The sequence below is a fragment of the Giraffa tippelskirchi genome, chromosome 4, assembly GCF_054371585.1.
Source record: "Giraffa tippelskirchi isolate mGirTip1 chromosome 4, T2T-mGirTip1v1.2.pri, whole genome shotgun sequence".
Classification (NCBI taxonomy): Eukaryota; Metazoa; Chordata; class Mammalia; order Artiodactyla; family Giraffidae; genus Giraffa; species Giraffa tippelskirchi.
This window is the reverse complement of record NC_137278.1, coordinates 72,582,863-72,654,951: the sequence shown is the minus strand read 5'-3', so window position 1 is coordinate 72,654,951 and position 72,089 is coordinate 72,582,863. Positions and strand designations below refer to the sequence as shown.

General features: G+C 42.8%; 1 protein-coding gene and 1 non-coding gene across 4 annotated transcripts in view; one reads left to right on the top strand and one right to left on the bottom strand.

Moving 5' to 3' along the window:
• The window catches only part of TRNAC-ACA (transfer RNA cysteine (anticodon ACA)), a 72-nt gene extending 53 nt beyond the window's left edge, over positions 1-19 (bottom strand). Inside the window, exon 1 of the tRNA in view lies at positions 1-19. This exon is cut by the window's left edge and continues 53 nt beyond it. This is a non-coding gene — a tRNA (tRNA-Cys).
• Positions 20-57,184: 57,165 nt separating this feature from the next.
• EPCAM (epithelial cell adhesion molecule) lies at positions 57,185-70,121 on the top strand. Of its 3 annotated transcripts, none has more exons than XM_081591250.1 (9): positions 57,185-57,211; positions 60,049-60,156; positions 60,435-60,675; positions 61,527-61,592; positions 62,911-62,974; positions 66,196-66,297; positions 67,021-67,221; positions 68,915-68,959; positions 69,655-70,121. In XM_081591250.1, the coding sequence occupies exons 2-9, from the start codon at positions 60,090-60,092 to the stop codon at positions 69,694-69,696; spliced, it is 828 nt and encodes a 275-aa protein (XP_081447376.1). In that variant the 5' UTR covers positions 57,185-57,211; positions 60,049-60,089; the 3' UTR covers positions 69,697-70,121. The 3 variants fall into 3 exon arrangements, with proteins under 3 accessions (XP_081447376.1, XP_081447375.1, XP_081447377.1); XM_081591249.1 differs by lacking the exon at positions 57,185-57,211 and adding an exon at positions 57,235-57,586; XM_081591251.1 differs by lacking the exon at positions 57,185-57,211 and adding an exon at positions 57,765-57,920.
• The last annotated feature ends 1,968 nt before the right edge of the window (positions 70,122-72,089 follow it).

The window sequence follows — 72,089 nt, the reverse complement described above, 5'->3', positions numbered from 1 at the left end:
CCATCTGAGCCACCAGGGAAGTTAGAAGCCTAAGTTCCTAACTTAGTAATGAAAAGGGAAAGGGAGAAAAGGCCTATATGGGAAGAACAAATGAGTTTCTTTAGAAAAGAAAAATGGGTTTCCAGAAGAATGAATGGAAAATAAGAAAGTTTGTGGGACTTCTCTGATAGTCCATTGGCTAAGACTCCATGTTCCCAAAGCAGGGGGCCTGGGTTCCATCCCTGTTCAGGGACTAAAAATTCTGTGTGCTACAGCTAAGACTTGGCAAAGCCAAATAAATAAATAAATAAATATAAAGTTTGTGATAATGGCTGTTCATGCAGGCACAAGCAGTCTCACTGACTTCATCATGGTCATAAAACTCCTCCAGAGAGGGGATTCTTGTAAGTTTATTCTTGGGATCCTTCTTAGGGAGTAAAAGCAGCCCCGAAGAGGGAATATGTGGCAACCTTACTTTCCAGAAGTTTCTGCTTTTAATCAGATAAGGGAAGCTCCAAGAAGGCTTCTTTCTGCATCTGTTGACTCCCCTATGTCTTCACCTTAAAAAATTTTCATACCAACTCTGGATTCTAGGTGGGTCCCCACAGGAGACTGATGCAAGGTGATGCCTTTTCCTTACTGCAGTGGGAAGAATTGAAGGGTTATAAACAGAGAGAACTACAGGATCAGATTTGCATTTGTTCAACTGGAGGCACATTTAAGAACTCCAAGAAATGATGATGAACAGGCAGCTAGCTGTATGTACTAGTTTAGAACTCAGAGAAGAGTTCTAAAGACCTTTGTAGAGTCATGTACATATAGATGGTAATTATAGACCAGGGTACGGAAGAGATCACCTAAGGAGAGAATGTATAGGAATATAATGTTCCTTCCACACACCTATGAATAAAAGAAAGAAGGGGGGTAGGGAGAGAGGGAGGAAGGAAAGAGGAAAGAAAAAAAGATAAAGGAAAAGTTGTAGAGAAAGAAGCCTAGGGTGCAGGAAAGCAACCCGTTTCTAGGTTTGCAGGTAAGACCTCTGTGAAATTGTAACTAAATTATTTCTATTATTTCACTGCAACTTGAACCTTGGAGTTGTCTCCTTATCTGACAAATGGAATTTAAAATCACTACTTCAGCTATTTTAAAGGGACTGTTGGAACTCAAATGAAAATTTGAGTATGAAAATTCTCCAAAAATACAAAATATTACAATATGTCATTGTTGCCATTTTTACTAATATTAATGTTATCATGTCATTGTTGGCTGAGAAGAGAAAGTGAAGCAGAGAAAAAAAATTTATTGTAAGCTTACTAATATGCCACACTGTGCCAACTTATTTGCATGATTAACCCTCACTGCAACCACAACAAGGTAGACCCAATATCCCCATTTTACAGATGAGAAGCTAAACTGAGGCTCAGCATGGTAAAGAAATTGCCTAAAGTTTCAGAGCTGGGACATACTAGAACTAAAATTCACACTCACATATGACACCATTACCCACACTTTTCCTTTAAAAGAATTTCTTCTCCCCTTCTTTACAAACCACCCCTTACTCCCTACCTGCCACAAACAGATTTTTCAGCTCAGTGTAATACAATTAAAGCGAGTATCCAATATCAAATGTCATAGAGACATAAAGTCTGGCCTGGGCCACTCCTCCATACAAGTAAAACTGTTCTTCTGACACTGGGAAAATGAAGAACAAGGTCAGCTTGGGTCCCTGCTGCCTGGCATACAGTTTGACAAACAGTGTTACATTGTTTACCAGTTCCTGTATGTTCACTGACTCTCCACAGATCTTGCATATGAAGGACTGGCAGTTGTTTATCTAACTATTTGTTTATTTATGGCTGTGCTGGGGGTCCTTGTTGCTTTGTACTGGCTTTCTCTGGTTTCCGAGAGAGGGGGCTCCTCTTTGCTGTGGTGTGCAGGCTTCTCATCACAGGGGTTTCTCTTGTTGTGGAGCATGGGCTCTAGGATGTGCAGGCTTCAGTAGCTGCAGCCTGCACTCGAGCACAGGCTCAGGAGTTGTAGCACACGGGCCCAGCTACCCTGTGGCATGGGGGATCTTCCCAGATGAGGGATCGAACCTGTGTCCCTGCACTGGCAGCCGATTTTTAACCACTCGACCACTAGGCAAGTCCATATCTAATCTAAAAGAGTTAGAAATTTATAGAATTCCTATCTCTAGATCATGTAAATCAAATCCTATTACATCAAAGGTATTCCCAGGCCTCAGCCAACCATTTTTCTTGCAGTATAAGAACCACTCTCAATGGAACAGCAAGGAAAAGCTTTGGACAGTGTAGGTGGACAGTTCTTCAACAACTATGTACTGAAAACCTTCAACATACAGAGGATATTATAATATATATAGCTTGCATGCTATATACGGAGAAGGCAATGGCACCCCACTCCAGTACTCTTGCCTGGACAATCCCATGGACAGAGGAGCCTGGTAGGCTGCAGTCCATGGGGTCGCTAAGAGTCGGACACGACTGAGCAACTTCACTTTCACTTTTCCCTTTCATGCACTGGAGAAGGAAATGGCAACCCACTCCAGTGTTCTTGCCTGGAGAATCCCAGGGACGGGGGAGCCTGGTGGGTTGCACAGAGTTGGACACGACTGAAGCGACTTAGCAGCAGCAGCAGCAGCATGCTATATATATCATATAGTGGCCATCCTACTAGTCATTGCAGGTGAGAAATAGCTGCTCTTGCTCTAGTGAAGAGTCAGAGAGGTTACGCGACTAGGGAGGCTGAGGACAAATTCACAGGAGCAGAGCTGCTTGAGTTTTGAAGAAAAGTCAGGGTTCAGAAGGGTGCATAAGAGAGCATTCCAGGCCGGGGGAAATACACCGACAAGGCACAAGGTTGGAAAAAAGAAAGGCAAGTGTAGGGATGCAGACAGGACCCCCCCTGAGGGGAGCAGGAGTGTGTGGTGGGAGCCACGGCTGGACATTGGGGTGAGGAACATATCACGGACACACTGACTGCTGAGTCACCTTAGCCTTGGCACTGTTGATATTTTGGACTAGATTTTTCTTTCTGTGGAGGAGGTAAAGGTAGGGAGGACAGAAGCCTCCTGTGCATTGTAGGATGGTTAGAGCACCCCTGGTTTCTGCCCACTAGATGCCAGTAGTACCTTCACCCCCAGTTAACCCCCCTCCCCCCACTCACTTGTGACACAAAAAAATGTCTTCAGACATCACCATAGTCCCGTGGGGAACAAATGATTCACTAGGTTGAGAACTCCTGGGCTAAGGCATTGTGACGGTGTGCGTGAGCTATGTGTGATTTTTCTCAGGGTCAACACATTCTTCCATTCACCACCAGGACTCCCATCCATCCTCAAGGCCCTGTGACAGCGACCTGCACACCATCCTCCTATAGAACCCAAAGATCCAGTTGTGGGAGGTATCCTTATTCACCAGTCCCTACTTCAGCATGCCTGGAGAATGCCTCTGGTGGAGAAAGGACAGGTAAAATGCAGAAAGTTAAGGTTAACAAAAGTGGTCTGGTATCCGACTCTTTGTGAACCCATGGACAAGAGCCCACCAGGCTCCTCTGTCCTTGGAATTCTCCAGGCAAGAATATTGGAGTGGGTTGCCATGCCCTTCTCCAGGGGATCTTTCCGACCCAGGGATCAAACCTAGATTTCCTGCGTTGCAGGCAGACTCTTTACTGTTTGAGCTACCAGGGAATACTTTCTTTCACTTTTGAGGTTAACAAGAGTGGCCTGGTATCCCAGTAGAAATAAAATACCTAAAACAAGGATATTAGACAAAAACATATGGAAAGCTCTGAAGCAACTTAGTATTAATGTAAAACATCACACCCATTAGGGGGTGATGACTATAAAAGAAAAGGGAAAAATGAAAACAACAAGGATGGCTATGAAGAATTGGCAAAGATATGAAGAAATTGAAACCCTTGTGCACTCTTGGTGGGAATATAAAATGGTACAACTACTGTGGAAAACAATATGGAGGCTCCTCAGAAAATTTAAACTAGAGCTACCATGTAAGCCAGCAATTCCACTAATGGGTATACACCCAAAAGAATTGAAAGCAAGGTCCTTAAGTGGTATTTGTACATGCATGTTCATAACAGCATTATTTACAATAGCTAAAACATGGGAAAGACCTTAATGGTCATTGGAAAAGACCCTAATGCTGGGAAAGATTGAAGGTAGGAGAAGGAGATGACAGAGGATGAGATGGTTGGATGGCATCACTGACTCAACGGACACGAGTTTGAGCAAGCTCCAGGAAATGGTGAAGGACAGGGAGGCTTGGTGTGCTGCAGTCCATGGGGTCGCAAAGAGTCAGACATGACTGAGAGATTGAACAACAACAAAACATGGAAACAACCTAAGTATTGATCAAGCAATGAATGGACAGGCAAAATGTGGCATATACCTACAATGAAATATTATTCAGCCTTAAAAAGGAAGAAAATTCTGCATTATGCAATAACCTGGATGAACCTTGAGGACATTATGCTAAGGGAAATAAGCCAGTCACAAAAAGACAAATACTGAATGATTCCACTTACATGAGGTACTTACTGTAGTCAAAATCACAGAGACAGAAAGGATGATGGTTGCCAGGCTCTGGGGAGAGTGGGGAGTGGAAAGTTATTTTTTAATGAGTATAGAGTTTCGGTTCTGTAAGATGAAAGAGTTATGGTGATGGATGGTGGTGATGGTTGCAAAACCACATGAATAAATTTAATACCACTTAACTGTATGCCTAGAAATGGTGAAGATGATACCCTACAAGGATTTAATGTATAGCACAGGGAACTCTACTCATTTTTAAAAATCTTTACCCCCCTTCCTCTCCCTCCTCCTCCCCTCTCCCTGCCTACCAGGCTGGAGGGAACTATATTCAATATCAAGTTCCTATAATGGAAAATAATCTGAAATACATATATATAACTGAATCACTTAACTGTATAACTGAAACAAACAAAATATTGTAAATCAACAATACTTCAATTTTAAAAACATAGTGAAGATGGTCAATTTTACACTTTTTACATAAAATTTTACAATTTTATGTGTATTTTACCACAATAAAAAATGGAAAAAACTAACATGAAGAATAATGGGAAAGTGTTCAGTTTCCTTCCTAATACTGAGCCCGTTAGCAATAAAACCACACATTGCAATTGTCCCAGAGTTGGACAGTGAAAAGCCATTCACGGGGAAATGCCATCCAATTAGATCTGGCATCAAGCCAACTAGAGCCCCTGATTAATGCCAGCTGGGGTGCTTAGAGGTGGGTGTTTTGTTTTCTTGCCCTCTGTGACAAGCAGGTTGTTGATAGGAGAACACTGTGAAAATGTTTATCTTTATTTTGGCTCTTCCAAACCAGAGTTTCCAGAACACAAACTTTCCTCAGGGACTCTGACGTGGGAATGGGACGTCAACGGCAGCAGAGGAACAGAGTTGGAGTGCAGCTAAGTGACCTCGGGGAGCTGAGCTCTCTGTCTCCCCACAGCCTTTCTGCTGTTTTGTCTGATACCACTTCCTTCCTGGTTTTGTTTGGAAAGAAAAGCTTGTAAAACACCTGTGGTGGAGGCCAGGAAAAATTTTAAAATTTCATTCTAGTACTGTTAGAATGACTATTTCGGAAACAAAATCTTCATTATAATGATAGCTAGCATTTATTGAGTATAGGTACATCTCACTTTATGGAGCTTCACAGGATGCATTTTTTTACACATTGAAGGTTTGTGGCAACCCTGAGTTGGGCAAGTCAATCAGCGCCATTTTTCCAGCAGCATTTGCTCACTTCATCTCTCTGTATCACATTTTGGTAGTTCTCGAAATCTTTCAAACTTTCTCATTATGATTATATTTGTTATGGTGATCTGTGATCAGTGATTTTTGATGTTACTAGTGCAAAAAGATTATAACTCACTGAAGGCTCAAATGATGCTTAGCATTTTTCCCACCTTGGGCTTGAAGCATTATTCTTTTTTAAAATTTATTTTATTGAAGTATAGTTGATTTACAATATTGTGTTACCTTCTGGTGTCCTGCAAAGTAATTCAGTTATATATATATCTTTTTCATATTCTTTTCTGTTATGGTTTATCACAGGATACTGAATATAGTTTCCAATGCTGTACAGTAAGAGCTTGTTGTTTATCCATTCTGTATATAATAGTTTATATCTGCTAATCCCAAACTCCAATTCCCTACCTTCCCCACACTACCCCACTGGAAGGTGGTCAGCATTTTTTACCAATTAGGTATATTTTTTAAATTCACATACAGTTGATTTACAATATTATATTAGTTTCAAGTATACAGCATAGAGATTCAATATTTTTATAGATTATATTCCATTTAAAGTTATAAAATAATGGCTATATTTCCCTGTGTTGTACCATATATCCTCGTTTATTTTATATATAGCAGTTTGTACCTCTTAATCCCACACCCCTAAGTACTTTTAAATTAAGATACGTATGTTGCTTTTCTAGACATAGTGCTATTGCACATTTAATATATAATACTATAGTATAATGTACACATAACTCTTACATACACTGAGAAACCAAAAAAAAAATTCAGGTGACTCACTTTATCAAGATATTCAGTTTATTGTGGTGACCTGGAACCAAACTCGTAGTATCTCCAAGGTTTGCATGTATTTACTGTCTGGAGAAGGAAATGGCAACCCACTCCAGTATTCTTGCCTGAAGAATCCCATGGACAGAGGAGCCTGGCAGGCTTCAGTCCATGGGGTTGCAAGAGTCGGTCACGACTTAGTGACTAAACCACGACCACCGCCACTGTCTGTAAAGGTGTTAGCAGCCCAGTGTGAGGAAGTTGAAGCTTGGAGATGATAAATGACCAACAAGGACACCAGATGGTAACCCATACAGTGAGAATTTGAATCCATATCAAATTCTGTGTCTCGTGAACCCCTGAACTCTCATATGACATTGATATTCAACACCTCTGTCCACATAGGAGGATGGGTGCCTTTCTGTCACAAAAAACCTGTCTCCATTGATATTTGCTTTATGTTAAGCCTGGGAACTTACAGCACCTTGTCCCACTTCCCTACCTAGTAGTGGTTGAGAACCCACCACTGCTCCCTTCTTGCTCTTGAAAAAAAAAAAAAGTTTCTTTTAGTTGTTTATTGACTGTAGAAAATCCTGAAAAGCATAAGAGGCAATTTTTTTTAATTATCCATTATGACAAAACGTTAAGATGATCCTTTTAAATAACTTGACGCATTTTCTACATACAATGCATCTTTCAGAGCCCCTTTGATGCAGCCTCTCCATGGGCTCCTGACTCCTGATCAGTGGAAGCATTCACATGCAGGCTCATCCAAGGAACTACCGATAGAAAGTCCAAGAAACAATAACTCAGGGACTTCCCTGGTAGGGTAGTGGCTAAGACTCAAAACTCCCAATGCAGGGGCCCCAGGTTTGATCCCTGGTCAGGGAACTAGATACCACATGCTGCAACTAAGTTTCATGCCACAAATAAAGATCCCACATGGGGCAACTAAGACACAGCACAGCCAGATAAATAAAATACAAATGAATATCACAGAAGTTTCTCCTTTTATTCTTATGGGTGAAGACTTTCCCAAAGTGGCCCTCACAACACTGAGTCCTGCCAGCCTCAACCGAAAAACAGAATTTTGGAGCCAACTTTTGGAGAAACTTGGAGAACTGATACACAAAAATGAATATACCTTTTCCTCCTTTAACTTCTTATCCTGAGCATAATGCTGATTTTGTTCAAATCTGAGCCTAGCACCTTTAGAAGCCAGGCACCCCACCCAGGCTAATATGAGGTGTGTAGTCACAGCCCTAGTCATTATCCAGGTCATAGATCACCTGGTCCTTATCCCTCTAAACTGACCAAAAGAAATAGAATGCAAACTGCATGCACAATTTAAAATTTAACAGAGGTCACATAAAAAAGTAAAAGGGAACAAGTGAAATGAACTTGGATAACATTTTACTTAACCCAATATATCCAAAATATTATTGCATCAGCATGGAACAATACTAAAAATATTATAATGAACTATTTTATATTCTTTTCCTGTGTTAAGTCTTTGACATCTGGGGTGTATTTTACCCTGAAAGCACTTCTCAGTTTGTAGCACTCACATTTCAAATGCTCAGGAGCTGCAAGTGGCCAGTGGCTGCCATATAGGATAGCGTAATTTCAGATCAACTTTAGCTCCAATTGGTGACCTGCATCGATCTCCCTGACTCTATGCCCATTCCCAGGTCATTTCCCAACTGGTCCTGAATGCTCCAAGCGTGGGAGAAATGAAGAAAGATCTTTTCTGCACCCTAGAGAGGCCCTGCCCTCCACAGTGGTAGGCAAGAAACAGAAGCTGACGAGAATCTCTACTGATCTGGTGATGGCTGGGTTCAGCATCATCTCAAGATGTGAGCCCATATCACCTTCAGGGAAAACAGGAGAAGAACCCACTTCTTCTCAGAGTCCTCCCCAAGGCTTCTTACTGCAAGTACAATATAGTCTAAACTCTGTAGACTGCCACCTGACACTGATATACCTACTCTCCAGCTTTATTTCTCACGACTTCCCTATGGGACCTTAGCTGAAGCTTGGCAACTTGGCACCCCACAAACACACCAGGCATCTTCCTGTCTCCACAACCTGATGTATGACATTTTTTCCTAGCTAGAATGTTCTTAATTGCTCAATTCCCACCCAATTCTGAAGGCCCTGTTCTCCATTTCTTCCCTGAAGCCTTCTTTAATGATTCCTGCTTGAAAGGTCTTTGTCCTCAGATATCTACAGCACACTTATCAGCAATAACCAGGTCAATGGTTCTATTTTAGGACATGCCTTATTACTTTTCATTTAAGACTGTAAATATGTGAAGAGTCAGGGTCAGAGTCTTGGGTGATAATAATAATAAATAGTGTTTAAAGTCTATTGAGCATTAGTCTGTTTCAGGTACCATGCTAAGAAGTTCACATTGAATCCTCACAACAATCCTGGGAAATTATTGCAATTTTATAGCTAATAAAACAGAGGCAAAGAGAGACCTTACCCAGTCACACAGCCAAGTGTGGCTTCAAAGCCAGACAGTTTGAATGCAGAGCCTAACCACTTCCCAGCCAACCCATGGGTTTGTCCACCTCTCCAGCTGTGGTTGTTCCTTCCCTAACATGATGCTGTGAACTTGGTCGACAATGAACACGCATTTAATTATACATCAACTACTTGGGTTTTTCCAGAGCATCTAACAAAGTATTAGACACAGAATAGCAATTTAATAGAGATTTAAAAATTAATGCCCTGCACCTGCTAAGCCACCAAAGGACTGGAAGTTCCATGCGCAGCCTGGAAGTCCATTCCTCCATCTCCCATCCCCTCCTCTGCCCCTACAGCCCTGGGCTGTGCTTGCAAAGGCTGCTCCATGACCTCAGCTTTCTTCTCAGTCTGGGCAGCATTGTGCAGAAGATACTGGATGATGGGGAGCGAAGACCATCCCCATGGGACACGAGGGAATTCCCCCCATTTTTATCAACCTTATCTGCTTATTTGGGGCTCTGATCTCTAAGAGGCAATTTAATGCCTCCTCTTGAAACCCCAAAGTCACATACCCAGTCCCTGGGAAGCTGAGATAGTAAGAAAGCCCAACGTTTAGGATTACTCTTTGATAAGAGTCTTGTTTAAACAGATCGCGTTGAAAAGCTGGGCTCATCCCCACACCTCTCTCCTTTCTTCCTCTCTTGCTTGGAAGATTGTGCCGTCCCCCCTGAGACCCGGGCAATGACAGACCGACTGCACAGTGCTTTGAAACACGCGCCAATACGGTTCGCAGCCCTGGGTGTCATCCTCCCCATCTCACTCCCACCCTCCCTACCCGCGACCCCCTCGCTCAGCACTACCCGCTCCACGGGGGCGGGGAGAGCACGCAGATTGCTTAGCCCTGTTTCTGGGCACTTCCTACTGACACTTACTCATTTACATTTTGAAACTAGAACAAAGTTCATGGGTGTTTGCCTTCTGCACCCTAGGCGTTGCCCCGATCCTGGTTAGAAAAACACAGACAATAGCAGCCTTGGGGCACTGCTCTCCGAAAATAGCACAGCCCCACAGTATTTTGGAAGCTCGTTTCTTTGTGGCGAGTCTCTCGCTTTGCGACAGTAGTTCCACCCAGAGATGGAAATAGCAATGAGAAAAGGCCACTATTAGGTTTTGTGGTGGCAGGTTCTTTTTTCTCCACCGAAGGGTCGCTTGTATTTTTACTTAATGGAAGATCAAAGTGTCCACAAGCCGCGAGGCCCTGCTGCCCTGCCCTTGAACTCTGAGAGTTCCTTGCTCCCCTCTACCCCACCCCTTTCAGCGCCCTAGCTGCTCAGTCTCAGCACTGTCCCCCTGGGTCTCCTTCTGAAGACCGGTCACCCCAGCTGCAAAATGAGGGTAACACAGTGCAATCTCACTGGTGTTGGGAGGGTTGAGAGAGGAAGCAAAGCTCCAGGTCTGGCACCAAGCCTCCCTCCACAGCCCTCTGGCATCTAGGCCACGCTTCTGATGGGTTTTTGCGGGTCACTGGAGCTGCCCGAGGTGATGCAGGAGCAGGAGTGAGGGACCCTCTTTTCCTGATACACTTAGCAGGCAGCCCCAGGGACTCGGCAGGGCCCTGGGAGCTTCAGGTGGAAGCAGCCTGCTCTGAGCCCCATTTGCAGGTTTCCAGGCCCAGCCCTTCAGCACAGAACTTTTTGTACATTCCACAGCAACTGAAAGGGCTTTTGTCCCCACAGGGGAAGAACAAACAACAAAAGCAATTGTGTGTCTCCTCACAGGCCCGCACAGCTTGGAAATAGAAACTTCTTTCTCCAAGAGACCATTCTGCCTGAGTGGCAGTAGCCTCACAACTAGGGCGCGGGGTCTGAGTTCCCACATGTGTGGTAGGGTACGCATCATACCCACAATACACTCATACACACAAACCCAGAAACTGCTTCTGGTCAGACAGGGCTGGAAGTCAGAGGTGCCACAGCTACAAGGGGCCTCGGGAAGGACATGCAGCAAGCCCCTTCTCCCCCCACCAGGAGACCAGGGAGTCCTGTGACTTGTCACAGGTCACACCGTTCTTCTCAGGCCTCACAGCCCAGTCTCATGTAGACCATCAGGCAGCATCAGAGAAAGAGCTATGGACGTCTATCCACACAGATAGACGGGGGTCCCTTCAAACACATGGGCTTTCCTGGTGGCTCAGATGGTAAAGAATCTGCCTGCAATGCGGGAGACCTGGGTTCGATCCTTGGGTTAGGAAGATCCTCTGGAGAAGGAAACAGCTACCCACTCCAGTATTCTTGCCTGGAGAACCCCCATGGACAGTCCAGGTAGTCCTGGCAGGCTACATTCCACAGAGTCGCAAAATGCTGGACGCAACTGAACGACTTTCACTTCATTTCAAATACATAGTCATTTATCAAAAGGCCTATCAAAAGGTTGAAACCGCAGATAGACCATGTGAGATCAATTACATGGAAGAAAGAATTCTGACTGAGAGTGGGTAGATCTCTCATTTTGCCATGTTCTATCTTTTTTTATTTTGCCCTTTTTCTGGTAACAGCCACAAAAAAAGAGTGAGGTTTTCCATTTTGTTCTTTAAAGGAAAAAGCTTTTCTTATCAAATGAAGTTATTACACATCATTTTATTGCCCCCTTGAATAGAGTCACCCGGCCTGTTTTCCCTGCAGATGTGGCTGCCAGAATGTTCAGTGCTGAGTCTGGGGATCAGTTATAATAACTAATTCAGCCCAGGTGCAGCTGGTACTCCTAACAGGTGTGTGCCCTGGGGTTTGCTTTTCTCTTTTGTGTCTTGTTGTACACGCTCAGTTTCTCGGTCGTGTCCGACTCTTTGCAACCCCGTGGACTGTAGCCCACCAGGCTCCTCTGTCCGTGGAATTTTCCAGGCAAGAATACTGGAGTGGGTAGCCATTTCTTACTCCAGGGGATCTTCCTGACCCAGGAGTGGAACCTGAATCTCGTTCTGAAACCAAACCTGAAACTGACAGGCGGATTCTTTACAACTGTACCACCCGGGAAGCTGCGTCTTGTTGTACCCTGAGTTTAAATACCATGAGCAATCTTTGTGCTGTGAAAAAGCGTTCTTCAGGCTGGAGGGGTTGGAAAATGTCAGTGTTGTTTCCAGCTCCACCTGACTGACCAGTTCTACATCAAGCAGGACGTCTGTCCCCTCCCTCTAGGCCTCGATTTCCTCATTTGTGAAATATACATTGACCTCCGGTACCTGTCAGGTTTGCCTGTTACAGAATCACCTGGGATTCATGCAGTTTCCCAGGCCCCTTCCCTGGACTAGAGGTGGGAGGAAGCTGTAATCTGTATCTTTAAATCAAGCTTCCCGGCAGACTTTTACCTTGTGGCTAGTTTGGAAAACACTGAAACGTTATGGTTGCTAAGGTTTGGCTCTACACTATGAGCTATAAATTTAGATAAACAATTCTTTAGAAAGGTGAAGTACGGTAGTGATTTTGAAATGATATGCCTTGTGTTTACTGAATATCATTTATTATAATCCTCAGTTTCCATGTTTAAACACACGAAGGGCACACCTTGTATTTCCCTTTGCAAATAAAAACCCCACCCAGGGGCTGTTCCTCATGCAGCCTTAATCCTGCATTCAGACCTCCCCATTCTTGCCCAGACCTCCCTAGTCTTGCCCAGACCTCCCCAGTCTTGCCTAGACCTGCCCAGTCTTGCCCGCAGAGGCCCCACTTCTCTAGGAGACACATTTCCCCTGACACATGACTTACTCCCCCCTCCTAGCTGCCCCCCTCCCCGCCCCACTGTGGGTGCTTACTCAAATGTCACTAATCAGCGAGGCCTTCCATGGGAGCTAATTCGGCTGCCCCCCTCCACTTCCTGCCCTCCTTCCTTGCTTTGTTTTTCTACTCATCACTATCTAATCTACCGAAGAGCACACCTATTTATTTGACTTGTCATCTGTCTCCCCCAACTAGAACACAAGATCCTTAAGGACAGAGATTTCCATCTGACTGATCTGTTCGCCGCTAGAGCCTCAGTGCCTGGGCTGGGACATAGTAGATGCTCAATTAATATTTTTGGAATCAGTGAATGATTGATGAAGGATGAATGAAGGAACAAATAAATGAACTTCCAGGAAAGGCCTGGATGTTTGACCTCCAGCCCCATGCCAGTTTCCAGACATCCTGCAACCAAGTCCCTAGCCTCTTGGCTTTTGCATGCACTGGTCACATCAGAATTCCATGACTGAGCTGCCTCTTGGGTAGACAGGGACTGCTTCTTAGTTCCTGGGCAGGAGGCTCCAGTTACCACCCCCAATCCACTCATGTTCACAGCTCTCTCCCTGATGCCTGACCTGTGTCCTTTGACACAGCTGCTCCTCCTCTGTTTCTTTCTTGCCCTTTCCTCTTAGGATCCAATGAGACCTTTGTCATCTTTGCTCCAGTCTGGGGTTATCTAGCTCACAGCCATACTCATGAACATTCTCTAAGACAAAATTTTCTCATTAAAAAGAGAGGAAATAACAGATGCTGGGATCCAATTCTCAGCTAGAAGGATGATACAAGAGTTGCAGGGCCAGGAAGGAGGTGAGATTAAGCTGCAGCCTTTAATCTGGGGCCCAGAGAAACCTTGAGGGCCGGGTTCAGGCTCTTGTGGCTCTTCTATTTTAACCGGCTTCTGTGATGTTTAATGTAAGTGAGCATTTGAATTAGGGGGAAATGGTTATGCTTGTTCACTGCAGAAAGTTTAGAAGAAACACATAAAAAGAAAGACACTATAGCTAACACATAGAAAATTTAACAGTGCCAGGCATTGTTATAAGTGCCTTTACATGTATCAACTTACTGAAGCCATGTAACATGTAAAGCCATGTAACATTTACAGCAACGTGTAAAAGCAAAAAAATTACTGTGCTTCCAAAATCAGAAAATATGGCCTACACCACAGTCAGGCAAAGCAAAACAAAACACAAAACATTTTGCACCCTGAAATAAACCAAAATAACAACAAATTTACCCCTTACTGGTTGAGACTTCCCTGGTGGTCCAGTGGTTACGAATCCGCCTTGCAGTGCAGGGGATGTGAGTTAAATCCCTGGCCAGGGAACTAACATCCCACATGCCTCGGAGCAACTAAGCCCACACACCACAACAAAAGATCCCACAATGCAGATCTTGTGCTGCAACTAAGACCTAACAACAAACCCTGATACAACCAAATGAATAAATAAAGAACTTAAAAACAAAACAAAACAAAAAACCCTGACTGGTTGTGACACTCAAAGAATAAAATCTTGATTATTTCTTGTGAACCTGGACTCCTTAACAAAAACAATTATTTAATGTCTGAAGACACCATGACTTTTGTGAATATTATCATTGCATGAGAAGGTTTTTTTTTCTAAATAATGAGCAGACTAATGTAAATGTGGTAGCTGTACTATTTTTCTAGTTGCTATAGCAAATTACACAGCAAAGACTCTTGCAGTCTTTATAAGTAAATTTTTCCTTTCCTTTTCTAAAGCTTGTGTCTCAGTTTTTCTTTGATAAACTATGATGTAGTTTTTTGCCCAATTATTGTCCATTTTAGAGATGAGAAGACTGAGGCACAGTGACGAGGAGAGACTGAATGACATGTGACTGACATGAATTCACACAGGCATTCTGCTCCAAACACACCCTCCCCCATAACTTAGCCACTCAGCATAACCAATATTAACCCTTTAATGCTTAAACTTCCAGTCCTTTTCACTTATATATATCTTTATTTTATTTTTCAGGATAAGAATCAGCCTGCCTCCATTCTCACTACATCATCTTCAGCCCATTTTTTTACAATCATTGGTCACCTAGCTGTCCATCATCCAGTATTACCAGTTTTAGATCTTTCCAATTCTGTACACTTGTGTGTAGCCTTTCTATGCCAAGTGGTGCTGTGTGAGGGATGAGAGATGAAAAGGCCAGGGTATCTCTCTTCCAGGAGCTCACTGGCTAGTGTGTGATTCCCAACCCTGGCTGTGTACTAGGATCATCTGAAGAACTCTTAAAATATATCTAACCACCCCAACTAAGACCACTCCCTGCAACAGGGGCCTGGGCATCAGCATTTTTAAAGCTCCCAAGTGATTTCAGTGTCCAGTCAGGGTTGAGATCTCAGGGTCAGGGGACATATGTTCCCACCAGATGTGCTAACACCTGCCCTCTCTGAAGCCCCCTTCCTGCTTCTTGGGCCTAGACTCCAGCAGCTTCCCTGGGTTTGCAGAATTAACCCTTTAGTTTCTGCCCTTAGGCCTGATAGACTTCAGCATCAACAGGCATAGGTTTGGGAGCCTCCTACCCACCGGGATCACCCTCTTCTTCCAACTCTTCTATGTCGTTAGGTAGAGAAAAGTGACAAGATATTAGGAAGTGGTTCAGGTGAGACATCATAGGTTTGGGAATCAGAAGGTCAGGGCATTAGTCCTCTGTTGGAGCACATACAACCCTGGCCCAGTCACCTGACCTCTCTAGAGGATGGCAGAAACGTGAACAACTTAGCTTGTTCCATTCAATCCCTGTAACCAATGGGTCAGTTCCGAGTTTCGAGGAGATACATAAACTTGTGAAGTGACCACACAGGCTGCTGGTCCATGCCATGCCTTTGTACAAATCCAGATAAATTCTGGATGTTAGTAGCCTCTCAACTGCATACTCTTAAGCAAAGAATAACTTGAACAATTAAACCCAACCTGGAAAGAACTTTATTATTTTTTTTAAGGCCTTAATTTTTGCTTTCTTTTTTTTTTTTTTGGAAATCACTATTTTATTTACTTATTTATGGCTGCGCTGGGTCTTTGTTGCAGAGTGCAGGCTTTTACTAGTTGCAATGAGCTGGGGCTACCCTCTATTGTGGTGTGCAGGCTCCTCATTGCTGTAGTTTTTCCTGTTGCAAGCATGGGCTCCAAAGCACTGGCTCACTAGTTGTGGTGCGTGGGCTTAGTTGTCCCTCGGGATGTGGGATCTTCCTGGACCAGGGCTCTTGGAACCCGGGTCCCCTGCATTGGCAGGCAGATTCTTTACCACAGAGCCACAGGAAACCTAAAGGAACTTACTTTAAATGAAATTGAACTGAGAAGAAAACACTGAGCCTGGACCTTCATTTGAGCTGAAATGAAGGGATTGCCTATGGGAAAGGGTGGAGGAGAGAGAGGAGGCTGCTGCAGAAACTCATGGAGCTTCAAATGACTGAGTGGACTTCTCTGCCGATCCAAGACTCCATGCTTCCACAGCATGGGGTGCAGGATTAATCCCTGGTCGGAGAATTAAGATCCTGCATAACTAAATAAAAATGACTTGTGAGCAAAGCTGGGCCCATCACGCAGCACACCGCCAGCCTGCCCACTCCCAGCGATCCAGTGCGACTGAGAACCGGTTTGTAAAGCTAGCAACACAGGCGTCGTTGCCTGCATTCACAGCTTTGCAAAGAGAGGTTGTTAAATAAAAAATAAAAATTTAACAGAATCATCACAGCTGCAGACATTAACCTTTCTGAAATGGGGCAAGGCATTTGTGAACATTTGTGAAACTGGGCAAATTGGCTCTGAGATACTTCCATCCCCACTCTGCTTTTTCCTCCCATCCTTTGTGTCTGCTGAACTTTTGTCCATGTCCAGTGCCCCTGGCTCCCTGCTTGCCATGTTCCTTCCCTCAGTCACCCCACCCTCCTTTCATTCCCAGTCTACCCTTTCAGTTAACTTGAAAAGTCGTTGAGAAGACTGTAGACTTTGCAATCAGAGAGATCTGGATTAGATTTGCAATGAATTGTGTCCACTTGCATGCATGCATGCTCAATCACTTCAGTCACATCCAACTCTTTGCAACCCCATGGACTATATATAGCCTGCCAGCCTCCTCTGTCCATGGGATTCTTCAGGAAAGAATACTGGAGTGGGTAGCCATTCCCTTCTCCAGGGGATCTTCCCAACCCTGGGATCGAACCTGAGTCTCTTATATCTCCTGCATTGGCCGGCAGGTTCTTTACTTAGGGCAGTTACGAAACTCATGTAAGCCTCAGCTTCCTACTCTATAAAATGGGGATTATGACACTTAGCTGATACAATGATACTTGGCTGATAGAGTTGCCATGATCATGATTTAAACTAACAAAAGTATACCCACAGTGTCAGGCATATGCTGTACTGTGCTAAGTTGCTTCAGTCATGTCTGACTCTTTGCGACCCTATGGACTATAGCCTACCAGGCTCCTCTATCCATGGGATTCTCCAGGCAAGAATACTGGAATGGATTGCCATGCCCTCCTCCAGGGGATCTTCCTGACTCAGGGATTGAACTCGTGTCTCTTATGTCTCCTGCATTAGCAGGCGGGTTCTTTACCACTAGCGCCACCTGGGAAGCCCATCGGGCACATAGTAGATGTTCAATAAATTCAGATTCTACCAATTTGTCTCTGGAAATGTTTTGCCCTCATTTACTTAAGTTCTTGGAGAAGGACATGGCAACCCACTCCAGTGTTCTTGCTAGAGAATCCCATGGACAGAGGAACCTGGTAAGGCTACATTCCAGTATAAATTTGGTTTTTGGGTTTTTTTGCTATGCCATATAGCAGTTGGGATCCTAATTCCCTGATCAGGGATGGAACTCATGCCCACTACAATGGAAGCACAGAGTCTTAACAACTGAACCACCAGGAAAGTCCCTGGATATTTATACTTTTTATTATTAAAAAGCATCTTTTTTTCCACTATAACAGCAGTGTGTGTTAATTTGTTAAAGACCCAGAGAAGCAAAAGGAAAACAAAAAAACCCCACAACTGCCCCCCCCTTCTGTACATGTACAGTAGCAGCCACTTGTTGAGTGGTATGAGTGAGGCAGCTGCTAAGCCCATTTGAACAGTTAATCCTTACGACTCCATAAAATTGGTGTTATTTAAATCTCCATTTAACAGATGATTAAACAAAGTCTCGGAAAGACCAGGCGTGCTGTCCAAGTTCACACAGCCAATAAGGAGCAGAGCTGGGATCTGCAAGTCTTTATTTCTTGATAAGAAACTTTCAGGTGGCGGAGAAGATATTAATATTTGGGAGCTGGGGAGCTTTTCAGGGGCTCAGAAATCTCAGTCCCTCAGCAGCCTCCCTCTCCAGAGATCCCTGCCTGCTCCGCTGTCCCTGGCCTCACCCGCCTGCCCACATGTGCCAGTTCCAGCAGTTGCCTCATCTTTGTCAGCTGCAGCAGCCATATATTAATATATGCTGTATATTATTAGTATATAATTAATATAACCCTGTGGGGGCTACTACAAAGCATGGACAGAACTCTCCCAGGGAGGGCTGCTGACACAGAGCCAGAGGTCCTGCCCATCACTACCTTGCAGGATGACCTTGGATGGATCCTTTGAGAGTCCCCATCTCTCAGGGGAATAATAGCAATCAGTTTTTCCTGTGGTTTTAAAGAAGGAAAAGTATACAAGACCACCCAGGTAGTTTACTTTTTTTTAACCTTTTGTGTTATATTGGGGTATAGCCGATTAACAACATTGTGATAGTTTCAGGTGAACAAGGAAGGGATTCAGCCAGGCATATCCATGTATCCATTCCCCCTCAAACTCCCCACCCATCCAGCCTGCCATATAACATTGAGCCAAGTTTCATGTGCTATAGAGTAGGTCCCTGTTGGTTATCCATTTAAATATAGCAGTGTGTACATGTCTATCCCTAACTCCCTAACTATCCCTACCCCCCATCCCTCCCCCCAGCAACCATAAGTTCTTTTTCTAAGTCTGTGAGTCTCTGTTTTGTAAATTCATTTGTATCATTTCTTTTTAGATTCTACATATGAGGGATGTCATAGGATATTTCTCCTTCTCTGTCTGACTTGCTTCACTCAGTATGACATTCTCTAGGTCTATCCATGTTGAAGACCATCCAGATAGTTTAAATGCCATATAACAGTTACTGAAATAACTAAAGGCAAGAATAATCTACATATAATGTGTTTACAATGTTCAAAGGGCATTTGATGAATTGAGATTAGGAGCAATAGACCAACCAATACCAAAGTCGCCTGAAGTCACGGTACAGGAGTAGGCAAATGCTTACTGATCAGAAAATTTACCTGACATGCAAACACAGAACAGGTAGGTTCAGTGTAGCAGCGGATGGGAGAAAGCCGAGGGTGAAACTGAGATTGGCTGTAGTCAGGTGAATCTGGGCTGAGGAATCCCCATTTTTGTCTGATCCTGTAGGACCCTTCCCGGAAGAGGCTGAGTTCCCTGACCTTAGTCTACCTTGTTTAGAGTTTCTGGAACCTGGGCTTTGTCTAAGGGTCAATTACATCTCTTTGAACCTCAGAATAAGAAGATTAAACTGAGAAATAGGAGGAGAGGGTGGACTGAGGCTACCTCCAGATGCTCAAAACCCCAGGAGAGGGTCCTGCCGATATCCTCATCTGAGCGTGGGCACCCCAACCAGCCACGTGTGCTCAAATCAAGCCACCCATTGTTCAGATTCATGGCTTTCTTAGTCTAAAGCCCTAAGAAAAAGTGGTTTTAGGTGGCCAAAAAGCACACGAAGAGATGCTCAACACCACTAATTATTAGAGAAATGCAAATGGAAACTACAAGGAAGTATTTCCTCACACCAGTCGAAATAGCCATCATCAAAAAATCTACAAACTATAAATGCTGGAGAGGGTGTGGAGAAAAGTAAACCCTCCCACACTGTTGGTGGGAATGTAAGTTGGTACAACCACTATGGAGAGCAGTATGGAGGATCCTTAAAAAACTAAAAATAGAGCTACCATTGTTGTTGTTGTTCAGTCACACGGTCGTGTCCGACTCTTTGCAACCCCATGCAACATGCCAGACTTCCCTGTCCTTCACCATCTCCCCCGGAGCTGGCTCAAACTCATGTTCATTGAATCAGTGATGCCACTATCATCTACCGTATGATCCCACTATCCCATTCCTGGGCATATATCCAGAGAAGGCCATAATTCAAAAAGACACGTGCACCCCAATGTTTATTGCAGCACTATTTACAATAGCCAAGACATGGAAGCAATCTAAATTTCCATCAATGGATAAATGGATAAAGAAGATTTGGTACATATATACAGTGGAATATTAGTCATAAAAAAGAACTAAATAATGCCATTTGCAGCAACATGGATGAACCTAGAGATTATCCTTTGTCTATAGTGGGGTTTTTTTGGCCATGTGGCATGTGGGAGCTTAGTTCCCCAACCAGGAATTGAATCCATACCATGCAAGTGTTCAGTCTTGACCACTGGGCTGCTGGGGAGGTCCCTACAATATCATACTGAATGAAGTAAGTCATTTAGAGAAAGACAAATATCATATGACACCGCTTATATGTGGAATCATTTAAAAAAATGGTACAAGTGAACTTTTTTACAGAACAGAAATAAAGTTACAGATGTAGAAAACAAACTTAAGATTACCAAGTGGGGAAGGGGCGTGGGACAGATTGGTAGATTGGGATTGACATACACACTACTATATACAAAATAGATAACTAATAAGGATCTACTGTATACTACAGGGAACTCTACTCAATGCTCTGTGATGACCTATATGGAAAAGTAATCTAAAAAAGAATGGATATATGTATATATGTAACTGATTCATTTTGCTGTACAGCAGAAACTAACAACATTATAAATTAACCATATTCCAATAAAAATTAATTTTAAAAAATAGAAGCTCTGTGGTTTTCAACCACCAGCTTCTGCAACAGGAAGAAGAAAGTACTATATTTCTTCCGGGCTTCAACAGCCTCTGAAAACAATGCCGTTTCTGTTTCAGACAATGATGCCCTGAAATAACCTGTCCATCCCTCCAGTTTTGCTCACACCTGATCAATAATTAATTGGCCAACTAGCATTCTTGGAGACACCAGTGAAGATCTGGTGTTATTTAGGCCTAAAAAGATACTCTGAGGTTCACAGCCCTACTCCTGCCCTCAAGGAGTTTATCATCCAGAGGGTGTTTGAATCACCTAGGAGCTGGGCACCATGGGCACAGTACAGGAAATGCCTTCCCTAGCATCAGGTTGAGAAAATACCACCCTGATGACATTTGCCTGTGTCTGCAAATGTTTACCCAGGGATGGCACTGTGTGGAGCATTCATTATACACCTAAATTTGCCTTTGCAGGCTGCATTGTCCTTACACATTTCCCAGGACTGAGAAAGGGAAGGCAAGGAATATTAATCAGTTGCTAACCAATCAGCCCTGTGCTGGCAGCTTCGTAGGTGTCATTCCATCTCCACAACCACCTGATGGGAAATCTCATTGTTCCTGCTTACTTCAGAGGGTTGGCACCCCTGAGGGGCTAGGGCTCAGGGGCTAAGGGCACATGCTTGTGAGTGAGTAGGGGTGGGGGGCTTAAGGAAAGTTCCAGCTCATGAAAAAAGGACCTTGGGTGCTGGCTAAGGAATGGGACTTCTTCCTGGAAGCTACAGGGGCCGCAGAAGGATGGTAGTGAGAAGAGGCATCTGATCAAATCTGCAGGAAAGCTTTCTGACAGCCATGTGAGGGCTAGTGGGGATGGAAAAGGAGGGATTGTAGAATGAGAACAGGGAAAGGGCTCTGGACGAGCAAATCCGTTGTCCACACCCCCTCGCTACCCTCAGCCCCAAACTCACACACAGAGTAATAGTCTCTGGATTCAAATAAAGCATTTCAATAACCCAATTTAAAATTTTACACCCCAGTCAGTGGCCCCTGTATTAATCTGGGTAATCAGAATTGGCTAAACTGAGTCAACTGAAAGAAAGAAGCTTGTGCTGTGGGCAACAGCCCTGGTAGGTGGCTGCTATGCAGACAGGCCTGATGAGATCTGGCATTATGGCTGAAGGAGTGGGGGGCAGGGGAGGGGCAGGAAGGCCCTGGGTTTTGGATTTAGTCAGGCTTTGAATTCGGACTGGTCCATTGAGAAAGTCATTTAATCTCTCTGATCCTGTTGATGCCTCAACTCGTCTGTAAGATAGATTTCATCATCCCTGTTTCATGACTATGGAGTTAGAGCATTCTCAGTGCCTACCACCTCAGTGGTGCCCAGGAAATACCAGCTAATGTCATGACTTGAGCCTGGTTGCTCTACAGGGCCAACGCAGGCCAGCTTGGCTCTTCCCCATGGAGCAACAGTGCCTCTTGGTGGCTAAATGAGGAATGACAGGTCCTCCAGGTGCCAGGGCCCTGCTGCTACCCACCCCACACCCCACAGGTTACAAGTCTCCTTAGTCCTACCCAATCAGAGCTGACAACTCAGGCCCATCCAGCACACACCTCTCACAAGAGCCCACTCTTCACGCTCACCAGCAAGTGACAGGTTCAGTTGTCCCCAGTATGAGAGGACCTCAAACCTAGTGGGAACCACGAGCGAGGAACAAAACACAACCTTCAGTAGCCTGGTAACAGTTTTCTAGACATGACCATGACCTCCAAGCCTTCCCACCCTACCCCCGAGAATTATGAGTTGAAAGCAAAATGCCAGTTGCACAGACAGGCAGCCGTCAAAGAAAACAAGGAGGCTCCATCCAGGCCCCTGGCTCCAGGGCTAAGCCGTAGCTACAATGCTCAGCACAAAGAAAAAGAAAAAAGGCCCCGACCTCAAGTGCTGACCATTAAGCGGAGAAACAACATCATCAGATACATAATTACAGACTGTAACAAAGACATGAAGGAAAGGTTCAAGGTGCTGACCCCACCCAAGATAAGATGAAGTGTGTTCCTTGCTGCTCCCGGGCCTCACAAGCACCCTGCTGGTTGATGTGCTACCCCTAGGCTCTGTGCATATAGCATGTATTTAAATGTTCACTGCTGGAAGTGCCTGGTGGTGCAGTGGTTAAGAATCTGCCTGCCAATGCAGGAGACGTGGGTTTGATACCTGGTCCGGGAAGATTCCATATGCCGCGGGGGAACTAAGCACACGTGCCAGTTGTGAAGCCCATGCACCCTAGAGCCTGTGCCCCGCAATAAGAGAAGCCACTACAGTGAGAAGCCCCAGCACAACTAGAGAGTAGCCTCTGTTGGCTGCAACTAGAGAAAGCCTGCACGCAGCAACAAAGGCCCGGTGCAGCCAAAAATGAAAAATAAATAGATGCTCACTGCTTTTGAAGGTGGGCCCATATGGCTCTGGGCTATCTACCCCTCCACCTGGTAGACAGGAGTCAGGGAAGTCATCAATGAATGATTAGGCTTTAATAAGTGTTGGTTTTGTAAAAAGAGCATTCCCAGAAGCAGGAACAGCGTGTTCAAAGGTTCTGAGGTGGGATCTCATAGAGAACTTTGGTGCCCAGAAAACGAGAGTAGGGGTGGTAACACTAAAGCAGTAGGCAGGGGTCAGGCCACTAGGCACTGGAGCCATAATCAGTAGTGTGACCTTGATCAGCAGAACAGTGGGAAACCACATTCATTGCTCCTGCCTCTGCCATCCACCCACACACCCTGCCCACCCCAGAGACTAGTGGAGACAAACCCTGTCTCGCTGCCTCCCTCTGCCCATCACTGCCCAGGGGACCTTCATCTAGTCTTTTCCAGAGCCCATCCCTTTTCTTCTCCTCCCAACAGCATCCTATCAAACTGTGTCTGAGATGTTTTTTCCCTTTCCTTTCTTCCTCTCTACTTTCCACAGTAAAATCCTGCTAAATTCAAAGCCATGCTTTTGCTTTTAAGCTGCAAGGGTTTCCTGCCAGCCCTGTGTGCCCAGCCCTGTGGTAAGGTGAGCCTGGGGATAGAAGAGAAAACACGCTCCTTCCTTACCCTGAAAGGGCTTCTCATGTTGTCCTGAGGGCAGAGACCGCCTCTCAGCTAGAGACACTCACATCTGAGCCCTATCCATGGAAACTACACTTATCAATGCCCTCTTTCTCCTTCTGGACATTCAGGTCCTCACACAGGAGTCAGTCTGCTGGGCAGTCAGTTCATCTGGTTAATGACTTGAGATATGCAAGCAAAGACCCCTGGACCTGGAGTCTAAAAACCTGGGTTTGCAGCCTGGACCCACCATATTTTAACTGTAGATCCTGAAACAAACTTCTTAACTTCTCTGGACTATGGCTTCTTCATTAATCAACTGAAGGTTAGCAAGACTTTCTCTGCCTTCTTTGGCTACCTCTCCTCTCCACCTTCCCTGGTGGCTCAGAGGGTAAAGCATCTGCCTGCAATGCGGGAGACCTGGGTTTGATTCCTGGGTCAGGAAGTTCCCCTGGAGAAGGAAGTGGCAACCCACTCCAGTACTCTTGCCTGGAAAATCCCACTGATGGAGGAGCCTGGTAGGCTACAGTCCATGGGGCTGCAAAGAGTCGGACACGACTGAGTGACTTCACTTTCACTTTCTTAGCAAGACTTTCTCTGCCTTCTTTGCCTACTTTATGAGGATCAAACAAGGCCTTGTAGTGGTCCCAGACATGAGAACCTTTTCACCAGCCCACAGTGGGCTTCCCAGTTGGCGCTAGTGGTGAAGAATCCGCTTGCCAATGCAGGGGACATAAGAGACGTGGGTTCGATCCCTGGGTTGGAAGATTCTCTAGAGGGAGGGCATGGCAACCCGCTCTGGTATTCTTGCCTGGAGAATCCCATAAACAGAGGAGCCTGGTGGGCTACAGACCATGGGGTCACAAAGAGTCGGACACGACTGAAGCGACTTAGCACACACACAGAGTGAGAAGAGAAAAATAAGGACAAGGGAGGGAGGCTTTTACAAACAGAGATTTATTCAACTTAAAGTGTGGCCTTTATTCTGCAACTGCTTCCTTCTTTGCATTGAGATTATGTTTACTTTACTATTTTATGAAATGACGTTGGCAGGTTTGTTTGTTTTTTAATGTTTTTACTTGCCGAAAGGTAAATACTCAATGTACAGGGGAATTTCCTAGTCTATGAAACCCCCAATCCTCCTGAGTAAAGGAACCAGAAAGCTTCTGCAACCCCACAGTATTCCTGTCTTCCTTCACAAGCCTCGCTGCCTGGACTGCTGGTCACAGCCTGGATTCTTGGCTTCTCATCTTGGCATCTTGGAATCAGACTTTAGGTTTAACCACTAGCTGTGCCACTACCTAGCTGTGTGTGTCTTGAACACATTGCACATGGTCTCTATACTATAATGTGTGTAGCAACAGCAAAGATTAAACATGAATCACAATGCCAGCCGTGATTATTATACTATTTTCCTCCCAGCCCAGCTCATCAGCTCCCAGCTGCCTGTGCCAAGTCTTAAGCCATTATGCCCTCTGCTTTTCTTCCTCCATCTTCAAGGCCTTTCCAGGTCTGCCCTTCGGAGCTAAGAAGTCATTGACTTCTCCTGCAAAGTTCTTAGAAAAACATACGAAACTGGTCCTAACAAACAGAAAGAAGAACAGGGACTTTGACTGTAATTTTCTTTTCTCATTAAAAAAAAAAAAATCTACCCATTGACTCTCAAACGAGGAATTGCTTTTAGGTTCTCAGTGATTATTGGCCACAGCTAAGCCAGGAAGCCAACTTCGGAAGCCAAGAACCTGAGAGAAGTGCTGTTTGGTGGGAGCCAAGGGTTGTCTTTTTAAGGGAAACTTTTCCTACTTTAGTATTCCTTCTTTGGGACCAGACTCCTAATCCCTTCCACTCCTGTCAAATCCGTGTGCTCCCAGCTGTTTGCTGAGAGGACAGTACTGCTCTGGTCTTGCTCGTGGTTACAGAGCATAGGGAGCTGGATCACACAGGTGCCCCAAAGGCTCTCCTTCCAGTACGAGAGGACTCGCACTCACCCCTGGATTAGCACTAGAGGGCAAGACGCTCAGCCCTGGGCTTCTGGAACAAGCTGATAATGCCAGCTAGTTCCCACCTCCACTCTCCTGGGAGTCACTTGCTGACACAATCTGTAGAGATAGGCAGAGGTAACATGCTTTTGCTCTTTTTTTCTTTTCAATTTTTAAAAATTGGAGTATAGTTGATTTAGGGCTTCCCTAGTCACATGCGGTAAAGAATTCTTCCCTAGGCGGTAAAGAATTCTTCCCTAGGCGGTAAAGAATCCCCCTGCCAATGCAGGATTTACGGGTTTAATCCCTGGGTTGGGAAGATCCCCTGGAGTAGGAAATGACAAGCCACGCCAGTATTCTTGCCTGGAAAATTCCACAGACAGAGGAGCCTGGCAGGTTATAGTCCATGGAGTCGCGAAAGAGTTGAACACGACTTGGTGACTAAACATCGACAACAAATAGATGATTTACAATATTGTGTTTGTTTCAGGTGTACAGCATAGGGATTTGCTATTTTTACAGATTATATTCCATTATAGGCTATTACAAGATAATGGGTATACTTCCCTGTGCTATATAGTAAAATCCTTATTGCTTATCTATCTGGTGTATAGTAGTTTGTGTCTGTTAATAGCATGCCTCCAATCTGTCTCTCCCCCACCTCCCTCTTGCCTTTGCTAACCACAAGTTTGTTCTCTGTGTCAGTCTAGCTCCCTTCATCTGCAGTTCCCTAGGCTCTGCTCTCCTCTCTCTGCAGCCTGAACCCCAAGCCTGGTGGCCAGATGCCTCAGTCAGGTTGTCAGTGTGCCCAGGAAAAAGAGGAATCAGATGTCACCCAGCATTATAAGGAAGAGTCCTGAGAGTCACCCCAATTGGCCAGCTCTTCCCACCTGGAATGTTCTTCCTGCCAACACCACCCTTAAAGCCGAGTCCACCTGAAGGCCCCACCTCCTCTACGGCACACACTCCCCGCCTTGGGGCTCCTGCAGGACACTGTGCTCTGATGTGGAGGGAACCAGTGAACAAACATCCGCATCTGCACAAACCCATCCTCTCTCGGTGTGTCCACATTTTCTCAGTCTGTATCTACCCTTGCGCTCCAGCTGGACTGTGGAACCAGCCAAGTGCCATGACCCACAACGGGAGGGGACATGTGACTCTGGTCTCCCCAGAACAGGCCCGAAATAACTGAGCCAACAGAGCCTGGAGCATGAAGGTGTACAGGTTATACTGACTGCAAGTCTTTATTACTCTCCAGAAATTCAGATGAGTAAGTAGCAAATTGCACTAATTATTAGACAGAAATGAGTTACTCCCTTATTCTCTCAGACCCTGACAGAGAAAGCAGCCTTCAAGAGCCACACGCTGTGCAATGAGACCTCAACTGAAATAAATAAAAATCCGTTGAACGTGTTCTTTAATTCATCACATATTGTTTGAGTATTTACTATGCACCAGAAAATCTAGATAGTCAAGATTCTGTTGAACGTATTCTTTAATTCATCACATATTGTTTGAGCATCTGCTATGCACCAGGAATTGTTCTAGATAGTCAAGATATTTCAGTGAATTCCATGGTCTCTCTCTCTCTCGCCTTCTCATGGTGGTGGTGGTTTACTTGCTAAGTCGTGTCCAACTCTCCATGACCCCACAGACTGTAACCCACCAGGCTTCTCTGTCCATGGAATTCTCCAGGCAAGAATACTGGAGTGGGTTGCCATTTCCTTCCCCAGGGGATCTTCCTGACCCAGGGATCAAACCGGGGTCTCCTGCACTGCAGGCAGATTCCTTACCGACTGAGCCACTCTTACTTTCTATATAATGTTCTGCTTCTTCCTCAGGCACAGGGTTATTTGTAGGATGAGTACAGACCCTCACAGGCACTCGGATGGGGTGGGGTGGGCTGCCCCCTGATGGCTCCAGTTCTGGGATTCTGCCTCCAGCCATCAGACAGACATGCCATGCTACAGGCAGAATCCAGGGTGAATGGGAGAGCCCCAGAGGATAGAATCTCTGTGCCAGGACATGCTCAGTACCTAGATCGGGGTGAGTGAGAGGCTCGCCTCTGCTGCTACCCATCAAATGCACCATGACACCACCAGCCCAGGGCAGGGACAGCTGCAGGACACATGCTCAACCACAATTCTCCCTGGGTCTGTACCCAGGTGGAGGCAGCAGTGTGGGCAGAGAGAGGAAAGCCAAGCAGAGCCCAGGGAGCCAGAGGGCAGGGAACAGACAGCAGAGGACCTGTCACAGGGAGGCCGGGAGGCATCGAGAAGCACCCTGTGCATAGGTGAGGCTCCAAGCCCAAGTACATGCTTCACTGTCCCATCAGACTTCACCTATGAGACATAAATTCAAAGATAACATCATTAAGAATGGCGAAAGAAAAAAAAAGAATGGTGAAAGTATTCCTAAAATTATCTTCTTGAATAATTCTTAAAGTGACTAAAGATAAAACAGTCAAGATAGTAGCCACAGAGCATGAGCCCTAAGCGTGGGACCCTTTTGAGCCTGGAGCCCTTCTGAGTGTGTGTGACCATAACCACAGCTGGTTACCCACCGAAGGCTACAATTCTCAACACACACATCTTTTGACTGGGGTCCTCAGCAAAGTCTCCTGCCCCGCTTGATCCTATCAGAGCTGAGATGGGTCCTGAGACTAGCATTCAGAGAGGCACAAAGCTCCCCACGGCAATATTAAAGCGTTGGCGAAGGTGATGAGTGTGGTTGAACATCTTCAGATTCCGGTGATTGCCAACTCATCATCTTTCTCCAGAGGCTAAAAGGCACCTCAGGGTCTTAGGAGTCTCATTGTTTGTGTCAGAAGTAATAACTTGCGTTTTGTTTTTAAAAATTGGATATGCTTCCATTCACCAGCCTCTGAAATCAGACCCATGTTTCATGATTCCCAGTGTGCTTTGAGAAAGGTCTATAAACCATAAACACTTTCCTTTTTCCCGCCCCCCACCACCTGAGATGAAGTTTAATGCTAGTACTTAATACCACTGATTGCCAGAGAGCCATACTGGGAACATCTTTTCTGCTAGGCTCCATTTCTCAGCCTAAGGGATTTGATGAATATGCACCCACTCTTCATTATGCAAAGTCCTGAAGGCCTCTGAAGAAAAAGGAAAGCAGGTTCAGAGTTAAACGTTAACAAAGTAACAGAAAATACTAGGAAAGTTTTCACTTTGATTTCAGAATTGATTTGTGGGAAATTCCTCCTAAGAATGAAAAAAGTCCCTAAGCAAGGCAGCTTAATACCCAAACATAACACCAGGCAACTGAGAGCCTTTAAATTGAGTTATGTGGTCATACAAGCATATCTGAATAAATCCCAAATCTTTTTTGGGCCCCTGCTTCCTATGTCTGGGCCGAAACTGGTGCCAGCAGGACTGGCGGGCACAGCAGAGGGCTGCCTGGGCCAGTCAGCAGTGCAGCAGGAATGTTCCTTCAAAGGGCCTCCTTAGCCAAGAGCCTTTGCAGGGCCAGGGGCCAGCAAGAAGGGCACAGGGGACTCTTCCTGGTGCCCACCGCCCCAGACCGTGTGCCTCCTCTGCCTCTGAGGGAGGCCCTGGGAGGTGACCGAGGACCTCCAATCAGGTGGGTGGAGTTTGAAACCACTGTTCTTTGAACATTTATGCCAATGTGACCTAATTGGCTGAGCATTAGGCTGGAGAAGCTAGATATTCCTGTTTAAATTCAAACCCAAAAGACACTCTAAGGGGTGATTTCTGAGGGGCGGTGGTGGTGGGAAAACCAGCCCACATTTGCTTTGTCTCCTATCTCTTGTGGAGAGTAAATGCTTTGGTCTTTCCTAGGTTGTGGGGAAAAGATTTAGGAATCATCTTTGATTTTCTGACAGGGTTTTGTTTTTTTTGTTTTTTTTTTTGGCCACCCAGGCAACATGTGAAACTTCCGCCAACCAAGGATGGAAACCCCCACAGAGTCTTAACCACTTGACCACCACGGAAGTCCGTCATCTTTGGTTTTGATGAGCTATACCCACTGCAGCCAGCAGAGGGGAGTACTGCATTTCAGAGGGGGCAGTCTGAGACCTAATGAATTGAAGCCCCGTCCTCACTCCCCACCTCATATTAGTTACTTGTCTAAAAGAAGGGTCTTGTTTTCTTCTGTTTTCTAATTCTTAGAAACCTTAAATTCTGAAATGATTCTATGGCTGTTGTGAGGGAAAAAAGATTTTCTTCATGGGGTTGGCCTTGGGTAGAATTATACCATCTTAGACGCCACCATCACAAACCCCCTGCCCCCAGGCCAAGGCCAACGGGACTTTCTTTGTCTCCTTCAATGTCATGTACACCATCCCTTCTCTCTTTCCCCTCTCATTTGAAGCTTGCTCTTTAGTTCTGTAATGCCAGGCTTTATGTTGTTTAGTGGATAAGTCGTGTCCAACACTTTGTGCTCCCATGGACTGTAGCCCACCAGTCTCCTCTGTCCATGGGATCTCCCAGTCAAGAATACTGGAGTGGGTTGCCATTTCCTCCTCCATAGAATCTTCCTGACCCAGAGATAGAACCCGAGTCTCCTGCATTGGCAGGTGGATTCTTCACTGCTGAATTACCAGGATAGCCCAATGTGAGACTTGCTGCTGCTGCTGCTGCTAAGTCGCTTCAGTGGTGTCCGACTCTGTGCGACCCTATAGACGGCAGCCCACCAGGCTCCGCCGTCCCTAGGATTCTCCAGGCAAGAATACTGGAGTGGGTTGCCATTTCCTTCTCCAGTGCATGAAAGGGAAAAGTGAAAGTGAAGTCGCTCAGTTGTGTCCGACTCTTAGCGACCCCATGGATTGTAGCCTACCAGGCTCCTCCGTCCATGGGATTTTCCAGGCAAGAGTACTGGAGTGGGGTGCCATTGCCTTCTCCAAATGTGAGACTTAGCTCCCTATTAAAAGGAATGTCAGGCATCAGTGAGCAGTGGGGAAAACATTCCAGAGGGGTAGCGAGCCTTCCCAACACACCTGACACCACTTATACCTTGAAGGCAGGTCAAACCAAGTAGAATCTGAGTCTGAATCTCTGGTCCCTGAAGCACCAGCCGCTTTAATCTGAGGTCCTACCTCCCAGCTCTGGATCCAGCTTTCCATGGTGGTGACAGCCATAGCTTCCAAACGTTTTCCTAATCATGCCTGTAACTAAATGTACTGTAAATTTGCTTCATGAGTACCAGAGAATTTCCTTCACTGGACATATCTTCCTTCACCCCATCCCCATCCACAATTAGCCGCACCTTGCCCCAAGCTACAGGCTAGTGTTTGGCTGTGAGACCTCCTCCTTGCCCTTTCCTCTGCCTTCTAGGCTCCTTTTGGGCACTGATGCCCTTTCACAGGCTCAGAAAAGATAGGAAATTGTTCCCTCCCCATCTGCCTTCCTCAGATTTTCCTTCTGCATTTCTTACCTGGTGGGGTCTGGTTCTCCACTGGAAGCTCTACTGGGAGAAAAAAACCTCTCAGTTCACCATTGGTGACAAGGTGCTCACATTTGAACAGGGGAAAATACACAAAGGAATTGAAGTCTAAAAGTGGGACTCCTAGCTTTGGGCGGAAACATATTTAAGTGGAGGAGTCCAGACCACCACACAGGGAACTGCCTCTTAACCCCTCACTGAAGCCAGCCTTGCATCTAACCAAATAATACAGGGCCAAACACACCCAGTCAGGTTTGGGAAGTAACCGCCTCTGCTAAGCATCGTCTCTTTGACAGTACCCCGGTGATCTCATCACAGAGGCTGCATTCTCTGTTGTCTGTTCTGAGCACACAATCACCTCTGATAACCTTGGCAGGTGATCCTGAGCTCATTCTATCCTGAGCAGCTCCTATATATTCCACATTGGGCTCAACTCTGGAGAGGGTACAGGTAAAGAACCCATGATCCCTCATGGAGATTTCCACTCCCCTCCTCCCAAGAGCTATCTTCCCTCCCCTTGTTTTTCTCATGGGTTTTTAATGGGTCACTTCAACAATGCCACTCCATTGAGCAACACTGCATGCTTGAAAGGGTGATGCCAGACTTTCAGACTTTATGACACACTCCCATTCAAACTTTGGCGTGTAATATTTATATACACCCTGGCTCTCACCAAGGAACTCAACCATTTATGCAGCCTGTCTCATTCGCCCCCACAGGAGCCCTTAAGGTAGAAGAGAAGATTCATTCTATCTGGGAACAAACAGCCTGGAAGAAACTTCTGGACCTTCTCTGATATAAGAAGAGTTAGTCATGGCCATGAATCTGTGCTTTGTAGACAATATTTTGAGTTAATAATTCTTGGGCCATTTTGTTAAATTTGCATATGCAGGATGATAATCCTCACTCAGCAGACAGGGTTTTCTTACTGAGTTAATGAGGCAAATTAGAACAGTGAATTCTGTGTCTGGGGTCAGCATAAAGACCAAGGCTGCATAGCTTGCCTGGATAGCCATCCAAACCTAAGCCTTGCAAGCTGTAGGGGATTATCAGAGAGTCTCAGGTAAAAAATAGAAATTAGAACAACCTTAGCAGCAGCAGCAGCAGGCATTTTTATTGAAATAGCAACTCGGGGACTTCTCAGTGGTCCAGTGGCAAAGACTCTGCGCTTCCATTACAGGGGGCTTGGGTTCCATCCCTTGTCAGGTAACTAAGAGCAGAAGGAGTGGGGGGCGCAGGAGCAGGGGAGACAGTTTGTTATCATACAGACACATGACAGAAGAAAGGTAAGAACTCAGATGTGTGATAGCATATTTAGGGAAATAAGAAGACAATGAGTGGCCAGGAGACCGAGGGCAAGTTCAGTGTGAGAAGTGGCTGAAGAACCAGGTGGAGGCCAAACCATGTACATCCTGTGACTTTCGACTTTGATTTATCTGATGGTTCTCTAAAGAGTTTGAACTGGGAAGAGACCTGATTCGGTTTGTGTTTTGAAAGAATCACTCGGACTACGAGTTAGAAAGGCTACAGTAGGTGCAGAGAATCCAGGCAAGGGACAGTCCCTTGGACTTGAAGGGTAGAGGTGGAGCAAAGGAATCTGATGTATTTGAGATCCATTTAAGAGAGAATATCCCAAGGGAGATGTGGAGAGAAAGAATTTGAGACTAGAAATTGGATTTCCCAATATAAACTTTGGCATCTATTACAGTTTATATCCTTTGAGCTGCCCGGTATCAGGAAGGATAATAAAGGGGGAAACTAACATTTGAATTCTCAGATTCCTACCATGAGCCCCAGGTACCGCCTCAAGCTCTTATAACCCACAATTTTATATGACTTTGAAATAAGAAGGGTTCCAGCTCTGCGTTTATTGCTGATTTGACCATGGACAATTTACTTAAACATTCTCATCTGTGTAATGGGATTAATAATGTCTTCCATTCAGAGGTGCTGTGAAGGTCAAATATATGTGAGATATTTAACATAAAGTACTTAGGATGAGGCCTGGTACATTGAAACACTCAGTGTCCTCATGTGTGTGCTCAGTCGATCAGTCATGTCTGACTCTTTGCTACCCCATAGACTGTAGTCCGCCAGGCTCCTCTGTCCATGGGATTCTCCAGGCAAGAATACTGGAGTAGGCTGCCGTGTCTCCCTCCAGAGGATCTTCTCGACCCGGGGGTCTAACCTAGGTCTCCTGCAGTGGCAGGCGGATTCTTTACCACTGAGCCACTGTGGAAGCCCCCAAACACCCTGCAAAAGGCAGCTAAAACTATAAGCATATATTATCTCATTTAATTCTCACATTATCTCTGAGATAGACAAAGGATTGGCTCTGTTTTATGAAGAAGAAACTGAGGTTCAGAGAGCCACTGAAGTGACACGACCAAAGTGACTCAGCACACAAGCACACACACGCAGGATATACATGAACAGAATGAAACTCCATAAAAACAGGAACACACAGAAGAGAAACGGAAGATATTTTTTATAAACCCAAATGGGATTAGAGATGAAGCTAACAGTAGACTAGATGCCGAAAAAGAAAAAAAGATTACTGAACTTGAGATACAGTAAGAGAAACCAGCCAAAGTGGGGCAGAGGAAAAAAAAAAGACTAAAAACTGAACAGAACCTCAGTGATCTGTGGGACAATATAAGTGATCTAACATAATGGAAGCCACTCCAAAATAAGGGAAGGCAGAGAAAATATTTGAAGGAAGAATCACCTGTAAATCAACTATACTCTAATACAGAATAAAGTGTAAAAACAACAAACTATGATATATAAAACAGATAATCAACAAAGACCTACTGTATAGCATGGGGAACTCCACTCAGTATTCTATGATACCTATATGGAAAAGAATCTGAAGAAGAACGGAAATATGTATAACTGAACTACTTTGTTGTATACCTGAAGCTAACACAGCATGGTAAGTCAACTATATTCCAGTATAAAACAAAATTAAAAAAAAAAAGACTCACCAAAATTTCCCCAAGTTTGATTTAATTGAAGTAAAAAATAATAATGATGTCTTATGAGGTTTATGACATATATCAAAGTACAATAAAATGTGTGATCACAATATCTTAAAGGCTTCCCTGGTAGCTCAGACAGTAAAGAATCCACCTGTAATGTGGAAGACCTGGGTTCTGTCACTGGGTTGGGAAGATCCCCTGCAGAAGGAAAAGGTTACCCACTCCAGTATTCTGGCCTGGAGAATTCCATGGACTGTATAGTCCATGGGATCGCAGAGTTGGACAGACTGAGTGACTTTCACTTTCACTTTTCGTATTCCCTAAATTAGGATTTAGGTTCAAGTCCTAATCCCCTGTACCTGTTAATGTGACCTTACTTGAAAGTTAAAATGAGGTCAGACTGGATTAGGTGGGCCATAAATCCAATGACTAGTGTCCTTATAAAAAGAGGGAAATTTGGATACATATAGAGAAGACATACTGGGAAAACACCATGTGATAATGGAGGCAGAGAATGGAGAGATCACGTCTCTAAGCGAAGGAACAGTAAGCTTTGCCACGACAACCAGAAGCTGGAAGACGGAAGGAGGACCATCTGCTGTGATCCTCAGAGGGAACGTGGCCTGCCCACACTTTGACTTTGGACTTCTAACCTCCAGAACCACGAGAGAATACATTTCTATTTTTTTTTCTTTTTTTTAATTGATGTATAGCTGATTTGCAATGTTTCAGTAGTAGAACAAAGTGATTCAGTTATAATACTATATATGTATTCTTTTTCAGATTCTTTTTCATTACAGGTTATTATAAGATATGGAATATAGTTTCCCTCTGCTATACAGTAGGTCCTTGTTGATTATTTTATATATAGTGATATGTATCTGCTAATCCCAAATTCCCAATTTTTCCCTCACCCCCATTTTTCCTTGGGAACCACGAGTTTCTATGTCTGAGTTTTCTATGCCTGAGGCTATTTCTGTTTTGTAAATAAGTTCATTTGTATCATTTTTGTTTTAGATTCCACATATCAGTGATATGATATATTTGTCTTTCTCTGCATTTCTATTATTTTAAGCCTCCAAGTTTGTGGTACTTTGTATAGCAGTTCTAGGAAACTAATATAATCCCTAAAACTTTCTTTTCCCTGATATCTCCAGTCTTTACAAGGTTAAAAAGCTCTGGGGGCCCAAGTGTGAAGTGAATGTTGAAAGAAGGGATCTAAGTCGGCAAAATAAACCAGCCTCAGGATCTAAGAGCCATGAAGGAGGAAACTGGTTGGACTGGTTTTCTCATAAAACTCGGTGACTTTAATCCCAACCAGGTCGACTTTTAAAGTTAATTGATTCAGGGAGTGGGCCTGAGCAGCTGAGAGGAGTGTGTGAGGCCCTGCTCGAAGCCCACTGGGGAAAGGCTGGAGCAGTCAGCTGTCCTGTCTTTGAGGAGTGCTTTCTGCTGGGACTCATCTGAGTGCAAGGTGTAATGGAGTACCTGAGCGCTTAGTCAGGGCGTGACTAACAGGCCGTAGGGACTCAAAATCAAAACAGTGATTCATTCCACCTGGAGGAGGACCAGCCGGACTGCGTCTCAGAGGAAGGGGCTGGGGGTGGAGGAGAGACCGGCTACCAAATAATGTCTGACTGTGGAGCCCACAGCCCAGAGGAGAAACCCGTCTTATGAGTTGATGAGAGACAAACAGAGGAAAGCAGCTCTGCCAAGAATGCTGGTGTTTTTCTGCGGAGTGTGTCACCAACGATTAGGTAGTGCTCTCCGCCCAGGGGAGAGTATAAAGCTGTGCAGCCCCTGCTTGAGTAGGCGGACCGTTCTCTGGGCTCTTGGAATCTTCTCTTCTTTTTCCTTCTGATTTTCCACTTAAAGCCAGTGTTCCTCACCACCTTGCGCAGAGGGTGTGGAGAAAGTGCGGGGTGGGGTGGCAGGATGTGGAACTGCTCATGATTCTCTATCAACTACAATCTGTTTCTGGGCTGGTGGTGTGAGAAGGAGGAGGCAGGCCCTCATCTGACATTTGCAGTTTCCAGGTGAAGAATACAGCCTGCTTGTCCAAGTTCCATCCACACAAGCAATAAGTGACGTTTCTTGGCCCCACTTGGGCCTCTTCAGTGGCATGGCCCACAGGTCTGGAAAAGGGACCCAGAGAAGCGACTGTGTCAGCTTTGAAAGCAGACTTGACCCTGTAGAGAAAAGAATTTTGATGTGATATAATGTGGTCCAGAAGGGAAGCAATGGGTCCAGTGGGCACATTCTCTTAGCCCTTTTGATCCCTGGAGCCATGGGAAGGGACGGGACCAGAGCAGAACCCTCTAAAGCCTGGGACCCCCAAGCTGACTGACCCTTAGATTTATTCAAGTCTAAGAGAGAAGTGGCAGGAGCACTCTTAAACTCCACATGAATTGATATTAAGTTTCTCAGTTTTGTTCTGGTAGCTGAATGAACTAATACCAGTCATCACAATAGCCTATATGAAGAATTTCACTGAAGGTAACTTGTCTGAGGCAGTGGCTCTCAACTGGGGATGATTTTGCCATTGAGGGACATTTGGTGATGTCTGGAGACATTTGGATTGTCACAACTAGGTGAGGCCAGGATGCTGCAAAGTATCCTAGCACCCTACAATCCTGGGCTTCCTGGTGGCTCAGACCGTAAAGAATCTGCCTACAACATGGAAGACCAGGATTCCATCCCTGGGTTGGGAAGATCCTCTGGCGAAGGAAATGGCAACCCACTCCAGTATTCTTGCTTGGAGAATTCCATGGACAGGGGAGCCTGGTGGGTTGCAGTCCATGGGGTGGCAAAGAGTTGGACACGACTGAGCAAGTAGTGACTGACTGACTGACACAAAGAACAGCCTTCCCAGAACAATGATCCAGCCCCAAATATCAGTACTGCTGAGGGTTTGATACATGAATTTTAACATCTCAAACATGTGCCCTTGGACCTGCCACCTGCAGGATGTTGAACCAGGAAAGTATAAGGTCCCAGGCAGTCGGGACCCAGAGTGACTGCTTCCAGAAAAATATGCATCAGTATCAGCAGAAAAACAAATTGATGGCGAACTTGGGACTGTACTATCAGCCTCAACAAGTGGACTTGAGGCCCAGCCATCAGCCATGCCAAGCTCCCCTAAGACCAACCGGTTCTGAACCACAGGTCCTATTTTCTTGTGCAATTTTGCCACCACTCCCACATTCTCCCTGTCTTTCATCTTCACAGGAGCAGCTATCATCAAACTGCATCTCCAAGATTGAAACTAACTGGCCTAGTTTTCTTTAGAGCTGAACACCATGCCTCACTGTGTCTACATTTCTTTTATCAGATTACATAGGTCAGGACACAGACAGAATTTGAACTTAGGTCTGTGAGGTCAACAGAGCAACAGTACTATTTCCCCAGAGCATCCAGGCCTCTAGGAGAGATGCTATGGGCAACATTTTATCAAATATTTCTGTCTTCCCTCTTGCTCAGAGCAGAAAGTGGTAATCAGGACTGATTGTATTTTAAACACTCCTCTACCCCTTCCCCAGGTTAATGACAACATTTTAAACTGAGAATACTGCAGACACTGAATTAATTCTTCCGGATATAAAATAATTAGTCACCGCGTCCATTCTGATTCTGTGAGACAGGTGGATCAAGTTCAATATCACATCCTTGTCTGCATTGTAAGGCCTGGGATCCCAGCAGTTCCGGGGTCTAAAGGTTTTTCAGGTTCCTAAAACTTCCTCTACTTCCAGTAACAATTTTCTCTGAAAATTCCCCCAGTAATTAATTAAGCATAAAGGAAAGGTGTACCTTCATTGACATAGTCAATTCTTGATTATCCTAGGAGGAATCCTCCCATTTTAGATATCACCAGCTTCCTCTTTTGTCCCACTATTCTTCATTCATTCATAAATATTTATCTGACATCTACCAGGCCCCTTAGCACAGGAAAGTACAGTGGTAAAGGGCTATTTTTCCGTATAATATTACCCAGACTGACTCCAAGATGTGACACCTCAGTCATGAAAAGGAGAAAAAGTGTTAATGAATTACGTGCCATGCAATTTCACCCTTGTAAATACAACATCTTAGGGAAACAATTCTTTATACTTTGGTTATTTGGGTGATATACGATGCGTGTGTAGTTGCTCAGCCATGTCCGACTGTCTGTGACCCCGTGGACTGTAGCCTGCCAGGCTCCTCTGTCCATAGTATTCTACAGGCAAGAATACTGGAGTGGGTTATCATTTCCTCCTCCAGGGGATCTTCCCAACCTGGGAATCAAACCTGTGTCTTTTAAGTCTCCTACATTGGCAGGTGGGTTCTTTACCACTAGCGACACCTAAAAATAGTGCTATCATCCTAGAAAGGGAAGAATCCTGAGTGACTTGTTGTTTTGAAAAGCACCTGACCTGGTGCATTTTCTACAGGTAAATAGTGTGTCTATCTCTCAAGATCTGAAAACTCCTACTGAGTGTCAGGTTTATGGAAAAATAAAACAAAGCTTCCTTTCTGCAGTAAGAATATACTAGCTTGATGTTGCTTTTTAAAAAAGTTTCCACTGACCTTAAACACATTGAAATCTTAGAAGTTGGATACTGGAGTTTGAGGATGAGGGAATCCCAAGGTTGTGGACACACAGCCACACTGACAACAGAAACAAAAAATGAAAAAAACGAGGCTGTCGCCTGAAAGGCTGGGAATCCTGGTCTCTGCAGGGAGCCCAGGGGACTGCCAGGCACAGGGCCCCTTTTGTGCCACGTGACCCTTCTCTCAGCCTCCCGGGTGCCTAGAGACAAAGGAGGCGGGAGGAGACTTGAGGACAAAGAGCTGTAGAACCAGCCCTGGGGTGAGAGCTTCTGTCTTTGTTTTTGATCTCACCCCAAGGAAGTTAAAAATTAACCCAAGCCTGCAAGAGGACTTAACTCTGTAAAGGCTGTGAGGACCTTTCAGGTCGCTGCTCCTCCAGTCTCCACAGTGCTGTGACCACAGAACACAGGAGAAAGGCTTTCACGATGAGCTCAAGCCCCCGGCCCCTCCTTTCAGGTCTCTCCCTCCCTCAGGATCTCCCTCCCCCCCTGCCCGGCATCTCTGGGCAAACCTCTCCCTGCCTCCATCTGAGTGTTCGTGCCTAAAGTTGCCTGTGCACCGGCTGACTGTGTTACTCAAGAGAAACTGCGTAACTGTGTCACCAAACCGCCAAGTGATGGAAAAGGAGACCTTTTTTTTTTGTTATTTGATGCTGTTTAGAAAAATGAAAACATCATGAGAATGAGGCAGGCTAGAACCCCTGTGGAAAGTCGGACAGAGATTCAGGTTCCCGCATGGCTGTGGAACATTTCCTCTGGATACAGTGAAGCTATGTCACTTAGTTTCAAATTTGTGATGATACTCAGTATTTGGAGGGTTTCTCCTTCTCACTCTCTTCTTCCCCAGCCCCTACCCTCAACACACTGAGAAATCAGATCTCTACTGAACAGTTGACGAATTTATACTTTGGAGAAAAGGAATAAAAATCCCAGTTCTCCAGCTTGATGTTGAATTTATCTGCCTCGTATCTTTATTAGTTCTTCTGTCTTGGGCTCCCACCTGCTTGCTCTCTTACCCTCTGATTTCTCTTCTGGCTGAAGGAGAGGAATCTTGGAGTTTCAGGCTCTTCTGATTCTTTTCCAACCTTAGAATGAGGGTGTCCCTTGCTGAGATTGGTTTCTCATAAGCAGCCCAGTAAGCAGATATAAGGAAACAACATGTCATATATTTTCTTTGGTGGCTTATTGCATGTGTGCTCAGGGGTAGCCAACTCTTTGTGACCTGGACTGTATGTAGCCTGCCAGGTTCCTCTGTCCATGGAATTTTCAAGGCAAGAATACTGGAGTAGGTTACTATTTCCTACTCCAGGGTAACTTCCCAACCTGGATCGAACCTCCATCTCCTGAATCTCCTGCACTGGTGGCAGATTCTTTACCACTGCGTACCTTGGTGGCCTATTAGTCTGTGATTAGCTCTAAGGATAGCATTTTCCTTTACTTTCCATTTTTTTGAAACTGAGATAAAATTTACAAACAATAAAATACACACATCTAAGGGGTAAGGTTCAAAGAGTTTTGACAAATGCATATACTAGTATAACTCATACCCCTATCAAAATAAAGAACATTTCCATTATCTCCCCCACCCCCCACCCCCCCACCCCCCCACCCCCCCACCCCCCCCACCCCAAATTTTCTCTTCTCCAGCAGATCCTCCTGACCCAGGAATTGAACCGGGGTCTCCTGCATTGCAGGCAGATTCTTTACCAACTGAACTACCAGGGAAGCCCAGACTGGTGATCCATAAAGACTGAAGGAAAAACACTAGGTGTACTGGCAACAGCCTCGCTGTCTTCCACCAATTTCCACAATTGTGTACTTCTATATAATCCTTATGATACATCCTCTATTCTGTATCATTCACAAAATTTCAACTTCTCTGCTCAAATCCTAACTGATTCAGGAAGAACTAGAAGTCAATATCCATGTAGGCAGTGCATCCAAAATAAAACCTATCCCTCTGCATTGAGAGCATGGAGTTTTAGTCTCTGGACTATCAGAGAAGTCCCTCTTCACAGTAACTTTTGAAGAACTCTGGTTCTTTCATCTGTCCGTCAAATTGGTGTTCCCAGAGATCCAGTCTCAGTTTTCTTTTCTTCTCTTCCTGGCTGGTAAATTCATCAGTTCAGTTCAGTCGTTCAGTCGTGTCTGACTCTTTGCAATCCCATGAACCGCAGCACGCCATGCCTCCCTGTCCATCATCAGCTCCCAGAGTTCACCCAAACTCATGTCCATTGAGTCGGTGATGCCATCTAACCATCTCATCCTCTGTCAGCCCCTTCTCCTCCTGCCCTCAATCTTTCCCAGCATCAGGGTCTTTTCAAGTGAGTCAGCTCTTCGCATGAGGTGGCCAAAGTATTGGAGTTTCAGCTTCAACAACAGTCCTTCCAATGAACACTCAGGATTGATCTCCTTAAGGATGGACTGGTTGGATCTCCTTGCAGTCCAAGGGATTCTCAAGAGTCTTCTCCAACACCACAGCTCAAAAGCATCAATTCTTCGGCGCTCAGCTTTCTTCATAGTCCAACTCTCACAATTCATACACGTGTACAATTTCAATTCTGACCTTAGATATTGATGACTCTAATATCCATTCACATATACATTCAAAAACTTTCATCTTAGTTCCAGACATGTGTTGTCAACAGTGCTCTAAATAGGCGTACCTAGATGTACAACAAGCACCTCAGACTCAAATATGAACTCAGCCTCTCCTAGAACCCACCTCCAAACCTATTCCCAACCCTTCACTCCTTGTCTCTCAAATGACAACCTTACAACCTTGTCAACAAGTCTAGGAAACTAGACTCATCCTAAATTGCTTTCTTTTGCTTATCTCCTACATCCTGTTGACTCTAGCTCCCAAGCACCTCATAGGTCTGTGCAATCTTCTTTGGGACTTTCTCCCCAACGGCGTCAGTTCAAGCCCTTATTTGCACTCTCCTTTTTTACGGTCTCCCTACCTTAGTCCTCTGTCCCTCCAATCAATCCTCTGTATCACCACCAAAGGAATTTACACGCATCTGACCTCATCACTCTCTGGATTACTCATCACTTAGATAAAATCAAATTCCCTTAACACCTGGCCTTTATTTCATCCATCTCCCATCATCTCCCTGTGTACACCCTTTACTCAATTCAGTTCAGTTCAGTCACTCAGTCGTGTCTGACTCTTTGAGACCCCATGAACCGTACCACGCCAGGCCTCCCTGTCCATCACCAATTCCTGGAGTTTACCCAAACTCATGTCCATTGAGTCGGTGATGCCATCCAACCATCTCATCCTCTGTCGTCCTCTTCTCCTCCCACCTTCAATCTTTCCCAGCATCAGGGTCTTTTCTAATGAGTCAGCCCTTCACATCAGGTGTCCAAAGTATTGGAGTTTCAGCTTCAACATCAGTCCTTCCAACAAACACCCAGGACTGATCTCCTTTAGGATGGACTGGTTGGATCTCCTTGCATTTCAAGGGAGTCTCAAGAGTCTTCTCCAACACCACAGTTCAAAAACATCAATTCTTCAGCGCTCAGCTTTCTTTATAATCTAACTCTCACGTCCATACATGACTACTGGAAAAACCATAGCCTTGACTAGATGGACCTTTGTTGGCAAAGTAATGTCTCTGCTTTTTAATATGCTATCTAGGTGGGTCTTAACTTTCCTTCCAAGGAGTAAGCATCTTCTGATTTCATGGCTGCAATCACCATCTGCAGTGATTTTGGAGCCCCAAAAAATAAAGTCAGCCACTGTTTTGACTGTTTCCCATCTATTTGTCATGAAGTGATGGGACCAGATGCCATGATCTCGGCTATGTTCAACTACTTTTAGCTTCCCAAACTTGTCACACAGTTTCCCCATCTTTGCTGCTGCTGCTAAGGCACTTCAGTCGTGTCCAACTCTGTGCGACCCCATAGATGACAGCCCACCAGGCTCCCCCGTCCCCATCTTTAGATCTTTGTAAAGCTGTTTCTTCTATTCTGAAGGCACTTTCCCCACTTGTTGACCTGACAAATTCCTATTCATCCTCAGCAGTTTGAGCATCCTCTCCTCTGTAAAGCCTTCTCTGTGCTGTCATAGCACCTTGACATCTTGACATTTGTAAATGACACTGCTTACCTTCTTCTGTAGTTATCTTGACCTGCCTGAGTTCTAGCTGTGAATTCCCTGAGCAGGTTGACCCTGTCTGGTCCATATTAAGATCCTCAGTGCCCAGCATTGTGGGTTATACAGTAAATGTTGATTGGAGAAACAGATGATTGTATGAAATGATAGCCTCTTTAGTCAAAGATTTTACTAACAGGTAAATATACTGTATAAATAAAAAAGCAAAAGGAATATAGAGTTATATTCAGTATTCAAGTGAATAGAAATTAGTAAAATGGGGACTTCCCTGGTAGTCCAGTGGTTAAGAATCCATCTAGCAATGCAGGGTGTGCAGGTTAGATTCCTGGTCTGGGAACATCCCACATGCTGCAGAGCAACTAAGCCCATGCTCCACCACTACAGAGTCCATGTGCTGTTCCCCCATGATGCGACTCAGACCTGATGAAGCTAAATAAAAAAGTAAAGAAATATTAAAAAACAGCAACAACAACAACAACAAAAGAAATTAGTAAAACGCCATTTGCCTAGGACCAGAACTTACTCTAAGACAAGCAATCATGAGTCTACCGGAATGAAATGGGTAATTCATTGAATGATATTGGAAAAATGTGTTAATTTTAAAATGTATTAAAGTCTTGACCTCTTGTCATGTCCCAAGATTAAGTCCATAGCAGTTAAAGAATTACTGCAGGGCTTCCCTGGTGGCTCAATGGTGGAGAGTCTGCCTGCCAACACATGCCGTGAAGCAACTAAGCCAGTGCACCAAAATTATTGAGCCTCTGCTCCAGAGCCCAGGAGCTGCAACTACTAAAGCCTGCATACCCTGTGCTCTGGAACAAGAGGGGCTACCAAGGTGAGAAGCCCACACACAACTAGAGAGTAGGCCCTGTTCTCTGCAACTAGAGCAAAGCCTAAGCAGCCGCGAAGACCCAGCATGGCCAAAAATAATAAAGAAAGAAAAATTATTTTAAAAAAATATGGAGAAAAATAATTTAAAAACGAATTACTGCAAATAATATAATCATTTTTTAAAACTAGGAGAAAAATCCAACAAATAGTTATTTGTTTACTGAATGGGAAATCCCTTTCTAAGCATAACAGTAATAGAAGGAAAAAAATCTGAAAAGGCTGATAGATGTGACCACATGAAAATATAAATCTTCTGTAAATAAAAAAATCATAAAATTACAAGTCAAACAACAAACTAGGAAAAACACATGTCTATAAGTATGACAAAGAGTGTTCACTTAAGTACTTACAAATTTTTTTCTTCCAGTTTTATTGAGATATAACTGACCTACAGCATTATACATGTGTACAGCATGATTTGACTTACATACATCATGAAATGATTACACAATAAGTTTAATGAACATCCATCATCTTATTTAATACAAAATAAAAGAAAAAGAAAAAATATTTTCCTTGTGATGATAAATCTTAGAATTTGCTCTCTTAGCCTTCATATACAACATACAGCAGTGTTAATTATATTAATCATGTTGTACACTGTATCCCGCAATTCGGTTCAGTTCAGTTGCTCAGTCATGTCCGATTCTTTGTGACCCCATGGACTGCAGCACACCAGGCCTCCCTGTTCATCACCAACTCCCAGAGTTTACTCAAACTCATGTCCATTGAGTCGGTGATGCCATCCAACCATCTCATCCTCTGTCGTCCCCTTCTCCTCCCACCTTCAATCTTTCCCAGCATCAGGGTCTTTTCTAATGAGTCAGCCCTTCACATCTGGTGTCCAAAGTATTGGAGTTTCAGCTTCAACATCAGTCCTTCCAGTGAACACCCAGGACTGATCTCCTTTAGGATGGACTGGTTGGATCTCCTTGCGGTCCAAGGGACTCTCAAGAGTCTTCTCCAACACCACAGTTCAAAAGCATCAATTCTTTGGTGCTCAACTTTCTTTATAGTCCAACTCTCACGCCCATACATGACTACTGGAAAAACCATAGCTTTGACTAGATGAACCTTTGTTGGCAAAGTAATGTCTCTGCTTTTTAATATGCTGTCTAGGTTGGTCATAACTTTTCTTCCAAGGAGCAAGCGTCTTTTAATTTCATGGATGCAGTCACCATATGCAGTGATTTTGGAGCACCCCAAAATAAAGTCTGTCACTGATTCCACTGTTTCCCCATCTATTTGCCATGAGGTGATGGGACTAGATGGAACTGGTACTAAAGGCCCTCGACTTTGTTTTACAGCCAAACTGTTATTATTTTGTCTTGCTTGACTGTTTTCCTTTGTTTCTGTATTTTTTTCACTTCTCTGATTGTATTTGCTCCTTGGAATTTGGGGAAAGACTAGGACACTAAAGCTTTTCTACAAATGAGAAGTGGAGGACACAGAGGAGGGTGTCTTTCCCCAGGAAGACCCGTCAGGATCCTGCTGTTGTATAACTGAAAGTTTGTACCTTTTGATCGCCTTTATCTAATTCCCCTTCTTGCCACCCAGTGCTGATAAAATTTATTTTTAAAACCACTAAGATTTCAATAGAAACTATTCAAAGGACATCTACACATAATATAAAGAAAAGAAAGTGCAATGGTTAATAAATTAACAACATTAGTTATCAAAGAAATACAAATTAAAACAGTGGTTAGATACTATTTTTTTTTGTCTAGCACCATTGACAAAGATTTAAAAGATGGTAACAGTAAGTGAAAATGAGGGTCCAATGAATCACACACTCATGCCCAACAGAGACATTCTTAAATAGAGTAATTTTCTGGGAAGCAATTTATAAATAAGTATGAAGGATCTAAAAATGCTCTCATCCTCATACTCACTAATTCCATTTCAAAAACTCATCTGAGGAAGAAAAGACATTTGTCTTTTTTCCATCTCGTGTAACACTGAAAAAACAGAAGCAACCTAAATGTTGGAAAGATTAAGGAAATTATTGCTTAATTATAGCATATTCATACAATGGAATTTATCCAGTAATTGTAAATCATGTAAATTTAAATCATGTTTTTCAGGGATAATTAATGGCATGGACTCAATGGACATGAGTTTGGGTGGGCTCCGGGAGTTGGTGTTTGTTGGACAGGGAGGCCTGGCGTGCTGCAGCTCATGGTGTCACAAAGAGTCAGACACGACTGAGAGACTGAACTGAACTGAACTGAATGGCATGGAAAATATGATATAATGTTAAATATTCAGTGTATAAAACTACATACTATGTGATTCAAGTTTCTTTTTGGCTGTACCTCACTGCATGTTGGATCTTACTTTCCCGACCAGGGATCAAACGCACATTCTCTGCAGTGGAAGGTAGATTCCTAACCACTGGACCACCAGGGAAGTCCCAGTGATCCAATATTGTAAAATCAAATGTTCTATAAAATTCTAAATATGAATACAAACAAATATTCTAGAAAAATTAATAAGTTATATGTGGATTTATGGGTGATTGTGGTTTTCTTCTTTTTATATAATTTGTTTCCTTATACTTTTCCATATTCCTCCAAGCTTGTGTTAATTTTACAGTTATAAATCAGTTTTAGATTTTTTAAAGACATCTGATTATCAGTTTATTGAAAAGGTTGCTTTAAGCATCAGCAATGGTGACTTCAGTCTCGATTCCTGGCTGAATACAATGGAAGTGATCTGCTTAACAATCTCGGAAGAACTGTGCACGTCAATGAGTTGCTTGTGGATCCTCAGCTGAAAAGACCCAAAGTCTTAGAACTTTCCCCACAAAGAGTCTGCAATGAATGTGTTCAAATAATGATCATTCTCTTTGCTGTTAAGGAGAAGATCAGTATCCAGACTGAACTTTGGAGTCCTGAAAGAAAAGCGCTTAACTTCCCCTGAGAGATTCTTCTGGGAATTAGTTTACAAACTCCCAGAACTCAGTCTCATGATCCATTTAAAGTTTAATGTTGTATGCTAGTATTATTGTCTGGTGTTAATATGCAGATCTTCATTTTTTAATTTCATTTGTGTCAAATCTCTTCCAACGGGGCTGGAGGTTCTTGGGAACAGGCTTTATGTCCTCTAGTTCCTGGATGTCATTAATTACTCCCTGGATGCCAGTAACGCTTAGGACAATGTTGTATAAGTTAAATAATTTAAGTACTTAGTATATGTGTATTAAGTAAACAAGTTACAACAAATTAATCAGTGATTTGATAGGTACTGAAAAACCATGCTACCTCAAACACCTCCCTCAAAGACATGCTTTTGTGGCTAAGATTCCTACCATCACTTGCCTCTTCTGGATACAAATTGTCCCCAGAAGGCCTGAATTAAAATGTAAATATCTAGGGATTTCCCTGGTGGTCCAGTGGTTAAGCCTCCATACTTCTACTGCAGGGGGCACAAGTTCGATTCCTGGTTAAGGAACTAAGATCCCACTTGCCATGCAGCATGGCAAAAAAGTTGAAGAGTAATTAAAAATAAAATTTCTTTTAATGTAATGTAAATTTCTAACCTGGGAGCTGTCACTCACTAGCACATTGTTGTTAATAGTTTCGTAGCGGGGAACTGGGTCTAAGACTGTGTCCAGGGAAACAACCAGAGAACCTAGCATCCTACTTTGGGGTGCAGATTACATGGAACACCCCAACTGTGGTTGTGACAAATGAGGGGTGGAGCATAGAGGAGGAGTCCACTGGGCTGGGCACCCATAGGGTGGGGCTAGGAATGCCTAATTGAGCCAGAAGGCTTATCTTGAAATAAGCTATAGCCTAGAGCCTTCGAAAACTAACCCAGCACTGCTGGGTATGAACCAAGTATTAGAGTGACTTCCCATCTGACCAGGGGGGCAAATGACTGGTCCAAGGTTACACTCAGAGCAGTGTCTGAGTGGTGACTAATGGTTAGGTCAGTGCTCTTTGCCACCTGTTCTACTTTCAGAAATGAGTGCTGATTTCATTGCAGTTGCAATGAAAACCAAAGCAGAGGAGGAAAGGAGAAACAATTTGGGAGGAAATCAGAGGGCTTTATTACCTCAAGCCTCAAAAATCATGGAGAGATGGGCTGATGTGGTAAGGCCTTTGACCTACAACCAATATAGCTTTTGAATTCTGAGTCATGTGTACATAACATACCTATGCTTAAGTGCCTCCGCATATACAATTCCAAAATTTTTTTCTATAAATTGTCTGCTAGGGTGATGCTGCTAGGTTTAGCGGCATCCCAGACTGAGTGGGAAGGTCATGGCTACCAGACAGGGTCCTCTCTCTTCTAACAACCCCCAGCAGGAAGAAGATAGGGAGGGTTCCTATGGTTGTAAGGGCTTGGCTGCTTTATTACTTTCATTCTCATGGGCGTTTTTACAGGAAGTAAGCAAAGTACAAAATATTGTGTAGTCTCTGTGTTAGAAAGTATGACATCTCGCTTTAAAGAACTAAGGTCCCCTGTAAAGATAAACACCTAACTACAAGCTCCTTTAGGAATCAGTCCAAGGTTATTAACTGCCAGAGCTCATCTAATTTCTCTAAGTTTTGACAACGAAGACAATAAGCTTTAGGGTTGATAGCACTGAAGCTACACTGGAGCTCAATGGGGAAAGAGTATAGGTTTTGGTGTCACATATTCCTAGGGTTAAACCTTGGCACCACCATTCACTAAGGGATTGTGGGTGTTACTCAACTTTGCTTAAACAGTTCTCTTATTGTAAAATGGAAATAAATGATTCAGTCTCTGTGAAGATTACATAAGATAATGTGAAGAATGCACTTTGTGAGTGCTTACCAAATGTTCATTTTCTCTTCTCTTCCTTTCTAAATGGTCAGCTGAATTAACAAACCACTAAGGAAGATTTCTGGTCAGTAGCCAAATAAGGCTCTGAAAACCTTTGAGGGTAAGAATAATAATAATAATAATAAAAAGCTGAAAAAGAGAAAGCAGCCTGTTTCATTAACATTTACAATGATGTAGAATTGCATAGAGGCCAGCCCAACCCTGATCCTATTAATTCTACACACTAGAGTTTCTGTGTCGGTATCTATCTTGCTGCTGAAGCTGAAAGTTTACTGGCTAAGAATCTTAAGAATTCTGACTTATTGAAACTGAATCTCCGCAGAACCAGAATGGAGCCCCACGGTTTGACTATTGATTAAAATAGAATCATTTTATCTCCTCTACCCTCCAATTGATTCTGAAATACCATAATTTTGGATCCTCTTACGGCTTACTCATAGGCCAACTTTCACCTTCTTTGCCCCTATTTAAGCCCCCGAATGAATTTACCTCTGCTTTCAGATGGACTGTTTCTACCAGGGTGAACTAGCTGGGGTGACATACAAACTGAGCTACTTGTGAACCAGAGCTACTTATCTATACTTGTGAAATTCCACTGGTTAGCAATCTCCATCCCATGCACCTGCAACTTTCTCCTACAAAGCCTTCTGTTCCTAAGGATAGAAGCAAAATGTGATGTCCTTCATGTCCAGATGGCTTACTAACCTTCATGTGTCTGAGATATTCTTTGAACTTGCAGCATTTAGACCCACAGGCTGTTTTTTTCTGGGCTGTCTTTTTGACCAAAGAGGAGATAGAAATTGGTCCCTAACAGTGCTCCAACTGTGTTATGTGCCTGAACTCACCACACATTAGCTCCTAGCTATATTCTGGCAGGTTCTGTCAGTTGCTAACCATGGGGGAAAATGCTAACTGTAGATTTGCTCTCTACAGGACTTTGTATCATCATCATCATCACCACCACTCGTATTACAACCTGCTGCTAGATCACCCAATAATCCTGTGTGGAAATGGAAATGTGGTCATTACTTTACCACAAAATTTCCCTACAAACTCCTGGAAGCCCCCCCCCCCCTTTTTTCTTTTACAAACAGGGAAGCAATGAAGATGCATCATGTCCTCCCTCCCTCCTCCTCTATCCACATTTGTTATTTCCTTCTTTCACTTCCTTCCACCAATTCAAGGCAATCATTCTCCCCCCCTTTCTCACTCAGTCCTCAGTGACTACTGATCCTTAGCACTAGGATGCAAGACAGCCCAGACTTCCTGGAACATTATCAAACTGAGTACATTCTGAGTCAGTATTGAATGTATTGATGTGTATTGTGTATAGTTCATCTGGACTATGACACTTGATAATTCATTCATCCTGAGTAGGAGTACCACTCAAATTAAGTTTGTGACATTTAGTTCATTCTTATCACACATCTTGATTTTCTAGTGACATCTCAAGAGTCCCTATTGGGACATAAAGATAATTCCAGAAAGGACAGCAAATCTAAGTGTGAATTTTTCTCTTCCTCTGTTGTTTCCTTACCATGCCTTGCAAGTTGCCAGTGCATTCGTTCTCAACCAGCCACATGAGAACCCAAGGCCACAGTCCTGTTGGACCTTGTCCAGTTACCAGGATAAAGAAGTTCCTCACAGTTGTGTATGTATACTCGGTTGCTTCAGAGATGCCATTAAACATAAATACTGTTTGAAAAAAAAGCTCTCAGGTTGCATCAGGGCTGTTGCCAACACGATAAATGAGCCATCATAAAGACCTCACCCTTCCCTGATCCCGATAAGGCTAAGGTTAAGGTCCATCTGTGTTTGCTACACTTTTATTTCCTTCTGTCTAGGCTAGAATACAATTTCTGGAACCACCTAATTCCTCTCTCAGCTGTCTTTAAGAAGAACACTATTCTTTTTTACACTGTTGAATTAGCTCATACACAATATTTATTAATGGTCATGACTCAATCATTCAGGTGGCTATACACTAAGATGGCCACCCCATAGTCCCTACATTACTATACCTCAGAGAGACCGAGGCCACCCCACCCCACAAGACTGCCACCACCACTACACTCTGCAGGTGTGGGCAGTCATCCTGAAGCTCCTAGACCTTCCACTAACTATTCAAAATCCACAAGCTCAGGCTGATTTCCCATCTCCCTCCAAGAGCTTGTCAGGCTAATCCTGTCATGCTTTATATCTCATTTGCCTCAGTCACTGCCAGAAAAACAAGCTCTCTAGGTAACCCAGCACTGGACACTTGGGACTTCTCTGGTAGTTCAGTGGCTAAGATTCCTCATTCAATGCAAGGGGCCCCAGTTCGATCCCTAGTTGGGGAACTTGACCCCATATGCTGTGCTGTGCTTAGTTGCTCAGTCGTGTCCAACTCTTTGTGACCCCATGGACTGTAGCCCACTAGGCTCCTCTGTTCATAGCAATTCTCCAGGCAAGAATACTGGAGTGGGTTGCCATGCCCTTCTCCAGGGGATCCTCCCAACCAAGGGATTGAACCCAGGTCTCCTGGCAGATTCTTTACCAGCTGAGCCACCAGGGAAACCCAGATCCCATATACTACAACTAAATATACCGAGTGCCACAACTAAGACCCGGGGAAGCCAAATAAATAAATAAATAAAAACATTTTTTAAAAAAAACCAAAATACTGGACACTCATCCCAGACTTCCTGAGTTCATCACCTAATCTGATCCAATCACTCTCTGCTCTCCCCAAACTCTTCCATTGTGCCCTCTGAAACTCCAGGCCATCACCATCAAACATCCGGCTAGCCACCTCTCCTTTGAACGTTCCCTCAATCTCATGACAGTAAGTGAACCTGGAGGTCCTTGATTATCCCATCTCCTAAGCAGCCCACTCAGGTAGAAGGCACTCACATCCTGAGCACCTGGGGGCCCAGCAGCATAGTATATGTGCTGCTTGCCATTTCCAACCAGTTTCCTTGTCTCCTTCTAAACATTCAGCTCCTTTCAAGTCCCTCCTATCATCTGTCCTTCCAGCTCCCTTACTCAAGAACTCACACTGTCACAGTTCTTCAAACTTGTTCATCAGTTGCTTCTCTCTCCTCTCTTGTCTTCACTTACAAGCCCTGCTTAGGTCTCATGGCCCAGCATTTTCATCCCACTTTTGCAAACATCTTCCCTAACAATCTTGTCCTTCTCTCTTCTGTCATATTGGCCTAAAATAAACCATTCTGGTTGAACCCAACTTCCTACCCTCTCACAGCCTGCACCCAAACAGCTGGTTGTTGTTGGAGTAACTCACACAATGTAGTTGATGGATTTCACTTTGAATTGGTGATCCTGAACCTCAAATGAACACTGCAGATTGCCCAGCAAATACTGTCAAGTTTTCTGCCCATTCTAAACTGACTTCCTCCATTTTTCTTTTTTTCCTCCTCAAAATTTGCAAAGCTTTAAGGAGAAATAGAATGTTTACATAACCTCAAAGTATCTCCCCCAGAATATTTATTAAAACTCTGATGGTTTTAACATATATCCACAGTTTCATTTATTTTTTAAATTTTACCTATTTTTTGGCTGTGCTCAGTCTTTGCTGCTTTGCACTTTCCTCTAGTTGCCAAGAGCGGGGGCTACTCTCCAGTGGTTCGAGAGTTTCTCACTGTAGTGGCTTAACTTGTAGAGCACAGGCTCTAGGGCCCTCACGCTTCAGTAGTTGCGGCTCATGGGCTCTAGAGCATGGGCTCAGTAGCTGCGCACGGGCTTAGCTGCTTTGAGGCATGTGGGATCTTCCCCAGCCAGGGATCAAATCATGTCTCCTGCATTGGCAGGCAGATTGTAAACCACTGGACCACAAGGGAAATCCCACAGTTTCTTTTTATATTTCTTCATTCAGAGGTGATACTTAACTTCCCTCCCCTTGAGTGTTGGCTGAATATAGTGACAGACTCAAATGAAGATTATGAAAATGGAAATATAACAACTTCACAGTGGGAAAACCTGGCAACACCACCATATACGAGATAGAACAATATTCAAGTAATAAAGTATCCAAGTGATAAATCATATTGATATAATGTACCCTCTGACATGATTCAATGAGAAGGGTGAAAAACTTCTGTGACATTTTACCTCCCCAAATGCATAACTCTGTCCACTCACAAGAAAACATCCGACAAACTCCAACTGAGGGACATTCCACCAAAACTATACTGTGCAAGATACTTTTCAAAAGTGTCAAGGTCATGAGTGAAAAGGGAAGACTGAGAAATTATCACAGATTGGTGGACACTAAGGAGATATGATGCCTAAATGCAATACAGGATCTTGGATTGAATCCTGGAACAGTGAAAGATCACTAGAGGGAAAACTGGGAAATTCCCAGTTAAGTCAACAGCTTAGTCAATATGTTGTATCACCATTAAGTTCATACGGTTATGTTAGATGCTAACACTAGAGGATACTAGGTAAAGGACATAGGAGAATTTTATACCATATTTTCCACTCTTCTGTAAAATCTGAAGTTTCAAAATAAAATTTAAAATAATAACTCTTGGGGGACCTTCTTGGTGGCCCAGTGGCTGAGACTCCACACTCCCAATGCAGAGGGCTTGAGTTAGATCCTTGGTCAGGGAACTGGATCCCATATGCTGATCCTGCATGCCACAAGGAAGATCAAAGATCTGCTGTGCTGCAACTAAGGCCTGACCCAGCTAAATAAATAAATATTAAAAAAAAACAAACTCATATTTCCTCATCCTCACACTCTTCTTGTAGCTGGTGACCTCACTTCATATATCTTTGATAACATAAGTGTCAGAACTGTTTCATTCTCCACTACCTCATTAGCATCTGCTTCTATCCTTCTGTTACGGTAGGAAACCTGTCCCTGCTGGTCTCAAGGGCTCACCCTCCACTCTGGGTGCCATCCTCCCTCCTCTCTCCCTTTCTCAACGTTGTCCCTCCTCCAGTTAATTTCTCATCTCCTCTGCTTCATCGATCTTCCCTTCTTCTGGATTATTTCCATCACCACATAAACATGTTGTATTATCCTTCACATCTATAAGATCTTTCCTTAAGCCCTCATGTCTCTCATTTTACTACCCTATTTCTCACATTGTCTTGGCTATATAACTTCCAGGGCCCAGTACAAAATGAAAATATGGATGCCTTATTAAAATATTAAGAATTTCAAGACTGTAATGGTAGAGCACTATACCAAGTGTAGGGCCCTTCTAAGTAAGCATGGGGTCCTATGTGACTGTGTAGGTTGCATATCCATGAAACTGGCCTTGAGTGCTAGACTAGGCAAACTAATTTATGCTAGAAAAAGTCAGAGTTGGGATTTCATTTGGAGGGAGCAGGGATTGTATTTTATTTCATTGTATTTTTTATTTTTTGGCTGTGCCATGCAGCTTGTGGAATCTTAGTTCTCTGACCAGGGATTGAACCCGTGCCCTCTGCAATGGAAGCATGGAGTCATAAACACTGGACAGCCAGTGAATTCCTGGCCGAAGTCATACACCACTTAATAAGCATCTACGTATTAATGTACTCAATAGTGGGCATGTCACAGCCAACTCTTTGCGACCCCGTGGACTGTAGACAGCCAGGCTCCTCTGTCCACAGGATTTCCCAGACTGTAGCGAGTTGCTATTTCCTTCTCCAGGGTATCTTCCCGACCCAAGGATCAAACCCTGGTCTCCTGCATTGGCAGGCAGATTCTTTACAACTGCTCCACCTGGGTAGCCCACTAAATAGTGTACTAAGTACTTATTATGTAGTGTTTTATATTTTACAAAATGATTTCAAGGGTAGAAAGATATGGAAAGGGCTTTACGACTAGGGGTCAAGCGTTCTGCTTTGCAGACAAAGTCAATTTTTTAAATGACAAATATAATGATGCTTGATCAAAATTATACACAAATAATTATGTGTATGTATTAAGGTGGACTCTGAATTATACAGACTATTTTTATAAACCTAAACCAAACTAAGTAATATCCTCTATTCTGCAGAGTACATTCTATGAAACCAGGTTCTTTAGTATATGTGAGAAATACTGTATGAAGAATACAGTTGTATGAATTGCTGTGTTCAGTTGTATGACTACCAGACTGTTAATGAGTATTATCTAGGGGATAGAGGGATTTGCTGATGAGTGGTCAGAAAGAGCTTTCATTCTTCACTCTATGTCATGTATTTTTGCTTTCTACTAATGTGTTGCTCATGAAATAACTAAAATTTTAAGAATTAATAGCCCTTTATAGCAAATATCTGCACATTACACTTTCCTCTAGCTCAGCAGTCCCCAACCTCTTTGGCACAGACACTGGTTTCATGAGAGACAATTTTTCCACCGACAGGAGTTGGGGTGTAGTTTCGCAATGATTCAAGTGCGTTACATTTATTGTGCACTTTTATTTATATTATTATTACATCAGCTCCACCTTAGATCACCAGCCATGAGATCCTGGAGGTTGGGGACCCCTACACTAGCAATCTACAAGGAAAACATTCATCTCATTTTAGGTTTCATTAAATTTTACACATACACACTCTAAAATCTCTGTGAAGAAACTGTAAGATAGAATATTGAGTATAAAATGAGTAATTTTCTTAAACAGCACCCTTGTTTTTAAAGAACAGGATACTAACTTTTCTCCAAAACTATATTTAACATTATCTTTTTGATTTCAAGGGAAAGTCACAACCCAAATCCCTATCATAGCAATATTTTGCACTACCCATTATATCTTTCTTAACCAGTTTTTTTCTATCCATTCTTTGTCTTTGACATTGGTTTTTTAATTGGACTCTTAACTGATGGGCTGTGAGTTTTGTCAGAAAAGTTTAGATACAAATTTTAATAGTCATATTTTTCTTAGTCAAATATTAGATATCAAACTGACTACTGTGAAAATTAAAAAGCAACACCTGTAAAACTTCAGAACAATTTAAAGAGTATACTTGTGTATGAAACTATTAAGAAATGTTCTTAAATACAGAAATGAAGCTACAAAAGATTCACAAAGTATAAAATGAGAGCAATTTTGAGCAGTGACAAATTGAGAATGTATTAAAGAGCCATAAAAAGAAACAATATCTTGGATGTATACTCAAATACTACAAGTCAGATTACTGTGGTATTTTGTCATTTATTTAATAGTCATGTTTACTCAATTCACTTTAATGAAATCAACATTTAATAAAGAGCTGTCAAGTTATTAAAAGATTCAATTTTTCTGGATTAGGTAGATAACAGATTCAGACTTGGCAATGGAATATTTTGCAAACAAAGCCACAATAACCAGTTATTCTTGGGAAAAATGTGTGTAGTTTGGGGGCTGGTGGTGTGTAACTTCCTCAAACATCCCAAATGCAGAAGATAACAAAAATCTGGCTGATAGTTGTTCCTGATTTGATAGTAACAGTCTTTTCATTTGAAGAAATTTTTGAAAAGATCACAAAGTTCCAGAACTTAGGTCTAGACAGTTTAGATTTTCAGATTTAAAACACTGATAGGATTTCCTTAAGATGTCAATAATCAAATAATTAAATAACTTAATGTCCCAGTAAAATTCACATTATATTGGTATTTACTTCAACAATGTAATTATTTACATTAGGAGAGTTAGGAAAGTTGTTGTTTAGTCCCTAAGCCTTGTCCAACTCTTTTGTGACCCTAAGGACTGTAGCCCACCAGGCTCACAACACACTTAAATTATTGCTCAATAAAAGCATAATCCATGATTTTATATATATTTGTAAAAATTAATCAAAATTAGTTGAATCTTTAAATTGCCTTTTCACTTTTCCTCTTTTGAACTCTTCGATAATTTAAGCTGGAAGAAAGACTTAAAAATAGGTCATAATGATATTGCAGCTAACAAAATAACATTAAATACACTTAATACTTTAATAGGTATTAAAAGTTTCACGTCACAACAGTTTTGAGTGTAACAACAGCTTGTTGTAATCTGAACTCATTTGAGCTGAAATAATTGTCCTTGTTTCTACTTCTCTATATTTTCGCAATACTTATCAGCATTCTTCTCTAATATTAATCAACCCAGATAATTTCAGTTTCCAGCATTTCCCTCTATGGGAACATCTTTTCTTAAACCTTCAAATGCTAAAAAGACTTATAAGAAATGGAAAAGACATTGAGAATAATTATAAGGAACACGAGTTTGTCATTCTGAGAGCTAGGGAGATTTGTTTTTCTTTTCTTCGTTTCACAGGCCTACAATTAAACCGCCAGGTAAAGTCAGAGGTCTATTTTTACGGAGGTTGGGACAGTTCTCCATTTCACCGTCCACCTTCCTCCTCCCTGCCCCCTCACTCTTTCCTCCAGACCCCATTTCTTGGAGGTTTCAGAGTGGTGCTCTCACTACTGAACAACAAGTGTCAGTATTTTCCAACTTTCTCCAGGGTCCCACCCTTCCCACCTCACCGGCCGCCGCGGGAGGAAGCACCTGGAGGCGGCGGGGACCGGGCGGACCCGGCGCACACCTGGGAAGAGGGTGGGATCCCAACGGCCGCGCCCGGGGTGGGGGAGGGGAGGGGAGCCTGTTTCCTGCCCCCGCCCCCCGGCGGTGACCACGCGGAGAACCGGCCTGCAGAGGTGAGCCGCCGCCGGCAGAGACTGGGGCGGGGCCGGGGGCGGGGCCGCCAGGTCAGGCAGGTCTGCGCCGCTTCACCGCGCGCCCAAATCGCGCAGTCCGTCGGCCAGCTAGCACCACCGTCTGATCCCCGAACACCTCGCTGCAGTCCTCTCGACGCGGACTCGCGCGTCCCACGCCTCACGCCGTCCCGCCGGCCAGTGGGCTTGCGATTACCTACTCTGTCCGTTTGTCCTCCCGCCAGCCCTCGACCCGCCTGGCGCCCTCGCGCTCTAGCGCCCTAGTCCTCGGCGCGCGCAGCATGGCGCCCCCCCAGGTCCTCGCTTTCGGGCTCCTGGTCGCCGCGGCGACGGCGGCGGTGGCCGCAGCCCAGGAAGGTGAGGAGCGGAGTCGTGAGGATAGGAGGACCGGGGGGCGGGGCGGGGGCGGTGGTGGTGGCAGTCCTCGGTGCCCTAGATGTAGAACGCGGGGAAGGGGCCGCGCTTTCCCGCCTGGAGATGGACGGCGCGGGGCTGCCCAGGCCCCCTGAGGGTGGGAGGTGGCGGGAAGGCGCCCACTCGCGCGGCGGGAGGGAGCAGCCTCGCTTGGCGCTCTGCTCGCCTCTCTGGAAAAATGGTCCAGGGCAGGGGCGGAGGGACCGGTAGGGGACTGAGCGGCCGCGTTCGCCGCCGCTTCGGCGCGCCCACCTCCTCTGGCCCCTGCGCACTTGAGGTTTTGTCGAGGCGGAAACCTGCCTGGGCCGGGAGGGGACTCTGCGACTGCGACCTTCGGCCCCGCCCCTCCTCGGGCACCTGCGGCGGCCCCCGGATGTGTCGCAGGCCTCGACCGCGGCGAGGCCTCTGGGGCCGCTTTGCACCTGTGCGGGGGGGCGGGGGAGGAGGGGAGGCGGGGGACCGGGCGTCCTCCTGGCCTTGACTACCCGGTTGTATGGATATTTTCTCTTTAAGGATTATATAAGTAATGCCAAGTTTATTGTAGGAAATCCAGCTATATCGATAATCGTAAAGAGTTTAAAAAAAAAAACAATAATGCCACCATTTTAAAAGAATCCTGTAATTAATAATTAGATGTATTTTTCTTTCAGACTTTGTTCTAAACATTACCCTAAACCTAAACACGTTGTTTTAGGTCTTGATCCCCGCCATCCTCACCTCTCTACATTGTATTCAGTTTTCCGTTTCCTTTAGTCTTGAAAAACACGATTTAAGTGATATAACACAATCTGTAGCCTGGAAGGTCGCATCCTTATCCTAACCTTGGACGTGTGATTTGATTCCAGGTTTTCTTACTCTGGAATAAACATCTTGGCCGCCATCTCTTGATTTATTTGTAAGGTGGTGGCTAGCAGTGAGGTGTCGTTTAACCAGCTTTCTGGAAAAGCTTTTATTTTTATAGTTTCACCAACAGTGTTCGGCCTAATTCATTACACTTTCAAAATAATGCAGTTTAATCAACTCATGTTATTTCAACTTCAGTCTGAGGCTAAATACTTAATTTTAAATTGCTTTGAAGTGGGAATTCCCTGGCCGTTCAGCGATTAAGACGCAATGCTTCCACTGCAGAAGGCACTGGGTAGGACCTCTGGTTGGGGAACTAAGATTCCGCATGCCCTGTGTCAGGACCAAAACAAATTGCTTTAAAGTGATAATAGCTGCTGTCAGAGTGTGTTCAGAAAGTGTGTGCCTGATTGTCATTTTTAAATTTCACGATGTTTAGGCATAACTTCTCTGAGCAGTATATAGCATAGCGCAGCGTAAGATTTTTAACTCCTTGAGGGTAGCCACTAGGCTTTTTCTTTTTTGTGACCCCAATGCTGAGTTTAGTGATGGGCAGATTATATAGGTGGTTCATATTGACTATAATTTAAACAGGGAAAAATTAAAGCCAACTTGAGATACGAAGTTTCAATATATCAGTTCTTCACCCTGTTAAAAGTTAGTGTTTGTTTATAATGCTTGCACTCTCTTATCTAGACTAATAAAAGAAATTAAGTGGACTTGTCAATTTGAAGTTAAAATGAACTTTTGAGATAGTCAAAGATATAACTATTAAACTGGTATCAATATCCAGGATAGGGTGCTTAATAGCACTTTCAAAATTAGGTACTAGGATTTAATTTAGTTAGGAAAGAGGTACCTCCCAATTCAATTGAAAATATAATTTTTCCAAGACACAAAATTGTCCAGGGATTGAGTATGTTTCCATTAAGTCTCAAAAGAAGTATCTCTTATTAATTAAAGGGTGGGAAGAGGGAAGTAATGTGAGTTATTCACTGATCCTAGAATTGGCATTTTTAACTTAATTTTTATTTTATATTGGGATCTAGTTGATTTATAACATATTAGTTTCAGGTATATAGCAAAGTGGTTCAGTTATACAGGTACATATATCCATTTTTTCAGATTCTTTTCCCATACAGGTTATTAAAAAATACTGAGTAGAGTTCCTGTGCTATATAATAGGTCCTTATTGATTATTTTATAATTAGTAGTGTGTTGTTGATTTTGAGGAAGAGAGTCACGAATGGCAGGCGAGTATTTAGCAGGACAGAAGGGAAGAAGCTGAGTTTGGGAGTATCATGAAGGCAAAGCCGAATCTGATGTTTGGCGGGTTTATTCTTGGTTTAAAAAAGAAAAGTAGGAAAGCATGCAAATTAGACTGCCTGTTTAGCATTGTGTCAGCCACTTCAATTGTAGCTGAAAAGTTAAACATTCAGGACCACTCTTTAAGGCTGTGTGTCCCGTAACTTGGGGATTACTGTCAGAACATAATTTAGCTGATTCAACATCAGAGTTGATATTGCATCTTCATTTTTAAAGTGGATTTTTTCCCCCACCAGGATGTGTGTGTGAAAACTACAAACTGACCACAAACTGCTCTATGAATGCGTTCAGTCAGTGCCAGTGTACTTCAGTTGGTACACAACATTCCGTCATTTGCACAAAATGTGAGTAGAATATCCTCATTGCCTTTAAGTTTTATTTGATTTATACTTCTTTAATTGATACATCTTGAGTTGGAAGTGTTTAATTGGCTCAAATCTGAATCATACTATTTTGTCAACATTATCTCATCTTTGAAGTTTCTTATGATTTAGAAAGTGAACCTGAAAACTTACAAAATCTGTAATAATCTTTGGCCCTGGGAATTTGGAGTAAATTACATTTTTTCCTTAAACACAAAACTGCAGTTATTTTTCAGTTTGGCATGACACTTTCCTTTCAGTGGCTAGTAAATGCTTGGTGATGAAGGCAGAAATGAGTCACTCAAAGTCTGGGAGAAGACTGAAACCAAAGGACGCCATCCAGAATAATGACGGGCTCTATGATCCCGAGTGTGACGACAAGGGGCTCTTTAAAGCCAAGCAGTGCAACGGCACCTCCACGTGTTGGTGTGTGAACACTGCTGGGGTCAGAAGAACCGATAAGGACAGTGAAATCTCCTGCTCTGAGCCAGTGAGGACCTAGTGAGTTGGACTGCCTCTATATTACTTGTTTTCATGCTTTTTGAATTCGTTTAATTAAATGTACTTTTGAATATGTAACATGATTTTGTGATTTAGAATTCAAAAGATAGAAAAGAGTGGACAATGACAATCCCATCTCAATCCTATCCTGTCTCAACCCCCTAGTTGCTCAGTTTACTTCCGTAGAATTGATGTCACATGCCATAACCTTCCAGAGATCTTCTGTGAATTTACTAGCAATGTATTATATCTTATTTTTAAATGTTTTTCCTTTTGCTTATATATTTTTACTTAACACTGTTCAGTATTTCAAAGTTGGATTGGTGTTCAGTGTACATGAACAATTTAAGCTACTCATATATTTGCTTATTTATTGTATTTTAAAGTCAGATATGGTTGTTTTAGGGATTGTGTAATGAAGAGGAATGGAAACACACTCCATCTAGTTTAAGCCAAAAAGATTTTATTGGAAGAGACTGAGACTGAAAAGTTATCACAGCCAAGGAAGGCACTCTCTCTACTTCTGTCTTCTGAAGGCCTGTGGCCACTTTGCTGTTTTCTCTCAGTGCCTTTTTGTCTTTTCACTTGAATGTAGCCCAACATGACCAGCTAAGCCTTGGCTTTATGTGATCTTGACTGTGGCGGCCAGAAGGTCCATGTTAGAATGGCTGAGTTCTTTATAAACAATATCTGAGGGCCAAGGGAGAAATGAAGGGCATGTCTATAGTATAGATCCTTTTTCTGTTAATTTCCTTGTAATTCCATGTGGGAATTTTGGTATTAACTTATTAAAAAAATAATATAAAGGCAGAGTTGTTATGTTTAATCAGTATTGTCTCTTTACTTTATAGCTGGATCATCATTGAACTAAAACACAAAACAAGGGAAAAACCTTATGATCTTCAAAGTTTGCAGTCGTAAGTGCTATTAAATGCATTATATTTGTAGAGTTGGTACTCAAATCTTCCATCTTACACCATTAGATAAATTAAAGTCTCATTACTTTTTCATATTTCTGAAAAATAAGATAATATAAATATTTTTTAACTTTAAAAGATAGAGGTATAAGAATTGTACAGATTCCTATACAGTAACCTTTGCTCAGATTCACCAGTGAAGATTTTGCCATATTTTATATGAGTATGCGTGTGTGTGTACTTTCTGTATCTAGCTGAGCATGTATAAATATGATTTCTGCAGAACCATTTGAGAGCGAGTTCTAGATAACATGCATCCTGATCCCTAAATACTATAGTGTATCTTTTCCTAGAAAAAAAAGTCATTCTCTTATATAATCACTGTACAGTTATCAAATTCAGGAAATTTATCATTAAACCACATTGTTCCAGTTTTCCCAACATTTTTTGTGGCAAATTTTTCCCCTCTAATCCGGAACCCAGTCTGTGATCATGCATTTAGTTGTTACGACTGTTCAGTCTCTTTAAACATGGAACACTGCTTTGGAACACTGCTTTGGCCTTTCTTTGTCTTTCCAATAAAATTGAAAATTTTAATTAATATTTAAATTATAAACCATGACATTGATATTTTTGAAGAGTTGCTGCTAAGTTGCTGCTAAGTCGCTTCAGTCGTGTCCGACTCTGTGCGACCCCATAGACGGCAGCCCACCAGGCTCCGCCATCCCTGGGATTCTCCAGGCAAGAATACTGGAGTGGGTTGCCATTTCCTTCTCCAGTGCATGGATGGGAAAACTGAAAGTAAAGTCGCTCAGTCGTGTCCGACTCTTAGCGACCCCATGGACTGTAGCCTACCAGGCTCTTCCGTCCATGGGATTTTCCAGGCAAAAGTACTGGAGTGGGGTGCCATTTTGAAGAGTATGGGCAAATTATTTTATAGACTGTCCTTCAGTTTTGGATTGGTCTCATGTTTCCTCATAGTTAAATTCAAGTAATGCATTTTTGACAAAAAAAACTACTTACAATCACCTTGTGTCCGTCTCAGACTTCACACTGGGAGGCACACAAAGTCAGCTTATACCTTCACTAGTGATGTTAACTGTGGTCAGGGTGGTGTCCACCAGGTTTCTCCACTGTGGAGTTACCATTTTTCTCTTTGTAATTAATATAATCTGTGGGTAGGTACTTGGATACTGTGTAAATGTCCTGTTTCTAGTAAAACTAGAACTCTACAGTTTTTGCATTAATATGAATTATTAGTTTTAGAATATGAATTATTTTGATGATAGTTGCAAGATGGCATTTTTTTTTTTTACAGTGCACTCAAGGAGGTAATCACAAATCGTTATCAACTGGATCCAAAATATATCACAAATATTCTGGTAAGATTTTTTTGGTTTTTTTTTTTTTAAGCAGATGGGCTTTAACAGAGAGTTGGTTGTGGAGAAGGCAATGGCACCCCACTCCAGTACTCTTGCCTGGAAAATCCCATGGACGGAGGAGCCTGGTGGGCTGCCGTCTATGGGGTCACATAGAGTCGGACACGACTGAAGCGACTTAGCAGCAGCAGCAGGTGGAAGCTTAAATATTGGTTTTAGATCTCTTTTTTTTAACCAACATATGCACTCACTGCTATAAATTCCCTTCAAAGTACTGCTTTCACTGTGCCCCACACATTTGATATTTTCACTTTCATTTAGTTCAAAACATTCAAAAATTTCTCTTGGGATGGTGGCTCAGATGGTAAAAGAATCGGCCTGCAAGGCTGGAGACTCAGGTTCAATCCCTGGGTTGGGAAGATCCTCTAGAGAAGGGAATGGCTACCCACTCCAGTATTCTTGCCTGGAGAATTCCACAGAGGAGCCCGGTGGGCTACAGTCCATGGAGTTGGAGAGTCAGACATGACTGAAGCAACTAACCTGCATTATTTAGAAGAATGTGGCATCATCTCCAAGAATTTGGGGGGTTCTAGTGATTTGTTGTTGATTTCTAGTTTGATTCCATTGTGGCCTGAGAACAGACACTGTATAATTTCTATTTTTTAAAATTTGTTAAGGTGTGTTTTATGGTCTAGAATGTGATTTATCTGGATAAATGCTCCATGTGAGCCTGAGAAGACTATGTATTCTGTTGTTAGATGAAGTAGGCCTAGATGTTCATTATATCCAGTTGATCGATGGTATTAATTGAGCTTGAAAGTGTCCTTATCAATTTTCTGCCTGTTGCTGATAAGTCACCTCAGTCGTGTCCGACTCTGTGCGACCCCATAGATGGCAGCCCACCAGGCTCCCCCATCCCTGGGATTCTCCAGGCAAGAACACTGGAGTGGGTTGCCATTTCCTTCTGCAATGCATGAAAGTGAAAAGTGAAAGTGAAGTTGCTCAGTCGTGTCCGACTCTTAGCGACCCCATTGACTGCAGCCCACCAGGCTCCTCCATCCATGGGATTTTCCAGACAAGAGTACTGGAGTGGGGTGCCATTGCCTTCTCCTGTTGGCTCTGTCCATTTCTGATAGAGGGGTGTTGAAGTCTCAACTATGATAGCAGGTTCCTCTATGCCTCTCTGAAGTTGTTTCTGCCGAATGGCACTCTGATGCTGCTGTCTGGCACATATACCTTAAGGGTGGGCCTCCCTGACAGCTCAGTTGGTAAAGAATCCGCCTGCAATGCAGGAGACCCTGGTTTGATCCCTGGGTCGGGAAGATCCCCTGGAGAAGGGAAAGGCTACCCACTCCAGTATTCTGGCCTGGAGAATTCCATGGACTGGATTGTCCATGGGGTCGCAAAGAGTCGAAACGACTAAGTGACTTTCACTCACTCATTCACCTTAAGGACTGTTCTTAAGGGGCTGGGTTGGCCCCTTCATTTTGTCATGCCTCTCTTTATCCCTAATAACTTTCCTTACTCCAAAGTCCACTCTTTCTGGAATTAATATGGCTACTCCTGCTTGTTTGTGGACTAGTGTTAGCATGATAGACTAGTATCCATTTACTTTTAAACTACATGTGTCTTCATATTTAAAGTGGATTTCTTATGGACAACATATAGGAGTTTTTAAAAAACTCTTGGACAGTATCTTGTGTCTTAATTAGTATGTTTAGACCAAAGTGTTTTCCTTTCACTCTTTTTCTTTTGTGGTTTTAAGTAAGCATTTTTAAATTGCATTTCCTCATTTTTCACTAGTTCTATACTTTTTTTGTGCTTTGTTTGTTTTTTTACTCCTTAAAAAATGGTTGCCTTGGAGTTTGTAACACACATTCACAACTAATCCAAGTTTACTTTCAAGTACCATTATACTATTTCATGGGTAGTATGAGTACTTTATAATAACAGAACAATCCCAACCTCTTCCTCCCATCCCTTATTCCATTTGGTGTCATTAATTTCACTTACACAAAATCAAATGCATTGTTTCTACTATTTTAAACTATTACCTGTTATATCAGTTAAGATGAAAAGTAAAGGTTTTATTCTACACTCAAAAAAAAAAAAAAGAGAGAGGGTTGGTTGGACAGTTTGGTTTGGGTGTGATTTTTGATAGTGGTTGAACTGTATTTGAATAACACTTTAAGCCCTGGGCTCTTAATCTAAAGAATCCCCTGTTATTGCTTTCCGTCCATACTCTTGAAAAACCTCAGTTTACCCTTACAGAAAAGGTAGTGTGTTTTAGTTTCCCCAGCACATGCCAGTCTTCTTACCTTGGAAAATCTCTCTCTCTGGTTGCTTTTAGCAATATTTACTTTTGTTGTTATTGTTGTTCAGTTGCTCAGTTGTGTCTGACTCTCTGCGGCCCCATGGACTGCAGCAGGCCAGGCTTCCCTGTCCTTCATTATCAACTCATGTCTGTTGAGTCGGTGATGTCATCCAACCATCTCATCCTCTGTCACCCCCTTCTCCTCCTGCCCTCAATCTTTCCCAGCATCAGGGTCTTCTCCAGTGAGTCGTTCTTCATATCAGGTGGCCAAAGTATTGGAACTTCAGCTTCAGCATCAGTCCTTCCAATGAATATTCAGGGTTGATTTCCTTTAGGATTGACTGGTTGCTTTAGGATTGACTACTTACTTCAGGATGCTACTTAGTCCTGTTGTCTTTGGTTTCAGGAGCTAGTCTTTAACCAGTTAGCCCTTCCTTAACTCTTTCAACTCTGCTTGAAAAATGCTCTAATAGTGTGATGGAATTCTTTCAAGGCAAAATATTGACATCATTTTTTAAAAGAATTTTTCGTAGGGACATGCTTTTTTTCCTTCCTAAAAGCAGAACATGGTAAATGCTTTTGGATTGCATTTCTTCAGCATTTTAGTAAATGAGGTACTTTAATATCTTGTTCAAAATCTTTTTAGGAAAAGAAAATTCTCTTTTGAAAAAAAAATTATAATTATCTTTGGTTGCATTGCTATTTTATTCTATCCCTTGGATTGATTTAAAACCTTCCAAAGATTTTGATGTTATTGTTAGTGAAAAACCAAATTATCCACTAATGACAAGAAACACCAGCACATGCAGGTTACAGACAATCAAACTGAATATTCTGATTGTTGAACAATGATATTTTCATACAATTTTTGTTATAGTAATATTAATTTGTATTTTTTACTTCCCCCCAGTATGAGAACGATGTTATCACTATTGATCTGGTACAAAATTCTTCTCAGAAAACTCAGAATGATGTGGATATTGCTGATGTGGCTTATTATTTTGAAAAAGATGTGAGTATAATCTTTCTTATTTTATTCCTGTTTTAGAAATGTCTTTCATCTATTTCTCTACTTTTAGACCTTTTTATCAAATTGTTATGCCTAGAATATCTTCTCTCTTATGATTCTTGTTACCTCCTTGGCAGTTATTTAGCTTGTGAGTCTAGTCTTCCCTACTATAATTTCCATGAACAAGAAACTCTGTAAAAATTGCTGGTGGGATTAAAATGTGTGTTTAAACTTTAATATACTAAAGTGAGCTATTTTCTGATGAAGTCTGGGATTCCCTTCAAAATAACCAGGTTAGGGAATTACCTGATCATCCAGTGGTTAGGACTCTGCTTTCACTGCCAGGGGCCCAAGTTCAATCTCTGGTCATGGAACTAAGATCTCACAAACTGTGCAGTGTAGCCAAGAAAACCAAAGAAAGTACCCAGGCCAAGGGGAGGCTAGGGGGTTGGGAGAAAAGGAAGAATAGATAAGATTGGCCTTGTGTTTATATTATTGAACCTGAGTAATAGGTACATGGACCTCATTTTACTATAATTTTTACTTTTATATATGTTTGAAAATTTCCTGTCATAAAGGTTTTTTTTTTTTTCAATGGATGAGACTGTTATCACCAAAACCATAAAGATTCTTGGCAGCAGCTCTTTTGGTACATAATTAGCACATAATTCATGGCCGTGGTAGGTTTTTCTTAACTATTTTAAATTGCTTTTCTCCTCAATATAGGTTAAAGATGAATCCTTGTTCCTTTCCAAAAGGATGGACCTGAAAGTAAATGGGGAACTACTGGATCTAGATCCTGGTCGAACTTCAATTTACTATGTTGATGAAAAACCACCTGAATTTTCAATGCAGGGTCTACAAGCTGGTATTATTGCCGTCATTGTGGTTGTGGTAGTAGCAATTGTTGCTGGAATCATTGTGCTGGTGAGTTTGGAACAAGTAAAATTTCATTTAAGGATCTTTTCTTTCAAGAAATGGTGATAATATGAAAAAGCCCCTACCATGTTCCAAAATAAGTTAATGAAACAAAATCTTCATTTGTTGTACTCCTTTATGCTGAATGAATCTATTGTATTTCTGGCCCCTTTTTGTAAAATAGTCAACCTTATGAAGCAAGAAAGGATGCTGATCTGAGAAAAGCTTGTAGCTGAGCACTTCACTGGTCGGTTATGTTGCCATTGAGTAGCCACTGTCCTTTAGTTGTCCTCACTGCACACAAGAGTACAATTCAACACTCTTGCCAGGATAAGTGCAAAATAATCTGAATTTCCAAACCACTCAGTGAGATGAAACAACATTTCATTGAACACATTGTGAACACATGTTAACATTGAAACACAATGTTAGCATAAAAAAGAGTTAAAGGGATAAACGTGAAGCCACAGTTTAAATAAAAGAGTAGTAAATTGAACTTAGTAGTGCTACAGAAGACCATATCACCTGAAGAAGCAGGGTTTGTTGTAGATACGTAACGATGCTTCAGCATCAGGAAATCTTACCAACATGACAGAATAAAGACAGATTTGTGGCATACGACAACTTACATTTTTTTGCTATCCATCTGGAAGAAAACAAAAGACGGATTCCTGTTTCACCCCACCAGAGCTGGTCACATTGCTCAGCTGTGTGTGAATAGCACCTTCTGCACAGCAGCACGAAAGGAGTGGGCCAGTTCACCCGTGTTCAAACTCAAATTCTGGATGGGTTATAGTTCAAAATGTTAAAGAGTAAAATAAGTCTCAAAATTAATTTATGAAATGTTTGTACAACCTTGTAGTAAAAGAAACCAAGTAAGGTGGGAAATCTGGAGTCCATGAAGGAAGTCATTATATTTGACTTCATTGAAATTAAATATTTCGTATGGCAGAGATGCTGTAAAGTGAAAAAAAAATATATGTATATCAATGACAGACTCAGGGAAAATATTCACTATGAATAAAACAAAAAAAGGTTATTATGCATAATATATAAAGAGTTCTTACAAACTGATGAGGAAACTAAAGAAAGAAATGGTAATAGGTGAGAGTAGACAATTTACAGAAAAGGAATTCCAGATGGCAAATAAATACATGGAAGGTTGATCATAGAAATCTAATTGTCCTATAGAAATAAAAGCACAAGTAATAAGGAAGCATGGTCAAAGTCATGTATTGTGTTGCTAGTAAGGATGAACCTGGAAACAGCCTGAGTGTACATCCAGGGAAGAATGGATGAGTAAACTCTGGGGCATCCATGCTGTGGAATAAAATGGCTACTAGAGAGAAAGAGTTCTATCCATAGCTTTCGATCTGGAAGAATTCCTGTGATGTGGGTACAGGCTGTGTAAAGAGGGAAATTATATTGCATGATCCTATTTTTAGACCCCCAAAACTTACATGCATACGTGTTATGTTTGTATTAGGATGGAACAAGATGTGGAAGAATGAACACTAGGCTGTTAAATTTCACTGAAGATTGTTCATTGTTTTCTTGATGCATTTAAAAACAATATCTATGGATTTTAAAATTAAATTTTTTCAGATCAGAATTGTGTTCATTAAAAGTATGTATGTCAGTTTAGACTAACTTTTTGTTCGGGTAGCAGTCCTCAAATAGTAATCATTTTTTTTCCACTTAGGTTGTTTCCAGAAAGAAAAGAATGGCAAAGTATGAGAAAGCTGAGGTAAGTGGGTTATTTAATTAAAAGGCCCTTGTTTAATCTCTTATTCCTCATAATCACTATACCTTCCAGACACTAATGGATCTCAACTACACTTGAGTCCCTTTACAGCGTAGACCTTAGGATCTTAGGGAGAGTGTCACAGTACAGACCAGATTATATTGAATTCTGACCACTTAATAGCTGGGTGAGTTGTTTAACTTCCTTTAAGCCTCCATGTTTCCTTTATCTGTAAGATGGGGATGATAGTACAGACCCTTTGTAAGGATTAAATAGAATAATCTGTGTAAAGTGTCAGCCCCACACCTGCCACACAGCAAGATGTTTGCCATCTGGAGTAGTTGTCATTACCTTGTCTTGGTTCTGTCTACAATTAATTTTGCAACCTGAGACAAAAATAATTTAATTTTAAACTTCAATTCCCTCACCCATAAAAAAGACTGATAATAGAAAATGGTTCTTCCTTAAATATTTAGCTTACCTTCTACTTCTCTCTGTCACTGGCCATCTTATCACTAAAAAGCAATTTGGATCATGTATTCAATGTGTGTTTCCTTGTAGTACACTTTTTTAAAAAATGTAAATGTCATAAACGTAGAAGAGAATTTTCTTGCTTTTTGTTTTTTAAGCTATTTTCAGAATGAACAAAAAATTGAAAAATTATTTAAAATTTTTTTCTCTTTTCCCCTCTATTTCAGATAAAGGAGATGGGTGAGATGCATAGGGAACTCAATGCATAACACTAATTTGAAGAATAACTACAAGAAGGGAAATTAGTAAACAGACTCAGATTATAAACATGCGCATGGGGCAAAGAGAAGATCTTTGAAGATCACTGTTGTGTTGTTAGTTAACATCATATGTTTGTACTAGTTAAACCTGTACTCAAAATATAAACAGTTTGAAATTGACTTTACCAATCTTAAAATTTGACTACAAGTGTCCTATAGATATAGATCTAAAACCCAGAATTTGGACTGATAGTTTGAATTATTTATGCCTAACATTGAAGGACATGCATTAAATACGCTTACACAGTAGTCTGAATGACTACTGTCTTGTCCATTTGTGATTAAATAGCTGCTTTTCTATTTACTTTGAGTCTTGTACATATAAACTTTTTTTATGAACTATGAAATAAACATTTAAAAAATGAGTTTCCTAACTTTTGAATCACATTGAATCAAATTTCATAGTATACATATAAGATAATAGGTTAAGAAATGCTCTGAATGCTAGCTACAAATTAGAATTTGCATGGGTCCTTGTAATCACGTATGTGTGCGTGTATGTGTGCTAACTGGTTGCCATTTCCTCCTCCAGATAATCATGTATACTCAATATAAAATTAATAACGTATTACTTCTACACGAAAAAACAAGCAATTTTATTCTGAATCCATCTAAGATTCTATTTCAGACAAAGTGGCATTTTGGCAGACTAATACCTTAAGGCTGAATTGATGGACAGTGTTGTGGAACGTGAATTCCATGGTTGGTTGTATTAGAAGCACCAGTTTTTCAACTGAATAATTATGGTACAAACATTTTATATGAAGTTAAAGTATCCTGAAATATTTTGCTTTTGATAAGAAACTTTAAAAAATACTATGAAAAGAATGTTAAAGAAAATTTTAAAAGCTGTATTTAAGCATTTACCTACGATTTTTATCCCTTCCGTAGTAGGCAGAATTCTAGGATGGCCCCTAAGATTTCTTTTTTTTTTTAGTAATGATTTATTTTCGTTTCTTATAGTAATACTTCCCATTTCTTATATTATCATTTTAGTTTTAGTTTAGTTTAGTCACTCAGTCGTGTCCGACTCTTTGCGACCCCATGGACTGCAGCCTACCAGGCTCTTCCGTCCATGGGATTTTCCAGGCAAGAATACTCCTAAGATTTCTTATCCATGATATATATGCTCTATATAATTTCTTCCCTTAGAGTATGGGCAGGATCTGTGAATATGATAAGGTGATAACCCCTGAGATTCAGTTACATGGCAGAGGTGAAGGGATTTTCCAGATGCAATTATGATCCCTCTTCACTTGACTCAAAAGGGAGATTACAAAAGAGTGCCTAAAAGTAGGAGACAAAAAGCGGAAATAGATGTACTCTCCTGTTAACTGTAAAGCAGACTGCCATGTTTTGGAGAGAGTCACCTATCAGTAAATGGCTGGGCAACCCTGGTTGCTAAGGGCCTCAGTCACTCAACCATGGAAGTGAATTCTCAACAAATGAGCTCAGAAGAGGACTTCAGCTCTTGATGAGACTGAACCCCGGTGACATTTTCACCGTAGTCTTAAAACCCTAATGAAAAGACCCTATGCTTGGACTCCTTTCTCAGAAAGTGAAGTGATAAATGTTTATTACTTAAGATGCTAAATTTGTCGTAATTTGTTATGCAGCAACAAAAATCAGTCCTCGAAAGTAATGAGAACTTTAAAGACAGATAGCAGACAAATATGAAAATAGCAGATAAAAGGAACAGCCATCACCCCAGGCCTGAGACAGCACCCAGAGAAGAAACCCTATACACCCTGGGCTGGAGTTCAGACCTGGGAGAGGGCTGATGAAGAGACCTGTGGCTTGATGAAGAGCAGAGAAGTTCCTGTGGTGCTGCACTGGCAGAACTTGTCGAAAATCTCTTTTGTAATTTACTGGAAAAATTTGCCCTCAAGAACAGGAGTCATCAAACTACAGCTTGCAGCCTGGTCTACCACCTGTTTTCAAAACTGGGAGCTAGAAATGGTTTTTGCATTTTTAAATGGTTGAAAAAAAATGGAAAGGATATTTCACTATATGTAAAATAGTGTAAAATATTACATGGAATAAAAATTTCAGTGTCCATAAAGTTTTACAGGAGCATAGCTACACTCATTTGATCATGTGTTGAGCGTGGCTGTTTTTCACTACAAGGGCAGCTAATTGTGACAGACTGACCTAATGGGAAGCAAAGCCTCACTACTCTGATCCTTTACAGAAAGTTTGCTGACCCCTGTTCTAGGGTGCTAAGGGAAAGATCTGACACCTAAGGCACTGTACAAAGCTGCCTTTTACAGTTGGGGTGTAGGGGGCGGTGCTCAGGGAAGCTGTCATCAGCTGCCCAGGGCTGCAGAATCCCTGGGTGCTGC

Coding starts and splice junctions, on each gene's coding strand:
- EPCAM (XM_081591249.1), top strand. CDS start 57,511: ATGGCGCCCCCCCAGGTCCTCGCTTTCGGGCTCCTGGTCGCCGCGGCG. Junction 57,587..60,048: donor GGTGGCCGCAGCCCAGGAAG/GTGAGGAGCGGA, acceptor TTCCCCCACCAG/GATGTGTGTGTGAAAACTAC. Junction 62,975..66,195: donor AATATATCACAAATATTCTG/GTAAGATTTTTT, acceptor ACTTCCCCCCAG/TATGAGAACGATGTTATCAC.